The following is a 72,089-nucleotide window of genomic DNA, read 5'->3' as shown; positions in this document are numbered from 1 at the left end:
ACTCCATGTTTCTTTCATATCTTTTATATACTACTGTCATGCCTTACATACTCGGTACTTTATTTGTACTGACGTCCCTTTTGCCTGGGGATGTTGTGTTTCATGCCCGCAGGTCCCAATAGACAGGTTGAGATTTCTCCAAGTAGGCTATCAGCTCAGCGGAAGATGTTGGTGCGCTCTATTTTCTCCGGAGTTGCTTAGTTGGTCAGTATGAATCGGACGTGGATTGTTTAGTATGGCGGGGCCCTGTCCCGACCTTTATGGTATTTATCTACTCTTAGAGGCTTGTAGACATATTCCATGTACATAAAAGATTGTATGGCCTTGTCGGCCTACGTTTAGTGTACGAGTGATCATTTTGGTCTTATAGGCCCAAGTTGGTATTACATGTTTTATTCTAGCTATCCTACGACAGCCTTTCCGTCTCATTTACCCATGATAGCATGATACAAAAAGATACGTTATGTTGGTATTCGGTTGAGTAAGGTACCGGGTGCCCGTCGCGGCCCATCGATTTGGGTCGTGACAGAAGTGGTATCAGAGCAGGTTCGTCCTAGGGAGTCTACAAGCCGTGTCTAGTAGAGTCTTGTTTATGGGTGTGTTGTGCACCACACTTATAAGCAGGAGGCTACAGGGTATTTAGGACTGTCACTCTTTCTTCTTACTCTAGATCGTGTGGTGTAGCTCAGTTGTAAGAAATTCAAACTCCTAAATTCTATTTTATTTGTTATACAACGATATCTACATCCAAAAAGACAGTTGGTAAGAAATTGAATGTGGTTGTGGAAGAGTTGAGTGAGAGGAACTCGATTTTGCGTCATGCTTATGATGAGTAAATATAAGGCCTTCAGGAGATATGTGTGTACTACCACATGTGATCCTCTTGATAAGGAGCCCTAAGGCATGAATATTTATCTACCCCTATGGTAAAAAGCAACGAGAGAATTAGAAAATAGATACAAGTTTCAACAAGTAAAAGAATCTAGGTGAAGAAGGATACGAGGTACCCAGTTAGTGAAGATTATCTGTATTTACAATTCAGGCAGAGAAATATAACCATTCCAAGTTACTTTCAACAATAACAAAGATATATTCATTTGACAACACCCATTTTAGTTATGCCCTGTGGGAGCTAACAGATATAATTTAAGAGAAGGATGGGATATCAGCATCCAACTGGGGCTAGAGTAACCCAAAATTATGGATGGATTGTTATCATTAGCTCACATTTCCAAGGGATATTGCAAATATGGTAATGGTTCTCCTTGTGAGACACCCAGATGGTGCACTATAGAATAGTACAATCAGATATGAATACTAGAATGTTCAGAAATTTTAGAAGATGGGCATTGGAATCCTAGAAGGGATAAATATTTACCTTTGTATGGCTCTCGTCGCTAGTAAAGAGAGAGTGTTAGGCGACCCTAAGAGCTAGTGAGTTGAATCAAGGGGGGCTAAAAGTGAAAGAATGTTTTGAAGAAGTTTTCATAATAAGGTGATAGACAGAAATATTAGCAGGAGAATAAGAAGGAAGTAAATAAAGTATTATGAGTAAGATGTGATAAATGGATGATAATTATAAATCAAAATATGACAGGACTACAGATTCTATAGTCAAGTGAAGGAAAAGACAAGAAGTTACATGCCTTGAGACAATAAAAGAGTATAAGCCATAAAGTCATGTCCCCATTTCGAGAAATGAGTTGGTGACTTATACGTGATTACCAGAAGGAAAAGTTAGACCCCCAGAGTAATAGAAATTAGTATGGACTAGTGAATAAGGTAAACTGAACATGAATTCGGGACCGAAGGATTTGGTAATAGTCGATATCGTGAGAATTTCAGAGATCGCATTCCGGCAATAATAGAATGGACAATAGAAGAATAACCTTTAAAGGTCATTTAAGAAGAAGTTTCCTTAAAACAAGCGATGTGAGCGGAGTTAAGCTTAAGGTACTAAGTGTGCTAGTTACACTAGGTGTCACCTTTGTGTGTAAGAAATTAAATTATCCCTGGTATAGAAGGGTTACCACAAGGCAAGTAAGAGTCCGTGAAGATGTGAAAAGACGCCAAATATGAAGAGGTGAAACATTTATAGGTAAATCTTCATAGCAATAAATGTTAGTACTCCCCTAAAGGGGGGAAGATGGTGTGATATGGTATTAAGTCGGAGTTATGCGGTTAAGGTAACTATGGAATAGTAAAGGAAGAATGTGGTAGAAAGTCGAAAGGAATGAGATTGCATTTATTCAGATCCTATGGATATGATACGATTCCAAAACATTATGTAAGCATGGCGACGGGGAGAGGCAGTAAGGGTTCTATCACTAGATGTTATTGATAAATAAGTGCAAATGAACACTGGACACATAAGGAGCCAGTGTGCGGGATAAGTTAAGACAAAGGATATAACCCAAGAGATATTACGCAGAATATATATATGAGAATGGACTAACGCGTAGTTAGTAGTTGATTCAGGAAGAGCCTAGCCATGTCTAAACAAGAGAATATAGACAAATCAGCAGGTTGTGCAAGATAAACATAGTGGAACCCAACATATGGAATTCAGTCTTGCAAATATGATAACATTGTAATCCTTGAGAAATATTCAGATAGGAGTTGGGGGTTATACAGTTAAAAAATTCATTTCAGAATCAACCTTACGAGCACAAGAGTGCGAAGGTAAGTAATTAAGGATAATTATAGGTGAGTAAGAATGTCAAAAAAAAATTCTTTCGGGTATACGATGTAATAAGCTCGCAGCTTTACAAGAGTCAAAGGGTCTCTCTTAAGTACTACAAAGAAAGACTAATTGAGAGAATAAGGAAGAAGGCTTCAACTTAAGCATAGTGACATAAGGAAGAAATGGTCTTGTTACAACAGTCTCACAATAACATTGTATGCACTCCATAAGAATGTGGCACCTATCGTGGCTAATGAACGGGAAGAAAAAAAAAATCAAAAGATGATATTTGAGATCGTATGAGTTACAGGAAATTCCAGTATTTGTGGGCAATGAGATAAGACATGTATTCATGCAATAAGTGGCAGAACAACCATGAAAAGTAATCGCTTACGTTTAAAGACAACTAAGAAAGCACAAGAAGAATTATCTGACCCTCGATTTAGAGTTAGCCGCGGTGATTCATGCACTAAAGATGTGGAGGCACTATTTGTGTGGCATTTATGTTGATATATATGCGGATCATAAGAGCCTTCAATATATCTTCAATCAAAAGGAATTGAATTTACGCCAAAGGCGATGGTTGGAGCTACTAAAAGACTATGATGTTGATATTTTATACCATCCAGGAAAGGCGAATGTAGTAGCTGACGCCCTCAACTGTAGATCTATGGGTAGCCTGTCATATTTACAGCCAGAGATGTGTGGGATAGCCCATGAGATTCATCAGCTAGCTAGTCTTGGAGTTCGATTACTGGACTCAGGTGATACCGGAGTTACTATTCAGGATACGGCAACATTCTCTTTAGTTACTGAAGTGAAGGAACGCCAGTATGAGGATCATGTGCTAGATCATTATAGAGATACATCCCCTCAAAAGGAGAATACACCATTTGAGATTACAGGAGATGGAGTCCTCATATATCGAGGTCGATTATGTGTTCTAATGTGGCAGGGTTGCGCCAGCAGGTTATGGGAGAAGCTCACTATTCTCGTTATTCTATTTATCCAGGAGTGACGAATATGTATCATGATATCAAGGGAATATATCGGTGGGATGGAATAAAGAAGGATATAGCAAAGTTTGTTGCTCAGTGCCCTAATTGTCAGCAGGTTAAGATTGAGCATCAGAAACCTGGTGGATTATTATAAGCTATAGAGATTCCAACTTGGAAATGGGAAGTGATTAATATGGATTTCATCATAGGCTTACCTCATACCCAACGTAAGTTCGATTCTATATGGGTTATTGTTGATAGACTTACAAAAGCAACCCATTTTTTATCTGTCAGGACTACTTATTCAGCAGAGGATTATGCAAGGCTTTACATTAGGGAGATAGTACGACTTCATGGTGTCCCTATATCTATTATCTCAGATAAATGTGCTCAGTTTACAGCTAATTTCTGGAGGTCCTTCCAAAAAGATTGGGGACTCAGTTAAGTCTTAGTACATCATTTCATCCCCAGACAGATGGTCAGGCTGAACGTAGTGTTCAGACACTGGAGGATATGCTATGGGCTTGTGTGATGGACTTCAGGGTTAACTGGGATGATCATCTTCCACTTATTGAGTTCGCATATAATAATAGTTATCATTCCAGCATTCAGATGGCTCCATACGCAGCTCTTTACGGACGGAAGTGTAGGTCACCTATCGGATGGTTCGAGGTTGGGGAAACTAAGTTAGTAGGACCAAAGTTGGTACAATAGGCAGTTGAGAAGATTAAACTTATACGGAAAGGCTATTAGCAGCTCATAGTCGTCAGAAGTCCTATGCAGATAATCGACGACGAGACTTGGAGTTTCAGGTAGATGACTGGGTATTCCTAAAGGTATCACCTATGAAAGGCGTTATGAGATTCGGTAAGAAAGAAAAGCTTAGCCCTCGGTACATTGGACCTTATAAGATTATACGCAGAGTAGGCCGAGTAGCATATGAGTTAGACATGCCTTCCAAATTGGAGTTTGTACATCCAGTATTTCATGTGTCTATGCTCCGTAGGTGTATTGGAGATCCCTTTAAATTCATTCCAGTTGACGATGTTCAGGTTACAGAGAAGCTATCATATGAGGAAGCTCTCATTGCTATACTAGATAGACACGTTCGGAGATTAAGAACTAAGGATGTAGCTTCGGTTAAAGTACTTTGGATTAACAATAATGTGGAGGAGATGACTTGGGAAGCTGAAGAAGAAATGAAGACTAGGTATCCTTACTTGTTTCCACTTCCGGAGAAGGATCAGACTGAGACATCATAACCTTTAGGTACGTATATGGTACTTGATTCTTATGTTAGTTACTATTATTGGTCGTGTGAGGCCATTGGTGTTATTGATGATTGTGGCCCTATTTGGCTTTGTATTATTGGGTTTTCTATGTGATAGGTTGGTAGTATTACCATTACAGAGGAGACTCTGCCAAAATTTCTATAGATTTCTGGGAGTTTAACATTCGAGGACGAATGTTTCTGGGGGGAAGATTGTTACACCCTGTGCGTCCCAAGGTGACGTAATGAATATGAGACTTGTTAATCATGATTTAAATTATTTTAAAGTCATAATATGTCTATATATGATGTTTAGATAGAAAATATGAAGTTTGGGAAAAGTCGGATTAAAGTTACGGAAAAACCGACTAAGTATTTGCCTTGTAAAAGAGCTTTTTGAGAAATAAATTTCGTGTGCTATATGATGCCGTTTTGGGACATATTATATACCAAATTGAAGGTATTGGAATTTAGTTTTCAACTCTCTTAACCGTTTGTTCATACAACACCCGGATAAAAAGTTATAAGCGTTGAAAGACGGGCCAATCATAGGGTGCCAAGTAGTACCTTTTTGACTTTTTAAAAAAATGGGATATTTACATCCCATCTCGTCTCTTTCTCCATTTTTCCATAGAACACACCCAAATAACACCCCTAAGTTTACTCTTAAGTTCTCTGCAAGAGCTTCAAACAAGATTATCATCCCGTGCACGGAATCAAGAAGTGTTAACATTAAAACGATCCCTATGACGTAAGTATCGCTATATCGCCTCTCTTTTTCTTTGTAGTTTGAGTTTTGGAAGGTATTTCATAGTTAAGAAAACGTGTAATTTCTGTATTTAAGTGTTTTAATATCAAGCAATGTTGATAAATTTGTTTCCTAATAGTTAGAACTCACGGGACGGTGATCGAAAGTCGTGAGTTCGAGTTATTTGACTTGTAGTGGACTGTTTTGTGGGTTGTTTCGTGCTGCCTTTGGGCTGTATATTTTTCTACAGTTTAATGGAGTTTTGGAGGACAAATGGTGTGGAGAAACACCACATAATGATGGAATGGTGGGCTGGTCGTTCGTCGTTATATTGTTTTAGTTATTTGACACTACTTTGGTTGTCGTTTTATTCATGAAGTGATTAGAGTGTGTGGGCTATTTTGTGGTATATTGTGATGGAGATAAGGTTGGAAAATAATTTTTACATGTTTTTATTGTTGTGTTCTTGTTGTTGTTGGTATATGGTATTGGAGGAGGACCTAGTTATAGGGGAGATGCTGCCCAAATTTACGTAAACGAGCTACTAGTTTAAGTTGCGGACTTAGCCTTTACTCAGCATTGATTTTGAATCTCCTTATGATGTGGTAGATTGGGTTGAGTTGTTTGAAGAATTTCTTGTAATATATTAAGGACTCAACGGATTTAAGGTATGTTAAGTCTATCCCTCATTTCCTTTTGGCATGATCCGTACGATACAAACGAAACGAGCAAATACGCAACTTTCATAAATGACTCTATTCATAGAAATACTAGGGATATCTATATTATTGATTCCCCATGTGTCATATTATTCTATCATCTATTTATGGGTCTCAGAAAAATACGCAAGTTGATAAATTTTATTTCATAATATTAATCAAAGGCACAGTGATCTTATGACATTTTGAGAAATCTTATTAACGTACTTCTTATGCATTTCATTCATGTATACATGTATATTGAACCATGACCAGATGGCGTTATATACGTGTATATTATATGTATATGGGATATGTGAAAAGGTTATGGCGTTATATATGTACCACCACCTGATCTGCTGGTATACGTTGATGATTTTGCCCACAGTGGCTGAGATGATATGATGGGATGCCCTCAGAGGTGTGATGAACCAAAATATCATCTTTAAATTTAATAAGTAATTATGTGTTTTAAGATCTCGAAAAGTACCATTTATCATTCCTCGACTTGCGTGCGCAATCCGTACAATATTTCAGAAAAGTTTTATGTGAAAATAGATTAAAATGGGAAATAGAGCTTTAAAACTCAACTAAGTTGACTTTGGTCAATATTTTGGGGAAACGGACCCGGATCAATATTTTGATAATTCTGGTAGGTCCGCATCGTGATTTGGGACTTGGGCGTATGCCCGAAATCGAACTTCGAGGTCCCTAGCCCGAGTTATGGAATTTTGATAAAAAATTAAAAACTTGAAAGCTTAATGATTTCTAAGAAATTACTGATGTTGGATTTATTGACCTCAGGTCCGTATTTTGGTTCCGGAGCCTGGTATAGGTCCACTATAATATTTATGACGTGTCCGCCGAATTTGGTGAGAATCGGAGTTGATTTGACGTTATTCGGACGTCCGGTTGTAAAAATATAAGTTTTAAAGTTTTCTTGAAAACTTTCTTTGATTTGGTATCCGATTCGTAGTTCTAGGTGTTATTTTGGCGATTCAATCGCGCGAGCAAGTTCCTATGATATTTTAGGACTTGGGTGCATGTTTGGTTTGGAGCCCCGAGGGCTTGGGTTGATTTCGGGTGGTTAACCGACCATTTTTGGACTTGGGAAAAACTGCAGAAATCTACTTCTGGTATCCTTCTTCGCGTTCACGAGAGGTGGCTCGCGTTAGCGAAGAAGAAACTGGAAGCAGGTGAAATTTACTCTTTGCGTTCGCGAAGAGGGGGACGCGTTCGTGAAGGGAAGAGGGCAATGCTCATCTTGAACGCGTGGAAGCATTTGTGTTCGCATAGAAGGCGAGGCCTGGCTGGGCACCAAGAGTTAAAGCTTCGCGTTCGCGTAGGGTGTATCGCGTTCGCGAAGGCCAAATTTGGCAAGGCTTCACGTTCGCGACATTACCTTCGCGTTCGCGAAGAGCAAAGTTTTGGCAGCACAAAAATGTGCTTCGCGAACGCGAGGCACTGACTGCGTTCGCGAAGGGTAAAAATCCCAAAAACATAACTTAAGTTCTGGAAATGGGGTTTCGACCCATTTTCAATTCTTTCCCATTTTTGAGCTCGGGTAAGGCGATTTTTGGGCAATTTTCACGGAAAAACATTGGGGTAAGTGTTCCTTATCCTATATTGATTATATTTCATGATTTTATACTCATTTATATCATGAATCCGTGAATTCATGGAAGAAAAATCAGATTTTTATAAAATCTTCCAAAAACAAAGATTTAAGATTTGAAGGTCCATTTGATATCGGAATTGGATAAATTTGGTATGGTTGAACTCGTGTCAGAATGAGTGTTCAGATTTTGTGAGTTTTTTCGGGATTTGAGACGTGGGTTCCACTGCCGAATATTTTAATGAATTTCAGATTTTTATTCGAAAAATTTGTAAATTCATATGGAATTAATTCCTATGATTCGTATTGAATATATCGAATTGTTTGTGAATAGTTTTGAAGCTTTTGGAGGCAAATTTAAAAGGAAAACTGTGGTTGAATAATTGATTGGAATTCGCAAAGCGAGGTAAGTGTCGGAGTTAACCTTGACTTGAGGGAATAAAACCCTTAAATTATTTGTTATGTGAATTGCATGTGAACGACGTATAGGCGAGGTGACGAGTGTCTATACGTAGTCAAATTAATTGTTTGCCTGCTTACTTGAAAAATCATAAATTATTTTTAATCATAAATTAATTATTCTAATAATTATTTCTCTCTTATTCTTTGTCAAAATATTAATTCTTGAATTCCTGCATTAATTGTTACATGCTATTTGAATTATGTGTTTTAATTATTATTTGGCATTTAGCATATTAAATATTAAACTGCCTATTTCCTCCCTGATTTCTATAATAAATTGCTAATTGTCATTGTTTGTTTCATAATTAAATTATAATTGTTGTATGCTTCTTGTCTTATGATTTTATATTAATTATTGCGTTTATTGGGGAATTTCTTCTATAAGAATTGATTGAAATGGAAATATTGGAGGATCGGGTTGCACGCCGCAACAGACTTATTAAAAGTTAACATTGGAGGATCGGGTTGCATGCCGCAACAGACTTGTTAAAAAGTTAATATTGGAGGATCGGGTTGCATGCCGCAACAGACTTATTAAAAAGTTAATATTGGAGGATCGGGTTGCACGCCGTAACAGACTTGTTAAAAAGTTAATATTGGAGGATCGGGTTGCACGCCGCAACAAACTTATTAAAAGTCAATATTGGGGGATCGGATTGCACGCCGCAATAGACTTAATGAAAAGTCAATATTGGGGGATCGGATTGCACGCCGCAACAGACTTATTTAAAAGTCTATATATATACTTGATCGAAATAAATATATAACAGAACTGAATGTGAATATATTGTGAGAGCGGGTTGTACGCTGCAACAGAATTGAATGTGAATATATTGTGAGAGCGGGTTGCACGCCGCAACAGAATTGAATGTGAATATATTGTGAGAGCGGGTTGCACGCTGCAACATAATTAATTGAAATGATAATTGGTTATGACTGCTGAGTTGCCTTCAATTATTATAAATGAATTACCTGATTTATTTCTATTATTGTTGTTGTTACTAATATTGCGTATAGGTTAATGTAAGTGAACCGCCTTAGCCTCGTCACTACTTTGTCGAGTTTAGGCTCAGCACTTACTAGTACATAAGGTCGGTTGTACTGATACTACACTCTGTACTTCTTGTGCAGATTTTGGAGTTGGTCCCAGCGGCGTACCATAGACTTGCTCGGATTTCAGTTACCAGAGAAGACTTGAGGTATAACTGCATAGCGTCCGCAGTTCTGAAGTCCCCGTCTATTTTACTTTAGTTGTGTGTTTATTCCCAGATAGCTTTATTTTATTCAAACCTTATTTGTATTTATTCTAGAAGCTCATGCACTTATGACACCAATTCTGGGCTGGTATTTAGACACCGTTGTTTTTATGGATTATTCACTATATTTCAAACTTTGCTTCCGTTTTTGTTTCCTTGATTATTAATAATTTAAAAATTGGTTAATATTATTCTAACGTTGGATTGCCTAGCAAGTGAAATGTTAGGAGCCATCACGGTCCGAAGGAGGGAATTTCGGGTCGTGACAAGAGGATTGATGATGTTATGTACGCATATACCTATGTATGGTATGGCATTTATACGCACATGCATGATATTATAAATTTTCATGATTCATAAAGCTACTCACAATTATAGGTTGAGTTCTTTACTCCATGTTTCTTTTATGTTTCTTTTATATACTACTGTCATGCCTTACATACTCGGTACTTTATTTGTACTGACGTCCCTTTTTCCTGGGGATGCTGTGTTTCATGCTCGCAGGTCCCGATAGACAGGTTGAGAGTTCTCTAAGTAGGCTATCAGTTCACCGGATGATGTTGGTGCGCTCCATTTGCTCCGGAGTTGCTTATTTGGTCAGTATGATTCGGACGTGGATTGTTTAGTATGGCGGGGCTCTGTCAGTTGGTAATTGGCTTACCTAATGGGTTGGGTTAGGTGTCATCACGACTAGTTGGAGTTTGGGTCGTGACAAGAGTGTAGTATGAGTACAACCAACTCAGCAAGTAACAATAATAAATAAAGAACTGAAGATAGTGACGAGCTACACAGTTATAATTCACTTTCAATAATTCCATCAAAGAATGGACATGCTTTCAAATCCAGCAGTTTAAGTCAAATCAATTTTATATAGTTCCAGTTCGTGTAATCCGGATATAAAATCTTTCAGAGAATTTCACAACAATGACAGATAGCAACTAAGTGCAACAATATATGAAAAGCAAGTACAGCCTCTCAGAGCAACAGTCACTCCACTCGTCACAACAACTCAACCACTCGGCTCTCAGCCCTCGGCACTCACACTAAATGGGTACCCGCGCTCACTGGGGGTGTACTGACTCCAGAGGGGCTCCTACAACCCAAGCACTATAATCTGCACGGACAACTCATGTGCTGCACAGACAACTCACGTGCCATAATATCCTGTACGGACAACTCACATACCATAATATCCTGCACGGACAACTCACGTGCCATAATATCCTCACCTCACATCAGGCCCTCGGCCTCGCTCAGTCCTCAACCTCTCCAGTCTCTCGGGCTCTCAAAAATCACAAAGATCAGCCCAAACAAAGATAACATAGTGTATCAATAAATATCAAGAAACACTGAGGTATGATACGCAAGAAAATCATAACTGAGTACAAGACATCAATTAGCAAATAATTCAACAAGTACGCGCCCTCTGTGGGTCCCAACAGTACTATCACATAGCCTAAGCATGATTTACAGTCAAATTTCTTCAACACATAGAGAGTATATAGCTAACGACAAGTTATTCAACTTTACAGTTTCACGGGACGGACCAAGTTACAATCCCCTCGGTGCACTCCCACATGCCCGTCACCTAGCATGTGCGTCACCTCCAAAATAATCACATGATACAAAACCCGGGGTTTCATACCCTCAGGACCAGATTTAAAACTGTTACTTACCTCAAACCGTGGAATTCTTATTCCGCTAAGCCCTTGCCTCGTGAATTGTCCTCCAAACACCTCAAATCTAGCCACAAATAATTAGTTTCAGTTAATAAAATTTATTGGAATTAATTCCATAAGAAAATACTAATTTTCCATAAAAATCCAAAAATTAGCTCAAAAATTGCTCGTGGGGACCACGTCTCGGAACTCAACAAAAGTTACAAAATCCTGAAGCCCATTTAACTTCTAGTCTAACCATACCAATTTTACCAAAATACGACCCCAAGTCGACCCTCAAATCTTCAATTTAAACCAAGAGGGTTTTCAAATTTTTCCAAATTAATTCACCAATTAAATGATAAAAACAACCATGGATTCGGGTAATTTAACCAATATTGAGTTAAGAACACTTACCCCGTTGTTTTCCTTGAAAAACTCCCAAAATTCGCCCCTTCTCGAGCTCCAATCTGTCAAAAATGGACCATTTTCAGAACTTAAACTCTCTGCCCAGTCATTTGCTCTACGCGATCACGAACATTCCCATGCGATTGCGAAGAACAATTTTCCACTGCCCAGATTTAACTCTACGCGATCGCAGACTTTTCCACGCGATCGCGATGCACAACATCACAGACCTACGTGATCGTGGACCTAACCACGCGATCGCAAAGCACAAAATGCATGATTTCCATTTCTGCCCCATTTCCTCTACGCGAACGCACAACCCACATGGCATGATAGAGTATTGCATAGAATAGTTGACGACATGAATAACATCCAACGCCCCAAGACTCCTCCATAAGAAATGCTATGCTGATTGAACACATCCGATTTGACGTGGAGCATACATTCACATTTGATCTACCAACAGACCTCAAGCCGATTCTGATAATCCCCAAATAGGTCTATAACCTCCCAAGGACCCACAATGACCCTATATATTACACATACGATCGATAGTCAAATCCAGAATAATTTCCATAGTTCACAACCAAAGGAATAGAGCGTCTCTCAGACATAAACTCTCCAATCAGCGGCAGTACCAAAATATTCATACATGATTTCAATCTCTAATACTTAAATGACTAACACGCCACACTTATACGATTAGCTCGTGGGATATACTCCCACAACCTTCCACACCAAGTAGTAAAATTTGCACATACATGTCTACCAACCATACTATTTCTGTAATGCAAATCATGAACCCGCAATTCAATGCACAATGCCTCTTCCACAGAGCACCATTCTCAGGCGACACTAAAACAGCGCGATCATACTCTAAAGTCTGAGTTCTCTACCACTTCTTTGAATTCGTCACATCCTCGACAAAAATAAATCGTAACATTGACCTTTCAATCCCAATTCCATGTCGCTCACTGCACCTATCATGCTGTTACGCGAGAATACAAGAATTGCATCATAAATCATGAACCACTGGTCGAATAAACACTTAATCGGCTAGAAACCTTTTACTTAACTCATTTCAGAAGAACAATTGCATCACACAACCAAATTCCCATAACTGCAGAATACGCCAACCTCAAGCCGTGGTCTAAATTTCCATAACTCTTTCGGGACCCATTCACACATAACAAAACCATCAGAATTAAATACCTCTAAATCAATTAGATTACAGATACTGCCAAGCCCGCAAATGTAGCCACGAATACCTGAATAACCTTACCACACCGAAGGAAATGACCCTTTCGTTAACCATGCTGATTCAAACCACTACTAACTGACTCAACCTCTTCCAACTTACTCTTGACTTGCCTTCTAAACAACACTTCTATTCAAACACACAACGGACCTCAAAAAACACTCATCCCGAGTGACCTAAATCACGAGACCCCGTCGTCTTAATACCCATAAACCATTTTAATTATACTCCCCCCATGCACACAATAGCATCTCCAACTGATACACCCGCTCTAAAAGATCTTCTGCGAATCCGAAGTTGTTTCCTCCATCTCTTTAATATTGCACTGCAAACCCGGTGACATTCATAGAATACTCCAAATCTCTTTCACACTTCATTGCGAAACTAATTCCTTAGCCACATGACGAACTTGAAAATTCTGAGGCACTGCACTTTACTTCTTGAACCCACTAGAACCATTGTACACAAACACTCCAAATAAGCAACAATATGAATCTTTTCCCTTGTACATCACATCGACAAGAAGTAAAAAGCTGAGTCATCCCAAAATCTGCCCATGAATCAATAAGGCGAAAGGTAGCACACATTCATCAAATTCCTTGCCTGAAGTACCCTTGATGTTTTCTTCATTTAGTCATAACTAATCCACTAATGTACCGGTAACCAGAAACTTCATAGGCACATAACCACATGACCTAGACATAGATGGTAGGGTCCCCTACTTAGCTGTATGCCACAATCACAAAAATTCAGAACCCACAATGACTCATCCTTCTCAGTTACCATGATCTTGCATTGTTACTCCGCCAAATTTCTCACAAGTTCTTGTTAAACTTTTCATAACATATCCTGAATTAACATCCCCAAACGCACACTCGACCTTCTGACAGCCGCACTATCTTCTTCAAGCGATCCAAGCCCACATCGTAGTACATACCTCATGTTTGATAGAAAGTAGAACTCCTCATAGAAACTTCATCAGAAACCACACAACCCTTATCCTGCTCATAGGAGATAGCCCACATGTGTAATTCCACATCGACATCCTCCAACGATATTGCCGTAGTTACATCTACTGTGAAATTAGTTAATTCTCCTAGGTCCACACTCACCCGCCAACCGCAAGAATCCGTTTATTCCTTTAACATCAACCGAAGGTCCAGCAATGCGTTCATAACTCAAAATCATATTACACCCCATAACGGTAATCTAGCATCCACGTTCCTCTACATCCTAAGCAAACTCTTTTCGTCATATTCGAACTTCCTAGATATAAAAGCCACAATCTCAAATTAAATAAACAGACATAATCCTTTTTTCACCATGACCCAACTCGCACCAAGCTTCCTCATAGCATGTGGCTATCCTACCACAAAATTCATACGATACGCTAACACTCTCACTCCGGGTTAACCATTTTCCGAAGCGAACTGCTTGATCTCTACTGCTTATACTTGACCTACTAACAATTCAACCACCGTGATTCACATCCCCCCATGTTTTTCCTCATCCTTCGCTACTAAAAATACTACCTCAAATCATAACCCATCTCTGTGGCATACGAACGAATAAAGTACCACAACCTCTGAGCCCCCTCGAGGACCATCTCCCTGGAATCATCGATAGTAGAAATATTGATTCAACCATGTAGCTTCCACTTAGCACCATCTCTGATAACCGTTTCTTAGGTGCTATTTCATAACTCCATGCCCCAAAGAAAAACAAATGGAGACCATCATACCGACGAGCCTTACTACGTTCAAACATGGACGATGACTCCATGACACAAACAAGAATTCCAAAAAGTTGTAAATATCAAATCTCGCTACTCCGTCAATCAAAACCTAAGCATTCATAGACCAGTTGCCTTTCCAGTACTGGAACAAATACCAAACTTCCCAATCATGAGCCGAATAATCCTCCTCCTAAATCATTCATTGGCATGACACATAAATAAGCACCCTACCATTTACACCAGCATTGCCCAATAACAACGCATGAACATCACAATGCACTATACATAGACTCGAAACCATAGGCAAACTCTAGGCTAAAATGATAAGAACCCCCCCCCTCCCCACACACAAGGCGACTTTAATAGTCTGCCCACATAAGAAGGGAAATACATCATGTACCATATATGTAGCATCTCCAGAACTCGTAGGCGCTTAACAGAGACCGAATGCTTGGCGACGCGTAAGAATGAGTAGGGAAAAAATGAAGACATAAGCTTCAACAAAATCAAATTGCACGATGAGGAATCAAGAAAGGAAAGTTCTCCTAGAAGCCCTTTAGCCTCTCGAAGATAAGTACAAATATCTCTGTACTGATCCGCAAGACTCTACCAGTCACGACCCGAAATTCCTAACCTCGGAATCGTGATGGCGCCTAACATCCACTTGCTAGGCAAGCCGATGTTAATAAAGCAATTAATCAATTTTTAACAATTAATTCAAAGTAAAAACATCAAACGAGAAATAAACTCCAAATTTTAACACAGTGAATGAAAGTAACGCGATGCTAACTACTCCCTGAAATCCAGAGTCACAAGTACTGTAATGACCCGATCGATCATCTTGTCTAATTGCACCCCGTTACCCCTTTTTATGCTTCACACATGTGTGTTTATGATTTTATAACTTGCGGGGTTTGTTAGTTTCACTCCAAAAAGTTTTCGGGTTGATTTGGAACCTTGATTCTTGACTTACAAGTTTAAATTTGAAAATATTGACCAAGCTTTGACTTTTGTTAAAATGATCCCAGAATTGTATTTTTATGACTCATATAACTTCATATCATGATTTTGTACTTGGGCGTATGCCCAGAATTAATTTTGGAAGTCCGTAATTTGATTTATGTTTATTTGCCGAAATTTGGCAATGTGAAGTTAAAAGGTTTTACCGTAGGTTGAATTCTTAGCTATCGAGATTGGAATTTGAATTTAGGACTTGGAATAGGCCAGTCATGGTATTTAGAACTTGTATGAAAAATTTCGTATCGTTTGGAGTTGATTTGATAGGATTCAGACGTTTAGTTATAACTTTAGAAATTTTTGAATTTTACTTTGAAATTTATGCGTTTTAGAGTTCAATTCGTAGTTTTAGATGTTATTTTTGTGTTTTGATTATGAGAGCAAGTTAGTATGATGATTTTAGACTTGTGTGAAGGTTTGGTTTGGAGCTCTGAGGGCTCGGATAAGTTTCAGACATGTTCGAGAGTGGTTTGTACTGAAAAATGGCAAAATATGGTGTATGGTGCTATGGTGTCGCAAATGCAAACACCATGCTCGCATTTGTGAAGGTGACAAAAAAGGGGCAGTTGTCGCAAATGCGACCTCCCCTTCGCATTTGCAAAGCCAACAAGATTACAGCCTAGTCCGCATTTGCGAACAATAGTTCGCTTTTGCGATGACCCTCCAATTTGCAATTACGAAGACTCAATCGCAATTGAGATGAATGCTGAGTCTTTCAGGGTTCACAAATGCGAGACCTGGTCCGCAACTGCGTGTGTAAGGCCCTGTAAACATTTCATCTAAAGTCCGGGGCTTTGTGGTGCCGAGCTAAGGGTGGCAAGTGGGACCGGCCCAGGACCGTGGGACAAACGGGCCAGGACCTGTATTCGTGGGCCTGGTCCGGGCTTTGGGCCGGTTCTACATATGGGACCGCTAGGACCGGTCCCTGGCGGGCCAAACGGTCCCAACGATCAAATTTCAAAAAAAAATCTGTCAGTTGGGGAATTTAAAATCTGGTTGTTGGCTGTCACAAAATAGCCATTTAAACCCCCCCCCCCCCAACTTTTATTTTTACCCCAAATATTTTATAATTATACTTTTTTCCTATTTTTAACTATAAATACCCCCTCATTCTTTCATTTTTCTTACAAAATCATCAATCTATCACAATCTCTCTCTAATTTTCTTCTATAATTGCTAATATTGCTTACTTTATTGTTACAATTTGTAAAAAAATTGTGAAGTTGGTGAATTGAAATCTTCAAGTCTTCAACGATAATCGATTTTCAACAAGTTATTCGTCAATTCGGTAAACGCATTCCAACTCTTAAATTTTAATATTATAGTTTTGTTTGTTTAATTAATTTCTATTACTTGATTAATTAAGATGGCTTCCTTAAAAAGATATTTTGGTAAAAATAAGGGAAAATCCAAGAGTGGCGAACCTAGTGGTCAATCTGTTCCTCCTCCACTACTCCCGGTTCCCCGAACCAAACCCTATATTCGTCCTACACCTGCTATTCTTGATAGCGATAATAGTTTATTACAATTTACTGAGAGTCAATTTTGTCATAATATTGGAGCTGGTGAACAATTAGACCATGAATTCATGAATGCTCTTTATTCTAATCCAACTATTGATAAAAATGATAATGAGGAAAAAGATTTTGATGAAACTCAACCGGATGATGATACATCCACTAGTCCTGCTCCTAATGTTAACTCAACTAGTGATAACCCTGATAATCCAGAGGAAGACGAAGCTTACGAAGAAATGCTAGCTAAACTTGCGGAGGATGCTGCTTCGCCCGGAAGCGGCGATGACCAAGCTACTTTTCCGCCACCACCAACGGAAATTCCTCCGGACCTTGATGGATTTATGAGGTTTGTAAGAGATACCATGTAACTTGTATGAACAAAAATTAGAACTCCCTCCATTCCAGTTTATGTGAACCTATTTCCTTTTTGGTCCGTTCCAAAAAGAATGACCCCTTTCTAAATTTAGAAATAATTTTGCTTAAACTTACAATTATACCCTTAATGAGAAGATTTTATAAACACATAAATATTCTGGGGCCCTTTTTGACTTGTTTAGGAGCACAAATTCCAAAAGTCTTCATTTTTTCTTAAATTTCGTGCCCAGTCAAATATGTTCACATAAATTGGAACGGAGGGAATATGTATTATGTAACTTGTATTTTGGCACATCTTGATTAGTTTCTTTTTCTTCTCAATGGTGGTATTAGCACCTTGTTGTGCTCATTCCATAGGGGGAGGAAGACTAAGAAAGATATTGTCATGTTTTTTAATGCTATAATAAAATTACAAGGTATTGCTTTGAATATCACTTTACAATATTTTTATCTTTAGACTTTAAATTTGAATTAAAAAATTTAGGTCACAATTCTATAATAAAATTTACAAGGCATTGCCTTAGATATTTTTTTAACATATTTTTGTCTCTAATTTCTATTTAATTTTTTTTTTAAAAATATCTGTTGGGCGGCCCACTTAGCCCGCGGGACGAGATCATTTAGCCCGGGACAATAAGTTCATGGGCCCGGTTCCTACAAAAATACCATTTGGTCCGTTTAATTTGGGACCGGCCTACTTAGCCCGTTTAGGGCTCAGACCGGCCCACATGCCAGCCTTATGCCAAGCGTTGGGGAGTTGAAGAAAAATTATTGCAGAACAAGGCGTTTCTGCAATCCATTATGCGACCACAAAACTGATCTGCCGACCGCAGATCCGCCGCAGAGTGAAGCAGAGAAATGGGCCATTGTTGGAGGTTGTTTTGCATCTAACTATACGTACGCATAATTGTTTCGCGGGCCGCACATCCGTCGCAGAACCAACATGAAGATTTTCGAAGGGAGATTCTACGGTCCATTCTGCGCTGCAGATTAGACCAGATCAGGACAGTTTTTGGGACCATTTTTACGGGCCGGAGACCTGATCTACGGTGCACTCTGCGACCGCAAAGTTGTGTTCAGAGGGTCTATTTTTTTATTTTTAAAACCTGATTCCATTTTTTATAAAAACAACCTTAGGGGTCATTTTAGAAGGTTCAAACTGATATTTTAGAGAGAGGAAAGTGGTCTAGAGCGAGAAGAGGAATTCATAAGCTATTTATTCGTCAATCTTTGCTCAAGTCTGGAAGAATTCACAAGGATAACTCACAAGGTCTTCATCCAAGAGGTAAGATTCTAGCCCTAGCCTTCAATTTTGAAATTTGGGTTGGGAATACGTAACGGGGAAGAAGGTTTTGAGAATAAGAGTTGTTATTTATGCATGCATGTACTAATAAAGGTGGTAGGGAGGTTGTGGAGTATTTGTGGGTGGCCTATTGCAGTGGGGATTGATTGTGGGTTAAAGGAATGCATCATAAAAGGACCTTGAAACGTTAATGTACACCTAGTTCTTGATAAAATGCTCAAATGAGCTGAGACCCCGAGTATCTTCCTAATTATGGTTCAAATTTGTCATGTTTCTAATAGATTGAAGTCGCTAGGATTTTCGAGACATTGTAATAATTTAAGGAAGCTCAAGCGAAGTATGTTGGCTAAACTCCTCTTGTAGAATCGATTTTCATGATGTCCTCGTATGTTGCGATTATGATTGGCTCAATTTCTTATGTCTCATGTTTCGAGTCCTCCGTAATAGATTTGATTATTCTAAAATAAGTTTGTGTTGAAAGATGTATGTACCAAAAATGTGATCCAAATGTTCCTATCATATCATGATTCCCTCCGAGAATGTAATCTAGTATGATTAATGTACCAAAGGTGTTGTGATTTAAAAATCATGTTTCAATTGCAAGCTAGTATGCCTAATTGTGGAAGAGAAACTCAATGTGCTTAAGACTCTTGTTTGTTCATATGTGTACTTAAAGTCTTGATTTGAAGTTCTCATATTGATGATAATCCATGGTAATGCTTGAAAGTTATAGGGGTGAGTATGAAATATGAAATACGTCTGACATGCCGAGAATGATATTACAATTGTGGCCACTAGTACCAATACAATGGAAAGATTTGTGAAAGATTATGAAATGAGTTGTAAATCCTTTGAATAATAAATGCTTTGGGAGTATCGTTTATCCACCGAGGAAGGGTAGGTTGAAATAACCTAACCTCAAAACTACACGTGCCGGTGTAGGAGTGATTGAGGGGTAAATTCCCTTGTTGATATGATGAGATTGTTTCCCTTATATGGGATGAGATTGATATGTTGAGATATATTCCCTTATATAGGATGAGGTTACTGCTAACGAGATGTGATGTCCTCTATGTATATTGTTTTGAGGTATAGCCGGAGCCTTGTTGCTGGCACCATCATGCTACTCTTTTGTATCTATTAGAGGCTTCGTAGACATAGCGTGGGTGGTACCTTTATTTTGGGATGTCAAATTAGAAATGTTGTATTTGTATCATATGTTTCCACTTCTAAACTATGAGTGTGTAATGTTATATTTTGGGAAATCTTGAATGGAGTTCTAACGGTAATGAAATTTGAATTGTTCAAGTAACCTTCTCATTGTCTAATTAATGAAATATATCTTCTCTTTATTCATGGGTGAGTTCGGGTAGAAGGCACTATACATGATTGCTTGGCCGGGTTATCTCGGTTGAGTGCCGGTCGCGCTTCCCGAGGTTGGGGCGTGACATAGAGGGTTCGCATTTGCGAACTCTGTATCACAAATGCGATATCTGCAGCTGGTTAAAGGGCTAGGAGACGGGAGTTTTGAATTCATTCTCTTATTTTTGAACCCTAGACTCAGTAGGAGGCGATTTGGAGAGGGGAGTTTCACCTACAAACCTTGGGTAAGTGATTCTAATCTATTTCTAATCATGTTCCATCAACATATCTTAGATTTTAACATCAAAATCATGTGAATCAAAATAAAAAATTGTGAAACTTTGTCAAGTTTTTGAAAAATAAGAAATTGAGTGTTGAGAGACGATTTGGACTCGGATTTTGAAACCAATCACATATATGAACTCGTGGGATTATGGGTAGACGGAATCTACCATTGGACCCGTGTTTTGACCGGACAAGCCTCGAGTTGACCTTTTGGGAAAAGTATAAAGATCTTATCTTTATCTATTGCAATTGAATTCACTAGCATTGTTTGATGATATTGAGTTGATTTTGGTTAGATTTGAGCCATGTGGAGGCGGATTTTAAGGGAAAAACTATTTTCGAGTGTTGAATTGGTCTAATTGAGATAATTGTCTTGCCTAACTTCGTGTGGGAGAAACTACCCCTTAGGATTGGTATTGTTTGATTCAATTGTGCTAAGTGGAATCCGTGTACGCAAGGTGACACGTGGGTACATAGGTTGTACGTAGTATGTGATCGGTTTAGGCTACTTAGACTATTTTCATGCTTTAATTGAATGCCATATCATGCTCCAATTCTCTTAGTCAATCTATTCTTACTTGTGTTAGTCTATCCTTACATGCCATAAATGATTTCATTATTACTTGTTCTACCTCCTAATTGATAAATTGCTCCCATGCTTTAGTTGAACTTGTTGCCTCTTTTGTTGTTACATGCTATCTCTTCATTATTGATTATCATTATTTGAAATCACTATAGATGATATCTCTTTCGTTGTTGACTATCATTAATTGAATTTATTTTTCATGGTACTTTTTAATTGTTGAATACCATTACTTGAAGTTATTGTTCATGTTATCTCCGTCATTGTTGATTTCCATTATTTGAAGTCATTGCTACACGTCATCTCTTCCATTGTGAGTTATTCTTATTTGACATCGTGGTTATACATTGTCTCTCATTGTTGAGTTATTGGTATTGAAGTTGTGAAAGTCGTTATCACATTGAGGCAAAATTGTTATTGTTGAAACATCTTCCTTTGAGCATTTTTACTTTCACTATTGTTGATATTTTTGTACTCGTTGTGGTGGAGTCGTGGGCTATTATTGTGAAAACATTGATATTGTGATTGAATTTGAGTAATGTGAATACGAGAAGGTACCTCGGTTATGATACTTGATTATACGCGGCGGTACCTCGGTTGTGATTTCATTATATACGAGGCGGTACCTCGTTGAGATTCTTGCTATTTATTTCATGTTGCAAAGAGTTTTGGTGGAAGCATTTCTTGTTGTTTCATTCTTATTTGTTCTAGTAGTTGTTGTCCGTATATGATCACTTGGGTTTCTTCAATTGCTTCTTTTATGTATTCCCAAGTTTAGTTTCCGGTATTTATTCAGGTTATTATCTTGTTTCGTATCAGTTATTTCTTGCTTTCCATTATTTATCCTTATTACATTTCCATACTGCTTATTTATATCCTAGTAGGTATATTGACCTGTCTTCGTCATTACTCTACTGAGGTTAGGCTTGATACTTAATGGGTACCATTGTGGTGTACTCATTCTACTCTTCTGCACATTATTTTTGTACAGATCCAGGTACGTCTGCTTGTGCCGTTCGTTAGAGATTACCTGCTAGCTGCTTTTTTCGGAGACGTTAAGGTATGCATGCTTGGCATCTGCAGGCCACAGAGTCACCTTCCCTTTTATTCTGTTTACTGTTGTAGTTCTTTTGGATAGTAATGTAGTAGTTATCCTAGTTTTACTCTATAGAGCTTATGACTCAGTTCCACCGATTTTGGGGAGCGTATTGTTGAGATTATATTTTGTATCGAAAGGTTATATCAGTTATTCAGTTTTGCTTTAGAATTTTGATAAATATTTATGTCAAGTTTTTACTATTTGTTAGGCTTACCTAGTCGTAGAGAATAGGTGCCATCACGACATCCTACAGAGGGAAATAGGGGCCGTGACAAGTACACGAGCAACTACAAAGTCTACAAGCATAGTTTGAAATAAATACAACTATTCGAATGAGATAAACATTAAAGATAGGAAATCGAAGGGGACTTCAAGGTCTGCGAATGCCAGCAGCTCTACCTCAAGTCTCCGAAGTGAATGTGATTAGGGCAGACGCACTTCTAAACACCGCCAGGACCAATAGCAGTATATGCACAAGAAGTATAAAAGTGTAGTATGAGTACAACCGACCGAATGTAATCCGTAAGTGTCGAGCCTAACAAGACACCTACTTAAAAACCCATATACATATATATATATATATATATATATATATATATATATATATATATATATATATATATATATATATATATATATATATATATAAAGCAGCAAAATAACAAGTAGAACGATAAAATATTAATTGGGAGGGGACATACGAAAAGGGAAATATCATAAAAATGGCAAGTACGAAATCACTAAATAACAACTTCCGAAATAAGCAACAATATAACCAAGTAAATCACCAAAACCGAAAATCAAATAAGGTAATGAAATGAAGATAGCATGGCATCACCCTTCATGCCTTTACTCTCGTTCTCACCATGTAATATCATAAATAAAATGGCTCGACATCACCCTTCGTGCTTTTACTCACCAGCACGGCATCACCCTTCGTGCTTTTATTCTCAAAATCTTTCAATATATGATAATGAATGCAAATAAGGCATGGCAACATCCTTCGTACTTTTCTCTCTTCCTCACCAAGCAACAATACAAATCCGAAACAATTCAAAGAAACTCAAGAACTTCCAAATTCATAACCGAGCGTCCGAATTCTATCAAACCAACTCCATTTTGCACCAAATTTTGCAGACAAGTTTTAAATAGTAAAATGGACCTATACCAAGTCCCGGAACAAAAATCCAAACCCGGTAGACATGAAGTCAACCTACGGTCAAACCTAGAAAACCTTTAAACCTTCAAGTTACTAGCTTTCGACAAATCAAGTCAAATCAAGTTAGGGACTTCCAAATTCAATTACGGGCATACGCCCAAGTCCAAAATCACGATATGAACCCACCAGGATCGTCAAAATACCGATCGGGGGTCGTTTACACAAAATATTGACCACAGTCAACTCAATTTTTTTAAAGTCAAAAATCATATTTTCTTCAAATTTTCACATAAAATATTTTTGAAAAAAGACACGGACTGCGTACGTAAAACGAGAAACACTAAATGGGGCTAATAGAGGTCTCAAAACACGGGAATAACAGCTAGTACTCAAAATGACCTATCGAGTCATCATATTATCCACCTCTAAAAGAAACGTTCGTCCTCGAACGGACATAGAAAGTACCTGGACTGGTGAAATGGTGAGGGTATCTACTCCGCAATCGGATTCGGAATACCACATAGATGCCTCGATCGCCTGACCTCTCCACTGCACTCTAATAGAAGGGTAAATCTTAGACCTCAACTTCCGGACTTATCGGGCTAGAATAGCCACAAGCTCCTCCTCATAAGCTAAATACTTGTCTAATTGGACTGAGCTGAAATATAATACATGGGACACATCACCGTGATACTTTCGGAGCATGAAAACATGGAACACCAGGTAAACTTCTTATAAGCTGGGTGGCAATGCAAGTTTGTAGGCCACTACACCAACTCTCTCAAGGATCTCAAAAGGACCAATATACTTAGGGCTCAACTTTTCCTTCTTCCCAAACCTCATCACACCCTTCATGGGTGATACCCGAAACAAAACCCGCTCTCCCACCATAAATGCTACATCACGGGCCTTCCGATCAGTGTAGATCTTTAGCCTAGACTTCCCGTCCGTTTGGGGTGAAATGATGTACTCAACTCAACCCTCGTACCTAATTTCCCCTGCACAGATCTCCAGAAATGTGATGTGAACTGAGTGCCTTGATCAGAGATAATAGACACTGGCACACCGTGAAGACAAACAACTCTCCCTGATATAGATCTGATCCAGTCGCTGTGAAGAATATGTAGCCGCCACCGGAATGAAAAGCGACTTGGTCAGCCTATCCACAATGACCCATACAGTATCGAACTTCTTCAAGGTCTGTAGGAGCCCAACAACGAAAAATATGCTCCCACTTCCACTCGGGAATCTCAAGTCTCTGAAGCAAACCACTAGGTCTTTGATGCTCGTACTTCACCTACTGGAAATTCAAACACCGAGCCACATACTCAACTATATCTTTCTTAATTCTTATCCACCAATAATGCTGCCTAAAATCCTGATACATCTTGGCGGCACCCGAATGAATCGTATACCACGAGATGTGGGCCTCCTCAAGAATCAACTCACATAGCCCATCCACATTAGGCATACAAATCCGACCCTACATCTACAACACCCTATCATCCCCAATTGAAACCTCCTTGGCATCACAGTGATGCACCGTGTCCTTAAGGACAGGCAAACAGGGGTCTTCATACTGACGCTCTCTGATGCGCTCATGCAAAGAAGACCAAGAAACCATGCAAGCAAGAACCCGACTGGTCTTCGAAACATCTAACCTCATAAACTGATTAGCCAAAGCCTGAGCATCTACTGCTAGCGGCCTCTTACCAACTGGAATATATGCAAGGCTACCCATACTCACATCCTTTCTACTCAAGGCATCAACCACCATATTGGCCTTCCCGGAATAATACAAAAAGGTAATATCAGTCTTTTAACTGCTCTAACCACCTCTGTTGCCTCAAATTTAGATCATTTTGCTTGAATAAGTGTTGTAAACTCCTATGATATGTGAATACCTCACACGACATGCCATATAGGTAATGCCTCCAAATCTTCAATGCATGAACAATAACTATCAACTCTAAGTCATGAACATGGTAATTCTTCTCATGAACCTTCAACTAGCGAAACACATATGTAATCACCCTGCCATCCTGCATCAATACTGCACCAAGACCAATACGTGATGCATCACAATACACGGTGTAGGATCCCGAACCTGTAGGCAACACCAACACCAGAGTTATAGTCAAAGCAGTCTTCTGAAAGCTCAGCTCACACTCATCAGACCACCTGAATAGGGCACCCTTCTGGGTCAACTTAGTCAATGGGGTTGCGATAGATGAAAACCCCTCCACGAACCTATGATAATAACCCGCCAAACCCAGAAAGCTTCGAATCGCTATAGCTGAGGTAGGTCTAGGTTAGTTCTGAACTACCTCAATCTTCCTAGGATCCACCTTTATGACCTTGGAAGATACAACATGCCCCTAAAAGGCAATCGAATCCAACCAAACTCACACTTTGAAAACTTATCATATAACTGACTATCTCTCAAGGTATAAAGTACAATCTGAAGATATTGCTCATGCTCTTCTCGACTACAGGATTATACCAAAATATCATCAATGAAGATGATCACAAAAGAATTTAGATAGGGCTTGAATACCCGATTCATCAAATCCATAAATGTTTCTAGGGCATTTATCAAGCCAAATGACATCACTATGAACTCATAATGCTTATACCGAGTCCGAAAAGCTGTCTTAGGCTTATCCGATACCCTAATCATTAACTGATGGTAGCTAGATCTCAAATCAATCTCCGAAAACACTTTGGCACCCTGAAGCTGATCAAATAAGTCATCAATCCCCGGCAAAGGATACTTGTTCTTGATAGTGACTTTGTTCAACTACAGATAATCAATACACATCCTCATCATATCATCCTTCTTCTTCACGAACAACATTGGTGCACCCCAAGGCGAGATACTATGTCTAATGAATACCTTATCAAGACAATCATGCAACTGCTCCTTCAGTTCCTTCAACTCAGTTGGGGTCATACAGTATGGTAGAATAGAAATGGGCTGAGTGCCCGGAGCCAAGTCAATATAGAAATAGATATCTCTACCGGGTGGCATCCCTTGAAAATTTACAGGAAATATCTCTGGAAACTCACGCACAACTGGTACTGAATCCATGAAAGGAACCTCCGCACTAGGATCACGAATATAGGCCAAATATGCTAGACATCCCTTCTCGACCATATGTTGAGCCTTCATATAAGAAATAACCCTGCTAGTAGAATGGCCAGGAGTCCCCCTCCACTCTAATCTGGGTAACCCTGACATGGCTAAGGTCACCGTCTTGGCGTGATAATCAAATATAGCATGATAAGATGACAACCAATCCATGCCAAAATAACATCAAAGTCCACCATATCAAGAAGTAGAAGATCTACACTAGACTCAAGGCTCCTGATAGAAACCACACACGAGCAATATACACGATCTACAATAATAGAATCTCTCACAGGCGTAGACACATATACAAGAGCACTCAAAGAATCACGAGGTAAAACCATATATGAAGTAAAATAGGATGACACATGGGAATAAGTAGAGCCCGAATCAAATAGAACTGAAGCATCTCTATGGTAAACTGGAACAATACCTGTGATGACGGAGTCAAATGACCCTATCTTAGGTCTAGATGGAAATGCATAAAAATGGGGTTGGGCCCCACCACTCTGACCTCAGCCTCTCGGACGGCCTCTAGCTGGCTGGCCTCCACCTCTAATGGCCCGACCTCCACCTCTAGGAGCCTGACCCCCACCTCTAGCTGGCTGAGTGGGCGGCAAAATAACCAGTGCCGGAACCATGGCATGAGAACTCTGTTGTGGCATATCGCCTTGTGACCTAGGGCAAAATCTAGCAACGTGTCTCGGATCTCCACAAGTATAACAAGTCATCGGCTTTTGTGACTACTGACTCTATAACTGACCATGTCGACTTGAACAACCACCCTAATAACTCTAGATTGGAGGTGCACTAATAGGAGCTGAAGGTGCAATATAGGCTAGTTGCTCAGGATAAGACCCATAAGAACCACGACTACCCGAAGCATCGTGGGATGCCTAAAGCACTGACTGAATCGACAGGGGATAGCCTCTACCAAACAAACCTCTACCTCCAGATGAGACACCACTGAAACCACCAAAATGATGAGGCAACTTTTAAGATACCGCCCCTATCCTGACCACGAACCATCTCAAACCGTCTAGCAATCTCGATGGCCCTCTGGAAAGAAATATCTTCTCTGGTCTCATTAGCCATCTGTAGCTTGATACTAAAAGTAAGTCCATAAATGAATCTCCTCTCTCTCTCTCTCTCTCTCTCTCTCTCTCTCTCTCTCTCTCTCTCTCTCTCTCAGTAGGGAGTAAGATAACTGCATGGCGAGCTATGTCCATAAATCGGGTCTCATACTGGGTAACAATCATGCTATCCCACTTAAGGCACTCAAACTACCCGAGGTACTCCTCTCTTAAAGTGAAATGAATGAACTTCTCTAGAAAAAGCTGCAAAAACTTATCCCAAGTGTGTGGTGGTGAACTAGCTGATCTGCTCAACATATGATCTTGCCACCATCTCTTGTTGCTCAGCACCTCATAGCAACAGTCCAAATAATCTTGTGAGTCTACAGAAGGTGCACCACTGAAGTAAATAAGGAAGTGCTTTGTGAACTTATCCAACCTCATCAATCCCTCAGAAGACATCGCGGGCCTCTCCCCGGTCTATGTAGCAACAATAGGCTGAACTACCCCAACTAGAGAAACTGCCGGAGTCTGATATATGGAAGACATCTGATACGGAGTATGAGTAGAAGGTCCTCCTCCAGCCTGAGAGACAGTTGGATACACCGAAAATGTATCGGTATGGGCCACGCTCTCCATACGGCCCACTAAAAGGACTAGATCATCCTGAAGCACGGGAGTGGCTATAAATCCATTCGGGACCTGAGGGAGTCCGACTGGTGCAGTCTGTGCAGGGATCTCCTTCTCATGATCAGTCTGAGGATCCACAGTGGGTGCTGTTGCACGAGCTCTAGGATAAGCTCTGCCTCGGCCTCTAGCTCGACCTCGGCCCCCTATACCCCTGGTAGTGACTGCAACAGGGGGCTCTGGCTCCTGCCCGATTGTAGATGTTGTGTGTGTTCTTTCCATCTACGAAAGCATAAGAATGGAATGATTCAAACATAATTGATAGAATAACATTGCACGATAGGGAAAGAAAGAAGTGGAATTTTTCTAAAACTCCATATCCTCTAGAAGATAATTACAAACGTCTCCGTACCGATCCTTCAGACTCTACTAAGATTGCTCTTGACTCGTGAGACCTAAGCAACCTAGTACTCTGATACCAACTTGTCACGACCTGAAATTCCCAATCTCGGGACCGTGATGGAGTCTAACATCTACTTGCTAGGCAAGCCGACATTAATAAAGTAGTTAACCAATTTTTAACAATTAATTTAGAGTAATGACAATAAATGAGAAACAAACTCTAAATTCTAACATAGTGAATGAAAGTAACGCGATGCTAACTACTCCCAGAAATCCGGAGTCACAAGTACATAAGCAACTAGAAGTCTACAAGCATAGTTTGAAATAAATACCAATGTTCGAATGAAATAAACAATAAAGACAGGAAATGGAAGGGGACTTCAAGGTCTGTGAACGCCAGCAACTCTACCTCAAGTCTCCGAAATTAATGTGATTCAGGTAGATGCACCTCTAATCACTGCTAGGACCAATACCAGTATCTATACAAGAAGTGCAGAAGTATAATATGAGTACAACTGACTCAATGTACTCCGTACGTGTAGAGCCTTTTATCATGCCCCAAACCTGAAGAGGCGTGGCCGGCACCCGGTGCCATACTCAGCCCGAGCGTACCACTTTGTAACTGTGAACTATGGAGGGTAACCCTTAACTTAGGCCGATGAGGCCATATTCTGAATCATCTGAAAATAACGTCTACAACCAGCAATACAAAACTAAACATCTACATAGGACTGGTAAAGCCACAATACTGATATAAAAATGTACAGGACTCGTCTACAAGCCTCTAGGAATAACTAAATTATATCATGGTCGGGACAGGGCCTCGACCTACCCAACAAACCTGTATATATAAAATGGACTCCAAGGTATCGACCTGGTAACTCCGAGGAAGTAAAGCTTACCAACCAAGATGATGTTTGACTTTGTCTACTGGGAAGGTCAATCCAGCTGTCTATTAGTACCTGCGGGCATGAAATGTAGCGTCCCCAGCAAAAGAGATGTCAATACGAAATAATGTACCGAGTATATAAGGCAACAGGATAACTGAAATCTGAAACTGAACTGATAATATAATAATTGAAAGTACATAAGAGTCAAATATAATTTGAAGATATGCTTACCTATTGATACTGACTCATCTCTCTCAATATAATAAGTAAAATAGTTGTCCGGCCATATAAGGCTCGGCATGTGTAACTGCTCTGCGGTAGTAGGCTCGCTCATAGGCGCTCTGCCATACTAGGCTCTATATCTCGGCCATTCTGGGTTCGCTCATAGGCGCTCGACCATATTATGCTCGGTATATAACTTACCATCTGATCAGTGGTTGCCCAATAGGAGCCTGCCCACCGATTATAGCTCGTTAATGGTGAAAATATTGTAATACTGTGTGTGTGTATATATATATATAGACCCTTTGCTCTCTTGACTAGAAGAAGACAATACTCAATTGAATATAAAGTTTTGATAAGGGAGAATACTGTAACTTATGAGACTAGGATAATGTATATAAATTCGGGAGTATGAACGTCTCTTTATGTCTCGTTATCAAACACATGTAGTTACGGGATCATGCCAAAATGAAGAAAGATTTAGCCTTAACATACCTTTGCAATCTTCTCTTAAATTGTTAACCAAGCTCAATATGATCTTCTTATGTCTACAATGAGTAACCCGACTTCGTCGTCATCATATAAGCATTGTAACTCTCATATTTCAAAATCAATATTCTACAACAACAAAAATGGACAGCACCTCCCCTGTTTTTACTACATCCCATAAGTTACTAAAAATCACCAAACAATCCAAACAACAACAATATAATTCACAATAAACTCCCTGATTACTTCAACAACCATTTTGAGCGGCAAGCTAGATTTACAATTAACAAAATATAATTTAATCCAATTCCTTTTTCCATGAATCTGCCTACAACTTGAATAACATCATACTTATGCTTACCATATCATTTCATCCCAAAACATCATAAGAATAATCTTCAAAAATAGTCCACACGCCTAGCACCTTAACCTTTATCGTCAACCTCTTATTTTTCATGTTATCTTCTTTAATCCACTGAATTAGCACATAGATAAGCTTAACAACAGGAGCCACAACATAATAAAACAATTTATAACAATTTCCAGCCACAACCAACCATATATATATCCTCAACACAGCCCATAAAAAAGATAATGATTCCTTATGCCATGTCAATTACTATCTTGAAGATTTTAACTCAAACAACACATGCTTAACCTTAAGCACAACAACTCGAACCAAAGCTTCCCTTATCTTACAACCACCCTTAATCAGATCATGACACCTTAATCGCATCACCTTTTGTGCCTTTACTCTCATTCTCACCATGTAATATCATAAATAAAATGGCATGGCATCACCCTTCGTGCTTTTACTCACCGGCACGATATCAACCCTTCGTACTTTTACTCTCAAAATCTCTCAATATATGATTATGAATGCAAATAAGGCACGACAACACCCTTCGTGTTTTTCTCTCTTCCTCACCAAGAAACAATACAAATCTGAATAATAAAAACAAGGCGAGAAACAATATCACGTCAATTATAGTGCCACGATATCAAACTCAACTTAAAAAATATCCAACATCTTTGAAATAAACAATAAATACAAAACGGATAACTAAAAGAAGTAATAATATAACCTAAGCATGGAAACATAATCAACGAAATAATATAATACAAAGAAATAATTTCCACATGCATGCTTTAACCCATTGAAAAAGCATAGATACTTGTCACCTCACATATACATTGTCCCACATATAAAACACGTAGCAAATAGACCAACAAGTCCTAATCCCTCAAGTCAAGATTAACCACGACACTTATCTCGCTTAGTAACCAAATCAAGGCACAACCGCGACTTTTCCTCTAGAATTAGCCTCCAAACCAACCAAATCTAGCCAAATATAGTTCAAATAATTCAAAATGGGCTTTAGAAACTACCCACAAGTGAAAAGATACAATCTTTAATGATTTTGAAAAAAGTCAACAAAAGTCAAACCCGGGTTCGCTTGGTCAAAACCCGAGATTCAAATCAAAACCCAATTACCCATTCACCCCCGAGCCCGATTATATAATTAGTTTTGAAATCCGACCTCAATTTGAGGTCTAAATCTCAATTTCTCAAAATCTCCAATTTCTACCTAAATCCCTAATTTCTACCATGAAAAATCTTAGATTAAAGGTTAAAATCAATTTGTGTTTATAAAAATGTAAGGAAATAAGTTAAAATCTACTAACCAATGAAGCGGGGATAAAACATCTCTTCAAAGTTGCCTCTAGACGGAGCTCAAGCTTGAAAATGGTGAAAAATGAGGAAAATTGCGATTTGTAGAAGTTAAAATCATTGGGCGTCAGGTGTTCTTCGCGTTCGCGAAGCACCTGACGCGATCGCGATGCACAACAGACAAAATGGCCTTCGCGTTCGTGAGACACACTTCGCGTTCGTGATGGCCTCACCCGCTGACCTTCGCGTTCACGAGCCTAGGCTCGCGTTCACATATAGTATTGCCTGACTCCCCCTCATACCCATTAACTCATTGCGTTAACGAGAGGCCGACCGTGTTCGAGAAGTGTAAGCCTCTCCTCTACTTCGCATTCGCAACCCAGTCCCCTCGTTCGCGAAGATCAAGTTACGCCCCAACCAAGTTTCCCCTCCGCAATCGTGAGAGTGGCTTCGCGATCGCAAGGCACATAGAACAAGACACCACCAAATAGCTGAAACTAGCAACTCTAAGTCCAAAATTGATCTGTAGCCTATCTGAAACTCACCCAAGCCCCTCGGTCTCCAAACCAAACATGCACACAAGGGTAATAATATCATACGAACTCGCTTGTGCAATCAAAACATTAAAATAACACCTAAAATTACGGATCGGACATCAAAATGCATGAAAATTTCAAAGAAACTCAAGAACTTCCAAATTCACAACCGAGCGTCCGAATCCTATCAAACCAACTCCTTTTTGCATTAAATTTTGCATACAAGTTTTAAATAGTAAAATGGACCTATACCGAGCCCTAGAACCAAAATCCGAACCTTGTAGCCATGAAGTCAACCTACGGTCAAACCTAGAAAATCTTTAAATCTTCAAGTTACTAGCTTTTGACAAATCAAGTCAAATCAAGTTAGGGACTTTTGAATTTAGTTTCGGGAATACGGCCAAGTCCAAATTCATGATACGGATCCATCGGGATCATCAAAATACCGATCCGGGATCGTTTACACAAAATATTGACCGTAGTCAACTCAAGTTATTTTTAAAGTCAAAAGTCTTGTTTTCTTCAAATATTCACATAAAAATTTTCTGAAAAAGACACGGACTATGCACGTAAATCTAGAAATACTAAATAGGGCTAGTAAAGGTCTCGAAACACGTAAATAACGAATAGTACTCAAAATAATCTATCGGGTCGTCTATGAACTATCAACTTAATCATTTATTTTATAAATTTTGAAATCGTGATTTTTTATTAAAGAAGATATTTATGCATTAAAAATCATGGTACATACAATTTGGTAAAATATAAAATAAAAGTGTAACAGTATTAAGCAAAACCACAAATAATTACTAAAACATCCCAAAATCTGGTGTCACAAGTGCATGAACATCTACTAGGAAGTACGATAATAATACAACCTCTGTCTGGAATATGAGATAGACATGATAAAGTAAATAAATATGATGGAGATTCTATGTGTTGCAGATCGTAATATGGAATACATCTCACCATAAAGTTCCCTCGGCAACTGCGCCAACGCGCCTAAATGACCATCAGAAACATACCTGCACAATAAGTGTCAAAGTGTAACATGAGTACATAAATCAATGCGAACCCAGTAATTATCTAGCCTAACCCCGGAGAAGTAGTGACAAGGGGTAGACATCGACACTTATTAGTGGTCCAATATATTAATATAATAAATTTTAAATATATATGAAACACAACAATAATAATGGGGTAAGAACTGTAACTAACATAACCCTCCAACCTGATGATAACATAAATTCCTCAAATTTTATGTACTATCTCAACAAATAGAAGAAATCAAAGGCTACATCAAATGGGTAAAGAATATCAAGTGCTATCTCAAACAAATAAAGAATAACATGTAACTGCCAGATCTCAATCAAAGGGGGAATCTCATGAATATTCGGACTCCTAGCGGTATTATGCACGAGTTATACCGAGGTCGTACGACCCGATCCAGAATAGTGTGTACACTGTCGAGGGTTGACCGGCGCGAACCATAAATGCATCTCAAATATACTGTCGAGGCGTTCGTCCCAATCCACAAGAAGAGGAGAAACTTATCGAATTACGAGTCACGTATTTGCAATACAACAACAGGGACATAAAGTAAGCATAATTGTTATCAGTAATCAAATATCCGATCAAACAACTCAAGATATCGAGATTCGACCTAACATGATCTCTAATCAAATTACGTTTACAAGTTTAGGTAATTAAACTAACAAGTTGAGTTCAGGTAATACAAATTTCATATGATATAGTCCTAAATCTACCCGGACATAAGTATGATTTTAGCTACGTACGGACTCTCGTCACATCGTGCGTACGTAGCCCCCACAATATGTAGCACATAACAAATATATCACCTATGGGGTAATTCCCCCTCACAAAGATAGACAGGAGACTTACCTCGCTCCGAAATATGATAACCAGCTCTAACGCCTCTCTAACACCTCAAACCGATGCCCATCGATTCGAAACCAGCCAAACAACGTGCAAAGCAATCAAAATATACTCCAACACTCATAACTTAACAATTTATAACAAATCCCAACTCCACTAGAAAATTCAACAAAGCCAACCTCGAGACCCACGTGCCCGAATTTCGAATTGTTTTAAGATATTCATTCCCCAATATGCCACGAACTCAAATATATAATTTATTCCCAATTTCATGTGCAATTTCGTGATCAAAATCCAAAAATACCATTTCTAGGTTTTCTTCCAAAAAGTCCACAATTTCTATCAAATTTCATGTTAAAATACATATATAACCCATGTATTTACCTCGAAACAAGTTGGAAAAACTTACCTTATGATATATGGCGAAAAGAATCTTCAAGAATCGCCGCCCATGTGCTCCAAGAACTTAAAAGAGAAGAAATGAGCTCAAAATCCTGAAATTAGATGTTTGATACACCCATCAGGCCTCCTTCTTCGCGACCGCGGTCATTTGCCATGTGATGATAGTTAACAAAAGTTCGAGTCATCACGATCACGACAAATAATCCCGCAATCGCGATGTACAAATTGCATTTTTCTCCGTACAAACACCCTTTGGTATAATAGCCATATTATTTTGTACAAAATTCCAAATAAGAAACAATTTGATTTTCTAAAAACTCGATTCAAACGGCTACAACTTTTATTTTTGGATTATCTTGAAATTCCTTATAGATTACAAGATATAAGCTCGCGAAATCAGACCACTGATAGTAGAAATTCCTTCTTCGCGACCGCAACCCTACCTTCCGCGATCGCGATTCACAAGGCCAGAAATACACTTTGATCTTCGCGACCACGTCCCAGACCTCCGCGATCGTGATTCACACCCCTGGCATCAGATATCAACAGTTCAAAGGGGCTTAAATGTGGTCTGAAACCACCCCAAAACTCACCCGAGGTCCGAGGAACCCCATCTAATCATTCTAACAAGTTTATATACCCTATGTAAACTTGTCCAAAGGCACGGAATACAAATTACAACATCGAAACCAAGAATTAAAGATCAAACTCAATTTCTTAAACTCTCTTAGATTTCAAACCTTCATCCTTCGCCTAGCGCGTCCACTTCCCGATAAGCACCGAAATGCTCCCAAACGAATATCAATAACACTAAAGTTCACTTCAACTCGAGCTTAGAAAATTCTAAAACCTTCAAAATGCCAGTTTTCCACAATAAGCACCGAAATACTCCCGGGCCATCCGATACTTAACCCGAACATACGCCCAAATCCAAAATCATCATACGAACCTATTGGAACCTTCAAATCCCGATTCTGAGGTCGTTTACTCAAAAGTCAAACCTTGGCCAACTCTTTCAACTTAAAGCTTGTGAATTGATAATTTTCCTTTCAAATCAGCTCCGAAATCTGAAATTCGAATTCGATTACACGTATAAGTCATAATACATGAAGTAAAACTACTCAAGGCCTCAAACCGGTCGGGTCGTTACAGCAATTATGGTAAATTAATAATTTTTATCCCGATCACGGATTACTATTATTCTAAATTTTCTTTAATAATAAGTAATCAAGTAATAAAAGTGGATAGAGGCAAAACACAACTAGAATAAAACACAGAAATATTTAACATTGATTTAAAACTAAATATAGTTAATCAATTGATCGTGCTAAAATCACGAGACTTGTGGGATGCCTCAAACCTTCCTCCCGATCAACAGAATTACTTATTAAGTCCTCTATTTTTTGCGGACCATAAATAAGGAGTTAAACTTTTTATTTGACTAGGGATTAAATAAAAGAAGACTCGGAACATCATAACTTAATTCTGTGTGGAGATTCCTAAAATAATAGAATAATTCCTTTTTAAAATTATCATTTTAATTGAAAAAACACCTATATACAATAAAAAATGGGAGGTGTGACAACTCTTAAAATATATTATACACTGTAGCGATATACTGTTAGGTAATTGTGTTTCTTCTTTAAATTTTAAGTTGAGAATTCGATCCCAATCAACTCAAATTAGCTTGAAATGTGAGCAGATTTCAATATTAACTTCCCAAAATTTAGTATAAATAATATTCTATAACACCCACTTCAAATCAAATAACAAATCGTCAAAATATAATTTTAAATTCAAGAGCTTCAAGGTTAACAATGGTGGATCTTCAGACTTATACAAAAATTCAGATCCTGTATTTTGAAAATAATTATAAAAAAATATTTAAAACTTTTCACCAAATCACAAGAAGTGTCAATTCTGAGGAAACATGGGATTTGTTGGGTTTTTAAACTCTCAAAAATTCAAATCTGAAATTTAAGAAAAGACTTTAAAAAGAAAATCTGTAAAAATTTTGTTTAACAGACCACAAGTAGTGTCAAATCCGAGTAAATATAAGGTTTTAGTAAACACACCATGGGGTTACATGGAAAATGAATGGGTCAAGTGGATAACATACTCCTTCATAAAGAGAAAGTTATGGAACTTAGTTAAAAGAGAAAGAGAAATGTTTGGCATGCTGGGTAAAATAAAGGGGGAAAAGAGAATAGGTACGAGTAATAGATTTGGACCTCATTGGTAAAAATTATAACTAATTTTTAAATAGGCAAAATGGAGTAATTTTTTGGACCTGGAGGCATTTAGCGTTATTTCCTGGGAAACTACCAATTATGTCCATTTATAAGTAACTTATTATAAAAATTGGTCAATTCATTAAATATTACTAATATTAGTCAAATATTACTAATATTAGCCAATTAGCTCATTGTAGTCAAAACAAAGTCAATTATTTGCTTTCTTTTGAGTGAGTGCTATTAAAATAGATTGGGTACATCTTAAAGGGTTTGAACTTTGAATCTCAGTTTTGGGATGATTTGGCGGAGTTTTGAGGTGGTTTGTATTGAAAATTCGAAGTAAAAGATGAAACATGAAAAATAATTATATGTGTATCACATCGTGTATCATTTGTGTATCATATATGTATCATATTTGTATCAAATGTGTATCATATGTATATCCATATTTACATGTGTGTGTGTGTGTGTGTGTGTGAGATACATACGTGATACATGTTTGATACATGTGTTGCAGAAGAATTTTTTGAACTCGATTTGAACTACGAATTTTGATACCAAATCAGTCCAAATCACCTTCAATCTTCCTCAAAATTTGTATATTGACTCATTTATATGTTTTCAATGAATTTCAACCATACCCATTGAAAAAGTCCTTTTTTGCTTAGATTTTTAGAATCTTGTATGTATATGTTTTTGTATTTCATCACCTTGTTTGCTACCTTATCCATGAAATTTTTTTTCGTCTTGCATCTAATGTTTCCGATCATACTTAAAAATATGCAAGGAGATCTTTGAGTGTGATTTTAAGGGAGAAAGAACCTTATTTATTTGGGTTTTTAATTTTTATATGTGCTTAGCTAGTTTTAGTAAGTCTATAGTTAATGCCTAGAGGTTGGTAAGTTGAAATTTATTTGGTACATTTATGTAAGAATCCCTTATTTCCTCAATAAGATTGGGGAAATAAGCTTTTATAGGCCAGCATAATGTGCCATTTTGATCAAATGCTTCCTATCTAGGGTGAATGACACAATCACCCATAAAAATAAAACTATTTATCCATGTCTATCCATTTACTTTTCTACCATCAAACAAATTACCTTTCTTACTCATGGTAACTTTTGTGGGTAAGTTCCTCTTTTTTCTCTTGTTCTTTTTTATTTCTCTGCTTCTTTTCTCCTTTTCTTTTTTCTCGTTTTCTTTTTATTTCTTTCTTTCTTCTTCTTCTTCTTTCTTCTTCTTCTCTGTTCTTCTTCTTCTTCTCTGTTCATTTATTTTTTGCCAAAATCATATTATTATTATTATTATTATTATTATTATTATTATTATTATTATTATTTAATTTGACACTCAATTTTGGCTCCTTCTTTATTTATTTAATTATTTTGTTTATTTTTTTTTAATTTATTGTTCCTTTTCTAATTTCATTTAACTCCTTTTTTTATTTTATTTTCTTTTTCTCTTCATAATCTAATTTTGTTGACGTTTTTTGCTCTTTTTTATTCTTCTTCTTTTTTATACAATTAAAAAAAATAACTAATAAAATACATATTTGTTCACCTTTCTTTAATATAACTGGAATAATATATATTTTGTCCTTTTTTTAATTCAATTATTAGAACAACTTATACAATATAACTGTTTTCTCTTCTCTTTTTTGCTTTCATTTTCTTCTTTTTTATTTTCATTTATTATTATTTCAAATTATTTTTTATTTTCTTTTGTTCATAATCAAATTCTGCATACATTTTTGGCTCCCTTATTTTTGTTATTTATTTATTTATTTATTTGTATTTATATATATATTAATTATTAGAAAATAACTTATATTTAGCATATAGTATATAAAAAATAATATATTTATTACAGTTGAAGTATATTATTACAGTATACTATGACACCCACATGCAATATATCATATACTAATTGGGTATAAGATATCGAGAATTCTGTTAGAAAATTAAAGGACTCGTTGATTTTTTTTTTTTGAAAAAATAAAAAAAATACCAAATTTAACTATATTGTAACATTATACCATATACTGTAATAGTATATTGTTACAATAAATTATATACTATTGAAATAGATATTATATACCAAAATATAATATAGTACAAAATTTTGATATATAGTACAAATTAGTATTCTTCGCTTGTTCAACTCAATTTCAACCTAAATTTTAAAAATTCACTCCAGAATTTTCATTAAATTAACTCATACTTTAGCCACAACCTCCAATCAAATATTTCAGACTAAATATTTTAGTTTAAGAAAAAACAAATATGAGAACTCCGTTAAAAAGTTGAAAAAGAACTCAATAAAAAATTTAAAAAATTCTAAAATGACCAATTTGTAATAATATACTGTTACATTATATAGTATACTGAAACAGTATACCATTAGAATAAACTGTATACCAAAATGGTATATAGTATATCATTTTGGTATAGAGTACAAATTCTTCTACGCCACTTCAATACAATAAATTATACACTATTGAATTAAATATTATATACCAAAATGGTATATAATATATTATTTCGGTATATAGTACAAATTAGTTTTCTTCAATTCAATTTCAACCTAAATTTAAAAAATCTACTCCAGAATTTCCACCAAATTGGCTTAAACTTTAGCCACAACCTCCATCAAATATTTCAAACTTAATATTTTGGTTTAAAATAAATTTTGAAAAAAAAAAACATGAGAACTCCGTTGAAAAAGAACACAATGAAAATTTTAAAAAATTCTAAAATGAACAAATTGTAATAGTATATTGTAACGTTATATAGTATACTGTTGAAGTGAACTGTATACCAAAATGATATATAGTATATTATTTTGGTATACATTACAAATTCTTCTTCACCAGTTCAACACAATAAATTATACACTACTAAATTAAATATTATATACCAAAATAGTATATAGTATATTATTTTGGTATATAGTACAAATTAATTTTCTTCGTTAGTCCAACTCAATTTCAACCTAAAATTTAAAAATCTACTCCAAATTTCCACCAAATTAACTCAAATTGTAGCCACAACCTCCGATCAAATATTTCAAACTAAATATTTTGAAGAATTTTTTTTAAATAACATGATAACTTCGTTGAAAAGTTGAAAAAGAACTCAATAAAAGTTTTTAAAAAAAATCAAAAAGGACCAGATTGTAATAGTATATTGTTACATTATATAGTATACCGTTGGATGAACTGTATACCAAAATGGTATATAGTATATCATTTTGGTATACAATACAAATTCTTCTTCGCCAGTTCAAATCAATTTTAACCCAATTTAAAAGTTTACTGCAAAATCTCCACCAAAATTCACTCAATGTTTATCTACAACCTTCAATTAACATTTCAAACAAACCCGAGCAAAATTAAATCAAAACAACTACAAACTCAATATATGAGTTTCAAGCTTCAAGGCCCATCAAAGATGGATTTGACTTTTTCAAGAAAAGGAAAAAGACAAAAGGCGAAAAGATAAATTATGTCAAAGGACAAAAAAATAAAGAAAAGAAGAGCCGAGGAAAATTAAATTTCTTAAAAAAATGTTTCTTGGCATACGTTGAAATAAAATTTAGTATTAGCTAATTTACTTTCTAAATATGCTATTAATTGTGTGAGCATAAACTTGATGGATATCTTTTTTAAAATAATAATAATAATAATAATAATAATAACAACAACAATAATAATAATAATAATAATAATAATAATAATATCCTTTTGTTTTCTCCAAACTCATATATTTTTATAATATTATATATTATTTAATAAATATTATGTTATTTTTTAATTAGTATTATGATAAGATGATGAAAAATATTGAAAAAATGTGATGCACTTAAAAGATATAAAAAGGTGCATGAATGAATCTATGAGAACATGAGCTTTCATGCTAAACAATGGAAAAGTACGAATGGGTAAAGCGGGTAAAATAACTGTGCCGCATAGGTATAAAATGTAAAAGAAATGAACATGGGTAGATACGGGTAATTGTTGTCTTCTATGGGTATATAGCATAATTTACCCTCCTATCTATACAGTATAAGCTTGAGAAAGTATGTGTTAGAGCCCAAAGAAGACAAGAAGGCCCAACTCGAGAACTCAAGGAAGCTGCTAACTTTATTTGTGGGCTTAGCACCGATCCATGGCAAGTTAAAATATGAGAACTATACACAAGTACCAGACATTATATATATATATATATATATATATATATATATATATATATATATATATATATATATATATATATATATATATACACTCCCTCTGTTTCAATTTATGTGAATCTATTTTCTTTTTAGTCCGTGTCAAAAAGAATGACCCATTTACTTATTTGGAAATAATTTACCTTTATGTAATGTCTCGACCCCAACTTCCCTCCGTAGGATATCGTGATGGTACCTAGTCTCTAAGACTAGGTAAGCCTAACAATTTGTGGAAAAACTGAATATAAAATTGAACTCAAATCTCAACACATGATATATAAATAGAAAATGTGATTTAAATAATTACAACTCTCAAAACCCGATAAAAATAAGTCACAAGCTTCTAAGAGAAAATACTAAGTATTTCTATACATCAGAGTCTAAAGAGAATAAGGAAAACAACATAATAAGGATAGAGGGGGACTCCGAGGTCTGTTGATGTTGGCAGATATACCTTGAAATCTCCACCTATGGTCCATCTCACTGGTATCTGGCCTGATAGGAAGAACCTGGATCTACACAAAAAGATGTGCAGAAGTGTAGTATCGCCTCGTAGTCCCAAATGTAAATACACAACAGGGGATCTCTCGAGGTACTGTCTCGTAGTCCCAAAAGTAAATATGCAACAAGGGGATCTCCCGAGGTACCGCCCCGTAGTCCTAAAAGTAAATACGCAACAGGGGGATCTCCCGAGGTACCGCCACGTAGTCCTAAAAGTAAATATATGATAGGGGGATCTCTCGAGGTACCGCCTCTATCACGATCCAATTTCCCCTCCGTGTGATGTCGTGACGGCACCTAGTATCTACAACTAGGTAAGCCTAATATTTTGCGGAATAATAAAATAAAAATAAAAATTTAAACAATTATTCGAAAATACATAACAAATTCCAAAACCCGGAACATCATGAATCACAAACTACATGAGAAAAATCTAGTGTCTCTATACATCAGAGTCTATCAAAAGAAAATACAAAAGATAATGGACATGGGGAAGAGTAGAAAGGGACTCCGAGGTCTACAGGCGTGGCAGATATAGCTTGAAGTCTCCAAAGCTGTCCCGACTCACTGATAGTGCGGTTGATAAGGAGCACCTGGACCTGCACACGAAAAACATGCGTAGAGAGTAGCATGAGTACACCACAATTGCTACCCAGTAAGTGCCAGGCCTAACCTCGGTCGAGTAGTGACGAGGTCAGGTCAGGGCTCTACTGGTAAATATATAATAAAACAAGATAGAGTGTAATACCGTAATAAAATAAAGGCTGAAATCTAATAACAATGAAATCATAGAAGGTAACAACTCAGTACACGAAAACACAACGGGGGATCTCCCGAGATACCGTCTCGTAGTACCAAACATAAATGTGTAGTACAGGGGGATCTCCCAGAATACCATTTTGTAGTACCAAACGTAAATGTGCAGTACATGGGGATCTCTCGGAATACCGTTCCGTAGTCCCGAAGTAAATATACAGTACATGGGGCTCTCCCGGAATACCGTTTCGTAGTCCCAAAGTAAATATGCAGTACAGGGGGATCTCCCGGAATACCGTTCCGTAGTCCCAAAGTAAATATGCAGTACATGGAGATCTCCCGGAATACAGTTCCGTAGTCCCAAAGTAAATATGCAGCGAAAACAATAGTATTCAATAGTTACATCACAAATTCTACAGTTCAACCTAAGCCAGTTAAGGAAAGACAGATAAATTCACTAAACATGTTGCACGTAGTTCCAGTAAATGGTTAAGGTAAGTAGGCATGCTATTCTAATCTAGCAGGATACTACACATGCTGATAAAACTCAAATAAGAAAAAAATAAGGTTATTACTTAGTAGAAAATCGGGTTTTTACACAATTAGCCCGTGTACGTACTCGTCACCTCACGTACACGATGCTCATATATCAAAAACAGTACAAATTCTTACGAGGAGTTCCCTCACACAAGGTTAGGCAAGCCACTTACCTCGAACCAAGCTAAATCAATCCATAAGAATGCTTTTTTCACGAATATCCCACTCCGAATGGCCCAAATCTAGCCAAAAGCAATTTCATATCATAAATACAACCATAATAGACTCATCTAATTAATGAAATCAATACTTTAACGAAAATTCCGAAATTAACTCAAAAATCGTCCGTTGGGCCCACGTCTCGAAATCGGATAAAAGTCATAAAATACGAAAGCCCGTTCACGCACGAGTCTAACCATATCAAATTTACTAAAATCCGACACCAAATGGTCCTCCAAATCCACCAATCAAATTCCAAATCCCTAGCCTCCAACTCCCAATTTTCACCTTAAATACACACTAACTAGGTAGAAAAATACATGGGGAAGCAAGATTATTGATCAAAATAAGCATAAGGGACTTACCTCAAAATATCTCTCGAATATGCTCTAAAATATCGCCCTAAACCGACTTTGCAAAGTCCAAAATGACCAAAATCGCGAAGCCCTTCGGTTTTTAACCACTGCCCAGGTATTTACGCACCGGCGGAGCCTGGGCTCGCACCTACGTGTGTGCTTTGTGCAGAAAAATATGCGCATCTGCGCAAATCACTTACCGCCTCTGCCTCCGCACCTGCGATGAAAGGGCTGCACCTGCGCGTGCGCGCCTGCAGAAATCTCTTTCTCTTCTGCGGACCTTGCGCACCTGCGAGGACCCTAACGCTTCCGCGAGCATCGTAGATGCAGAATTCACCTCGCACATGTGACCCCTGGCACTCCTCCACTTTTCCGCTTCTGCGCTTGCCTCTCCGTACGTGCGATCCCGCACCTACGGTTTCCCCTCCGCAGGTGCAAAAACACCAGAAACCAGAAAATCTTCAGCAACTAGCCTAAGTCCAAATTCAATCCGTTAAGCATCAGAAACACACCCAAGGCCCCCGGGACCTCAACAAAATATACCAACCAATCTTAAAATACCATACGAGCTTAGTCGATCCCTCAAATCACATCAAACAACGCTAAAATCACGAATCACCCTCCAATTCAAACTTAAAGAACTTGATGCTTCAAAATTCTACAACCGTTGTCGAAACCTATCAAACCACGTCCGATTGACCCCAAATTTTTCACATAAGTCATATTCAACATTACGGACCTATTTCAATTTCTGGAATCGGAATCCGACCCCGATATCAAAATTTTCACTACCGGTCCAAAAGACCAAAAATTTGACTTTCGCCAATTCAAGCCTAAATAAGCTACGGACCTCCAAAACATAATCCGGACACGCCCCTAAGTCTAAAATCACCTAACAGAGCTAACGGAACCGACACAACTCCATTCTGGAGTCATTTTCACACAGTTCTGACTATGGTCAAAATCCTAAGACTTAAGCTCCCGTTTTAGGGACTAAGTATCCCAAAACACTCCAAAAACCCAAACGAAATCTCCCGGCAAGTCACAATAGCAGAAATAATTATGGAAGAAGCAGTTAAATAAGGGATCGGGGCTATAACTCTCAAAACGACCGGCTGTGTCGTCACATCCTTCCCCTCTAAAAATAATTGTTCGTCCTCGAACGAACATAAAGACATACCTGAAGTGGTGAAAAGGTGCGGGTAACGGTTGCGCATAACATGCTCGGTCTCCCAATTCGCCTTCTCGAACGACTGTCCCCTCTAATGAACCTTCACGGAGGCAATGTTCTTTGATCTTAGCTTTCTGACCTGCCTGTCTAAAGTAGCCACTGGCTCCTCAACATAAGATATATCATTGTCCAACTGCACTGAGCTGAAATCCAACACACGAGACAGATCGCCGTGATACTTCCGGAGCATAGAACCATGGAATACCGGATGAACTCCTGCTAGACTGGGAGGCAAGACAAGCTCATAAGTAACCTCCCCAACTCGCCGCAATACCTCAAATGGACCAATGAACCTTGGGCTTAGCTTGCCCTTCTTTCCAAGCCTCATAACGCCCTTCATAGGCGAAACCCGGAGCAAGACTCGCTCTCCAATCATGAATGCCAAATCGCGAACCTTCCGATCCGCATAACTCTTCTGTCTAGACTGGGCTGTGTGAAGTCTATCCTGAATCACCTTAACCTTCTCTAAGGCATCCTAAACCAAGTCCGTACCCAATAATCTGGCCTCGCCGGGCTCGAACCAACCCACTGGGGACCGACACCGCCTACCATACAGAGCCTCATATGGTGCTATCTAAATGCTAGACTGATAACTATTATTGTAATCAAACTCTGCAAGTGGCAAGAACTAGCCCCAAGCACCCCCAAAATCTATCACACACGTACGAAGCATATCCTCTAATATCTGAATAGTGCGCTCGGACTGCCCGTCCGTCTGAGGGTGAAATGTTGTGATCAACTCAACTCGAGTACCCAACTCATGCTGTACAGCTCTCCAGAACCGTGATGTAAACTGCATACCCCGGTCAGAGATAATAGATACTGGTACGTCATGAAGCCTGACGATCTCACAGATGTAGATTCGAGCTAGCTGCTCGGAAGAATAGGTAGTCATCACAGGAATGAAATGAGCCGACTTGGTCAGCGTATCTATAATCACCCAAACTGCATCAAACCTCCGCTGAGTCCGTGGGAGTCCAACAACTAAATCCATAGTGATTCGCTCCCATTTCCACTCCGGAATCTCTAACTTCTAAAGCAATCCACCTAGTCGATGATGCTCATATTTTACCTACTGGCAATTCAGACATCGAGCCACATACTCTACTATGTTCTTCTTCATTCTCCTCCACCAGTAATGTTGTTTCAAGTCCTGATACATCTTTGTGGCACCCGGATGAATAGAGTACTGCGAACTGTGAGCCTCTTGGAGAATCAACTCATGCAAACCATCTACATTGGGCACACATAGCCTGCCCTGCATCCTCAATACACCATTATCTCCAATAGTGACCTCCTTTGCATCACCGTGCTGGACTGTGTCCTTAAGGACAAGCAGATGGGGGTCATCATACTGACGCTCCCTAATACGATCATAAAGAGAAGACCGAGAGATCACACAAGCCAATACTCGACTCGGCTCAGAAATATCTAATCTCACAAACTAGCTGGCTAAGGCCTGAACATCCAACGCCATGGGCCTCTCTACTACTGGTAGATATGCTAAGCTCCCCAAACTCTATACCCGACGACTCAAAGCATCGGCCACCACATTGTCCTTCCTAGGGTGGTACAAAATGGTAATTTCATAATCCTTAAGTAGCTCCAACCATCTCCTCTGACGCAAATTAAGATCTTTCTACTTGAACAGATGCTGCAGACTTCGGTGATCTGTGTAAATCTCACATGGAACGACGTACAAATAATGCCGCCAAATCTTCAAGGCATGAACAATAGCTGCTAACCCAAGGTCGCGGACATGATAGTTCTTTTCGTGCACCTTCAGATGTCTGGACGCGTAGGCAATCACCCTACCATCCTGCATCAACACCGCGCTGAGACCAATCCGCGATGCATCACAATATATAGTATAAGACACCGAACCTGTAGGCAATACCAATATTGGGGCCGCAGTCAAAGCTGTCTTAAGATTCTGAAAGCTCTCCTCACATTCCTCTGTCCACCTCAACGGAGCACCCTTCTGGGTCATCCTGGTCATAGGTGCTGCAATAGATGAGAAACCCTCTATAAATCGACGGTAATACCCTGTCAAACTAAGAAAACTCCGGATCTTTGTAGCTGAGGATGGTCTGGGCCAACTTTGCACTGCTTCAATCTTTTTTGGATTCACCTGGATTCCCTCACTCGATACTAAATGACCCAAGAATGCCACTGAGTCTAACCAAAACTCACACTTTGAAAATTTTGCAGATAACTTCTTTTCTCTTAAGGTCTGAAGCGCAGTCCTCAGGTGCTGCTCATGATCCTCCCGACTCCGAGAGTATACCAGAATGTCATCAATAAATACAATGATGAATGAGTAAAGATAAGGCTGGAACACACTATGCATCAAGTGCATAAAAGCTGTTGGGGCATTGGTCAGCCCAAAAGACATCACAAAAAACTCATAGTGACCATATCTGGACCTTAAAGCAGTCTTCGGGATATCTGGCTCCCAAATCTTCAACTGATGATAACCTGAACATAATTCAATCTTGAAAAATACTCTGGCACCCTGTAATTGATCAAATAAGTCATCAATACGAGGCAATGGATACCTGTTCTTCACTGTGACTTTGTTTAACTGGCGGTAATCAATACACATCCGCATAGAACCATCCTTCTTCTTCACAAATAAGACAGGAGCACCCAACGTGACACACTGGGCCGAATGAAGCCCTTATCAAGAAACTCCTGTAACTGCTCCTTCAACTCCTTCAATTCAGGACGAGCCATACGATATAGAGGAATAGAGATGGGTTGAGTGCCCGACATCAAATCAATGCCAAAATCAATATCTCTGTCGGGCGGCATGCCCAGAAGATTTGCTGGGAACACATCTGGAAAGTCCCTCACTACTGGAACTGACTCAACTATAGGGGTATCAATACTAACATCTCTCACATAGGCTAGATACGCGTCACACCCCTTCTCAACCATTCATTGAGCTTTAAGAAATGAAATAACTCGGCTGAGAGTATACTATAAGGTACCTCTCCATTCTAATTATGGAAATCCTGGAATAGCCAGCGTCACGGTCTAGGCGTGACAATCAAGAATAGCATAATGGGGCGACAATCACTCCATGCCTAAAATAATATCAAAGTCCACCATACTAAGCAATAATAAATTGGCTATGGTCTCAAAACCACAAAGAGCAATCAAACACGACTGATACACGCAGTCCACAACAAGAGAATCTCCCACATGAGTAGACACATAAATAGGGGAACTCAAAGAATCCCGAGATACGCCCAAATACGGGGCAAAATAAGAGGACACATAATAATATGTAGAGCCTGGGTCAAATAATACTGACGCATCGCTATGACAGATCGGAACAATACCTGTAATGACAGAATCAGAAGCAACTGCCCCTGTACGAGCAGGAAGTGCATAATATCTGGCCTGACCTTCCCCTCTAGGGTGACCTCTACCTCCCCGACCTCTACCTTGAGCTGGCTGAGCAGGTGGGGTGGCAGCTGGTGCTATAATCATAGCCTGAGGACCCGGTGGAGCACGATATGGCTGGGAAGTCTGTGGAGGTGAACCCCTTATAATCATGGGGCAATCCCTCACCATATGGCGAGTGTTACCACACTCAAAACAAGTTCTGGGAGGGCGTGGCTGCTATGACTGGCTCGGGCCAGGTCTGCTGTACTGGCCACTAGGAACACCCCGTGCAGCAGGCACACTAGTTACTAGCGGTGCATAATAAGGCTCCCGAGGCCTAGGAGGAGCTGGACCACCACTGACGGTTGGAAGAGCTGAATGAACGGGGCGGCTCACATAGCCCCTACCATGGCGAGCTGCTGGAACACGAGCTCCAGAATAATAACCAGTCTCTCGAGACCTCTTGGCGTCCCTCTCCACTCTATTTCGGGCAAATATGCCATCAAATCTCCTGGCAATACTCACAACCTACTGATAAGAAATATCCACCTCAAACTCCCTGTCCATACTACTCCGGATGCTGGGATGGAATCCCTCAATAAACTGTCGAACCCTCTCTCGAACTGTGGCAACTAAGGCCGGTGCATGTCGGGCCAAATCACTGAAACAGACTGCATACTCTGACATAATCATAGCACCCTGGCGCAACTGCTCAAACTCCGTACGCCATGAGTCCCTGAGACTCTGAGGGATATACTCCCTCAAAAACTTGTCTGAGAACTGAGTCCATGTAAGTGACGCTGCCTTAGCCGGACTACCCAACTCATAAGCACGCCACCACTGATAGGCTACTCCTCTAAGATGGAATGCAGTAAAAGAAACCTCGCTCGTCTCCGCTACGCCCATAGTACAGAGAATACGATGACACTCCTCTAAAAAACCCTGAGCATCATCTGTAGCCAATCCGCTGAAAGTAGGTGGGTGGTACTTTTTGTACCTCTCAAGTCTGAGCTACTCCGCCTCAAAAGCTGCTGCCCTAACCTCGAGCTGAGTTGGAGCTACCAGCTACATTCGTACAATTTCTGGAACCTAGTCAACCTTAACCCATTGCTCTGGAGTACCGGCGACGGGAGTCTGTGCTCCTTCCCCGGCTTGAGATATGGCAGGAGCAAGTGGAATCAATCTAGCCTGAGCTAAGGTGCTGAACATGCTCAAAAACTGGGCTAGAGTCTCCTGGAGGGCTGGTACAGAAACAGGTACTTCAGGTGTCTGCCCTCCAGATGGAGCTACTGGGGGCTCCTCTGTAGCAGCTCGTGCGGGTGCCCTGGCTGCACCACGTGGACGTCCTCGGCCTCTACCCCAACCCCGGCCTCTCGCAGCTCTAGCAGGGGGCGCGGGTTCCTGGTCATCAGATCTGCTTGTACGTGTCCTCACCATTTGTGAGAGAACAGAATACAAAAGTTTAGAATTTTTTCTTTTTGAATGACCCAAATCTAGCCAAAAGCAATTTCATATCATAAATACAACAACAATAGACTCATCTAATTAATGAAATCAATACTTTAACAAAAATTCTGAAATTAACTCCACAATTGCCCGTGAGGCCCACTCAAAATCGGGTAAAAGTCATAAAATACGAAATTCCGTTCACTCACGAGTCTAACCATATCAAATTTACTAAAATCCGACACAAAATGGTCCTACAAATCCACCAATCAAATTCCAAATCCCTAGCCTCCAACTCTCAATTTTTACCTTAAATACACACTAACTAGGTGGGAAAATACATGGGGAAGCAAGCTTATTGATCAAAATAGGCACAAGGGACTTACCTGAAAACTCTCTCCAAAATGCTCTCAATAATCGCCCTAAACCAACTTTGCAAAGTCCAAAATGACTAAAATTGCGAAGCCCTTCAGTTTTTAACCACTGCCCAGGTATTTCCGCACCTGCGGAGCATGGGCTCTCACCTGCGGGTGCGCTTATGCGGAAAAATATGCACATCTACGCAAATCACTTATCCCCTTCGCCTCCGCACATGCGATGAAAGGGCCGCACCTGCAGAAATCCCTTCCGCTTATGCGGACCTTGCGCACCTGCGAGGACCCTAACGCTTCTGCGGGCATCGCAGATGCGGAATTCACCTCGCACCTGCAACCCCTGGCACTCATCCACTTTTCTGCTTCTGCGCTTGCCTCTCCGAACGTGCGATCCCGCACCTGCGGTCTCCCCTCCGCAGGTGCGAAAACACCAGAAACCAGAAAATCTTCAGCAACTGGCCTAAGTCCAAATTCAATCCGTTAAGCATCCGAAACACACCCGAGGCCTCCAGGACCTCAACCAAATATACCAACCAATCCTAAAATACCATACAAATTTTTTCGATCCCTCAACTCACATCAAACAGCGCTTAAATCACGAATCACCCTCCAATTCAAACTTAAAGAACTTGAAGCTTCAAAATTCTACAACCAATGCCGAAACCTATCAAACCACGTCTGATTGACCCCAAATTTTTCACACAAGTCATATTCAACATTACGGACCTACTCCAACTTCCGAAATCAGAATCTGACCCCGATATCAAAATTTCCACTACCGGTCCAAAACTCCAAAAATTCGACTTTCGCCAATTCAAGCATAAATAAGATACGGACCTCCAAAACACAATCCAGACACGCCCCTAAGTCCAAAATCACCTAACGGAGCTAACGGAACTAACATAACTCCATTCCGGAGTCGTCTTCATACAGTTTCGACTATGGTCAAAATCCTAAGACTTAAGCTCCCATTTTAGGGACTAAGTGTCCCAAAACACTCTAAAAATCAAAACGAAACCTCCCGGCAAGTTACAATAGCAAAAATAATTATGGAAGAAGCAGTTAAATAGGGGATCAGGGCTATAACGCTCAAAATGACCGGCCGGATCGTTACAGTCTCGTGGTCCCAAAAGTAAATACACAACTCATAACCCATGGAATAACGAATTTACAACAAGGAATCATACAGTTAAAGACTGAATACAAGATCATAGAGGCAAGTAATTCAACTAAGCATGTTGCACAAATTTTAAGTAAAAGTTAGGACACGTAGACATGTGATACTAGGCTAAACATGAGAGCTACACATGCTAAGGCAACTTAGTTAAGGAATTTAAAAGAAGATAACGCAGCAAGTACCGAAATTTCCACAATTAGCCCGTCTAGGATTGTGTTGACTGCTATTAGCTTACCTAGCGGGTGGGGTTATGTGCCATCATGACTAGATGGATTTTGGATTGTGACACTTTGTGGCCACGATCAAACCCAAAAAGAAAAAGATTTTAATATTATCTCAAGTGAAGAACAGTTCAGTGAGTCGTTTCATTAATATTCTTTAAATTGATGCAGTTACTATTTTTGCCACATAGTTAATAATCTGAAATTCTAGTTAAAAGAAAAGTTATCTAGCATTGTTTACATAAGAAAAGTTACCAATTGACACTTGAAAATTGATATATGAATAATGTCAAATCAAATTGCAACATACGAAGTATAAATTTTTCATGTTTAACATCACCTCCTATAGTTCAATTAAGAATAAAATTGATTTACAGATTTTGGGAAAATGATAATTTCATAAACTAGTTGAAATAAGCTGTAAAGATTCTCATTATCATTATGTTCTATACGAATCTGTTTAATTCCAATACATAAAGAAATTATCTAATAAGAGTGATATTTAATTTAAGAATTCCAATATAACCCAATAACCAATCAAAACAAGTAGTAATAGAAACATGTAGATATTAACGTTAAAAATGCAAATACTAGATGGACGTAGTTCCGAAAGAGATGTTTACTCCGCAGCAAAACTCAAACTTCCTATTTTTCATTTTCAATTTCCTGTTTGATAGGACCCCGATTAATTTGATTCACGCCGCATTAGGTCCATTATAGGAGAAACACTTTCTATCAAGAGTTTTATCTATTCCCATGATCCGAACCTCGAACCTCTAATTAAGGGTGAAGAGATATTATCTAAATAACCACAACCTTTAGTGATCAAAACTTCACAATAGTACTATAGATTTCGGATAGTGGAGATTGAGTTCCAAGGTTTATGGGCTAAGGTTGAAAAAAGAATCTTCAGTTAGGTTGTGTTGTCGGGATTTTGTTGATTAGGGATGATGTGAGATCATCCATGGGTATGCGTATGGTGAGGATATACTGTGATTTGATGGCTTTGGAATGACTCATGGCACGTTTAATGACGAACGTATATTTATGTGGCGGAGAATGTAACGATCCAACCAGTCACTTAGAGCATTTGCATTTCCGTTTGGTAGTGGAGGTCGCGAATAGCTTCATATGATGTATTATGACTTATGTGTATAATCAATATTGGTTTTCGAATTGTTCGAGATTGATTTGAAAGAATAACTTTCAATTTGGAAGCTTTAAGTTGGAAGAGTTGACCAATTTTAGCTTTTGTGTATTCGATCTCGGATCAGAGTTTTGATGGTTCTGTTAGGTCCGTATGGTGATTTTGGACTTGGCGTATGCCCAGATTTGCATTTAGATGTTTCTAGAAGATTTTGGTCTTAATTGGTAAAAGTCAGCAATTTGAAGGTTTGGAAAATTCATAGGTTTGTACGGGAGTTGGCTTTGATGTTATCGGGTTCGGATTGTTGTTCCAGGAGTTAGAATAGGTTCGTTTTAAAATGCGTTTTCGGGGTGAGGCGCATCAAAAACGTTCCGAGGCGATGGTGTGGGGCGAAAGTCTCAAGAGGCATACACCCAGTAATTTGGGGTGTATGCCTGGGCGTTTGAGCCGCGTTTTTATAGTGAGGCATAAGCCCTAGATACTTTTTCAAATTAAAATAAAATTTATTGAATAAGTCCTTCATATACTACCCAAATTCTCAAAAGTCGACATGTAATTACTCAAAAGTTTTAAAAAGGAATTGAAGTATATTAAATTTAAAAGTCAAGACCTTTTTTATTGATTGAAGCCCTTATTCATGATCTTTCCCAATTCTTTCTTTTGTCCGCTAGTATACTAATATCTCCCAAAAACAACGAATATTCAATTTTTTTTACAAATACAAAGAGAACTCCATTCTTTTTCATAGCAGCAAGTTCAAATTGCATGTTAGTCATCCTTTTTGTTCCTCTATGTAAAAAACTTCATTCTTTTCGACTCAAATCACTTGTGCTTGTAAGTAGCGCATGATAAATTATTTTGACTAACTTTTTTGTGGGAATGGAGGACATCTATATATATATTTCACATATTTATAGTTTTCTTCAATTTTTATGCAATTTTATATGTTTATAAATATTTACTGTAATTATATTATTTTAAAAAATATTAAAAATTAAATACCTATAAGGCTTACGCATCGTGCCTTGAGACTTACGCCTCGTGCCTTTTAAAACACTGCATAATACATTTAATGAAATCTCAATTATTCATGGTTTCTTCATTTAAGTTGATAAACGTGATACACATTGACATATGGGTATCCCCTGCACCATATTTGGCTCCGTATACAAAAATAAGCAAAATTGAAACTATGAAAATTTGTTATGAATTTTCCTCAGGAGCAAAGAGATACCAAAAGCAAAACAATATTTTGATTCAGCGAAAAAATTCAAACTTTTTAATGATGTGATCACAACAAAAACAAACAAAAAAATCTTAAGATGGAGAGATCTAAATACATGACAATTTCATCAAAAGCCAAAAATCATGAAGAGCATACTGCAAGTTAAACTGGAATTGATACACCGAATTCGAAAAGCATCAAAACACTGCTTTACACCACAAAAATGTGATCATATTTTAATTATTTCATTGTAAATTACATCATATCCAATATTTACCTTACCAAATGAATACCATACACCGAGCAGAACAGAACATTTCCAAGTTTATCTTCAAAATTCTGTCCGTTGTAACGCTCTAAGATACTATTTACATTTTTCTGCCCTGAATAAAGAAAAAAAGGAAAAAGAGAAAGCAGAACAAGAAACGAAAATTATTATAGTGCACCTTGTACAGAAATAAATCATTACAAAGCATGTCAATTCTCAGCCATAAAATAATATAATAATGGCTAACTATGCCAAAAAAGTCTTTCCAGATAAATATCAAAAACAAAAGAACTGCCTGCATCTACTTTCAGAATAATAGAATTTTGAATTATATAATGAGAAAAGGCCCACCGCTAGGAAAAAAGGTTTAAACTACTGCACCACATATTAAAAGATTCCCTAATTGCTCTAGGAAGAAGACATGTACAGAACTTAGTTAAAAAAACATATAGAAACTAGCCTGAAATGATTGCTCCTTAGAAAGCAGCCAAAAAAAAAAAGAAGACTTGCATCTAAACGAACAAATTAAAGGCCGGCCATGCATAAAGCAGCCTCCTCTCCATTTAACCAAGAAGAAAGATAAAAAGAACAATGTAACATTATATGTGAAGGAAAATGATCGTAAATTGTATACCCTAATGACAAGAAAAGGCTCTCAATACATAAAACATCTCGCGTTCATTTAGGTTCTAGGTAAAGACCGCACTATGATATAGAAAACTTATCATGATGCATCAATGACTAATTTCACCGCTCGAACTCGTGATTTACAGGTTATACGGAGATAATTTTATTGTTGCTCCAAATCTTCCTTTTATAACTTGTATACACTAATGGAAAAAAAAAAAACAAGAAAGACAGGCCATGCATAAAGCACCCTCCATGCAACCAAGAAAGATAACAAAAACAGTACATCATAACATTATATCTAAAGGAGAAAAAAAAACCAAGAAGAACAATTTAACTATGTGAAGAGTTTTTATATAAGTAATATGTCTTATTTTTCCAGATTCCTAATCTAACTTGCTATGGATAGTTACCTATAAATGACCTGATAGTGTAAATTTATTAATATATTATCGATGTATAAAAGTTAAACAAGCATAATTTCTTCTCCTTAATCACTCTCTACTGAAAACAAAGAAAAGATTAAATGTAAGTGTCTTCTTCTTTTCCATTTTTTTTATAATATAATTTCATTTTCTTCCCCTGATTTCAAGAAAAACCATGAACAAGTCTTGAATGTCAATGCATGAGCAGGTTAACTTATCCTGAAACAGATGAAAAGACTGAAGTATAAACAAATATTTAATCACAATTATAAACAATAGGCATCAGAACTTGCTATTCTACTCAATGGGTCTAAGGTTGAAATATACCTCCAAAGGACCAGCCCTAGATGGTCATGCGATTCTGAAGAGTATATCAAACTGAAGCCTTTTTGGTTAATTGATAGATTGAAGACTTATGAAATGAAGAAGTCCAAAATCTTCTTCAACCAGCAAAATCATGCAAAAACTGCCCACCAACAAAATTTCTTCCGAATTGTCCATTTTGTTCTTCAAATCCACCAACAATAAACCTGTCACTATTTGCATCAATACCAAAACGTCGAGCTGCATTAATCGGAAAGGGCTCCGATAAACCAATCCCAGTATTCTGATGAAGGCCCAAGGTTAAGGACACGCCACTCGTTCCAGTTGACAAATTGCCATAAGATAAACTTATTGAATCTGCGTTTCCCATTGGAAAATCATTTCGAGTTCGTTTTGGTGGAGTGTCTTGTAATCTTGGTGCAGAAGTAGATGGAGTTTCACATGCTGCATGTGAATTACTCGTAGGAAAATGTTCAATGGAGTTGTTGTTGTTGTTGCTGTTATGTCCCTCCCTTTGAGAAGCTTTATTATGAGCTTCCTTAGTTTCAAGCATGTGTATCTCCTCCACCATAGGTTTCCAGAGTCTTACTCTTGCATTGATGAACCAATTAGAAACCTGATTCATGACAACTTGTATTAGCTATAGCACAGCAATTAACTACCTGATAAAAACGGTAACTAACATGCTATAATCAATAAGTTAGACTGCACTAATGGTGTAAATATTTTTTACGTGTATACAAGAATTCAAAGTGAATATGTTAGAAGCAACACTAAATATATGAAATATGTCCATATATTTTATAATCCGCTCACACTCCTACCTACCCCTTTTGCAAATTAAAACTTTCCGCATTCCCTTTCCAGGGTTAATTCCTTCACAATCACAGAACGAAGTAAGATATGCGAACCTGATTCCTTGAGAGCCCAGTCTGTTTGGCTAACATTACTTTGTCAGTGTCCGTAGGGTAACTGCAACAACAACAATCTTAAGGAGTCAAAACTTAATAAGAAATGGATCTCAATGTGATTGCTTCTGCTAAGATGTATGAATCTCCACTGAATTTCTAAAGCAAGAGTTTAACCTCTCTACATTAACAAGGGCTAAAAACTTATACTATCAAATCACCTAACCGTCTGTAATAAGTGAAATTTAAGAAATCATTGGACTGTGAGTGTATATCAAGTTAAATACTCTGAATTCATATTAACATTACTTACGGGTGAAGAAAATGGTCAAACAACCAAGCTCTAAGAACGGTCACTGCACGCTCAGGAAGTCCTCGTTGTGGTCGCCAAATAGGTTGAGTCCTATCAGCAAATCCAGCATTATTGTGGATTTGATCTGGTCTTTGGCAATAGAGTCCTTTGCCAACTCTAGGGATAGGGTCTCTTTCACAATTTCTTTGACCATGACGAGATTCGTTTGTAAATTGCAGTTGGTCAGTGATGGCATTTTTAAGGCAGTTGAAGTGTTTGGACATGGTTTTTAAAGCTAAGTTTGCAAACGGTGCTGCATTCCCAAGTCCAGCAACAGATTCAAAAGATGTCACAACCATTTGTAGCTGCTGATGGTACTGCTTATACCTTTGGTATACCTGTCAATAGCATCAAAAGAGAGTTATTGAGAAACATTACAAATATTTTGTTTCATTTATTTAGTAGTAAGCTTCCCATAAAAGCTTATCCAAAAGAGTTTAACTTTTATACACCTACACGGTTATATGTAGAGATAACTACAGCCAATAAAATATGAAATTAGTAATAACTTGAAAAATAAGACAGGTTCTCTACAAGGTCTTGAAGACCCTTGACCACTAAACTATGCTTTTAAACGGTGTCAAGGGAATTCAAAACATAATATATAGAGGTAAAAATCATATTTTGATTTATATATACAGTATAATTTTTCGGCGAAGGGGTACCCTCTTCCGCCCCGCTAAATCCGCTCCTTGTTACCTGCTACAATAAGTCAAAATATACTACAATAATAACTATACCTCAGTGGCAAACAAGTAGGAGAGGTTAAAGTAGATTAAGCGGTCATCTGATTAATGGTTTGGAATAATTAATCCTAGTATAAAATAATACCAAATGTTTAGTTAGCCGCACAAGAAAAAAATAGCCGCTTAAGTTATACATGAATCTACGTATTATTTTATGCGTGATAGAATGTGGAATAATAATGTATATAGTAGCGATGATGGGATTAAACTATTTAAAGAAAAAAATATCATTTTAAAGTAAGTAATTCATGTATAACAATTTCCTCATTATTTATGACTGCATAACAATACTTCAATATTAATCATACATGAACAATTTCTGCATTATAATTTCCGTATAACTAGTATGAACTATACAACCCTCTATGGTATAATAATTCCTTACACTTTCAGTGTATTTAAGTTAAATCCTTACTAAAAAGAGCAACGCCTATCAGTGATTGTATATCTGATAAGTTCAAGAAATACAAAAAAAATTCTCATGCAACATATGATGCTTTTCATATCCTGAAGATATCATAATATCTAGTTATATTGGCATGAGTGACAATATAATCCATTTTGAAAAGATTAACAGCAGCTTTTACAAATTGGTTCAAATCTTTTTTTTTTTACTTTGGAGAAGTTTTTTTACAAATTGATTCAAATCTTTTTTTTACTTTGGAGAAGTTCTTTTTTTAAACTCAGTATTGCTGGCCCACGGGACACTGTATAATGTATATCACTCGTTTATCGTTTACACTATGACAAGGTCTGACCTACCCAAGTGTTTCGTCTTAGTGAAAATTAATTTTATGCTTTATTGAATTTTCTCTATTGTTACATGCATTAATTCTCAAACTAAAAATAAATTTATTGCACCTAAACGCAAGCAAAAGCACAAGCCGATCTGCGATTTTGGCCGAACCCAGAAACTTTTGCTCCAATAAAGTATTTAGTGTTTTGAATTCACGAAATATATATAAAAATTAATTGTAGAACTCAGTCATTAACACTTGACGCAGTGATCCAAAAATCACGGCTCCGCCTAGGGCGAAACGTGACATGAGCCACTAAACAAATAATTTGTACTCTTGCTTTACTAGTATTTTCTTTTCCTAATACAGAAGATATATGTAATTTGCATCCAACCAGGTCCAATTTGATGTAAAGTTGAATATTCTCACAGCCGGACTTCTTCAAAAGACTCTCATTACAATTAACATTAATTTAAGATTATGTAGATATATACCTCTATCACTTAACAATTAAGATCATTATTAGGTGCACAAAACTAGTAGTAACATATATTCTGTATGCTCATTATATTTTGAACTCATTGAATACAATATAATCTAATTGCACCTTCACAAAACATTTTTCTGAAACGAAAACTGTATAGCTGCTAGGATCAAAGCAACCAAATGGTGTTCAGAACAAAAGAACGGTACGGTAGGAAAAAAAAAAGGCTGAATATATCTTACATAGGGAAGAAAATAAGATTAATTAATAAACAATTAAAAGAAAGAGAATATGAGAAAAATAAGGAAATAGGGGCACTTGAGAAACCATCGCGAATCCATCTTTACTAAGTTTAAGGTAGCATTAATTTTCTCTAAAAAAACTTTTCCTCCTAGAATAAACCCTTTTAGATGGAATCCTTTGAATTGATTTCTACACAATAACAATAAGCCAAAGTTTAGTTAACATTGTCACCTATTATAATTCTTTAAAGGATTTGGTTGGGAAACAAGTTATCTTATGATTAATTAATCCGAAATTGTTATCTTACCCTTCCATAGGGATAAAAATAACACTATTACCGCAATTTTATCCCAAATAAATGTAGTATAAATTCATCTCAAATTTAATCTCGCGATTAATTATCTCTTATTCTTAATTATCTAATATAGTGGGGCACTTTACTTAAGGCACCAATTATAGTGCATATATTCCCTCAAGCACCTATTCAGAAAAGATAACTTAGTGATCTATAAGAACCTGTACGCCTATATGACAGGCATCTAGCTAGGTTGCACAAATAGACAAAGCCATATACTATAAATTACATTAAAATATTACTTAGTAAATAATATCATTGCTAAAAGCATCTAAATAAATACCCTAAATCTAATAGTGCATGCTTGTACGGACATAGAACGATAATTCATCACTTTAAAAAGCCTCTCTGCATTTAATTGCAAATATATTCTAGTGAAAGACAAGTATGAAATTCTCACGGACAACAGCTATATAGAATCATAAGATAAAAAAGGGCAAAGCGGTCCTTGGGATGAATTTAAGTAGGCGGACAATGTTGGTTATATTTGAAAACAAACAAAAAATTATTTAAAGTGGAATTTGAGAAAGAGAATTTAGTAGTTGAAAGTTGTTGATTGAAAATGAATATCACTCAGTAAATGAAAAAAAAAAAAAATATTTCACTAGAAATGCTCCTCGTTTATCAATATTTCACCAACAAGAGTTTATAAATACTTAATCAATGTTCATTATCTGTATAGCTAAATGTTAACTTTCCAAAAAAGACTTGAGTATTTGCAAGTGGTAAAGTCATGGCCAAACATAGAAAACGTTCTACATTACAGAAACAAGCTAGTAATTCTCCACCCTACTACATCAATATAATTTGACTACGTACTTTTTAAGAAGAAGAAAAATCAAATAAGCAAGAAAAAGTGAACATTAAACTCCTAATTCAAATTAACAAAATCATTTACTCCAATAATTATGAGTACCAAAAAAAGCCTTACGACTAAATATAATAAAGGTACCTCATGAAGCATCAAAATTAACCTGGATTTCTTCTTCCCATGCTCATCTCCATTACTACAATCTTGTCGATCAACAACAATATTCTCATGTGAAGGATCCATTAAACTAAAATCATCAGCTGCTAATTTTTCAGCATAAATCTCTCTACCCACATCACATGATAATTCTTCTAACAACAATTGTGCAGGTTTCAAAAATCTTGATCTCTTTAGAATTAAAGAGTAGCCCGTAAAAGGTCCAAGTGGAACACAACTACTCTTTGACAGAAAGTCATGATTAGTAGTATTGTGATGAAGAGATGACAAAGACAAAGATAAACCTTGACCATTTGTATTATTATTATTATTATTATGCACCATATCTTCACCACTAGTACGGATAGATTGATCAAGAAATCTTAGGTTTTGAGGGGTGTAAAAAAATGGGGTGCCATTAATTTCTTGAAAACTTGGCAAATCTGAAGATATAATTGATGGATCGTAAAGAGGAACTAAACAAGAAGGATAATTTTGGAGTTGAAGATTATCATCAACTAAAACTCGAAGTTTATCTCTTCTACTTTGTTGTGGGACATGGTATGGTTCAAATCCTTCAGCCATCACTACAACAAGACTCTATATTTATTTTTATTTTACTGTTTTTCTGTAAAGACTGAGGAAAGAAGGAGATGAAAGGATGGAGAAGAATAGATGAAAAGAAGAGAAAAGAAAGGAGTGAAAATCAGGAACAGTACTGAATGAAGAGATGTTGTGGGTGTGATTGGATGAAGTGAAAGGCTATTGTTATTATTAATAGTAGTACTAGTAGTAGTATTGTGGATTATGACAGTATACTGATATCTTTCAGTCTGAGTTGAGGCTGCAAAATATTGGCAGAGAGAGAAATAGAAAAGACAATCACCTTAAACGAGGGAAATCACTGTTACACTCACTCATATATAGAATGGGGATGTTTTGGTAGTATAGAGGTTGTGAAATGCATTGTATAGGCACAAATCAGAATTTAAAATTTATGTTCTAATCTTTAAAATTTTATCATTGGATATATTATAATTTTTGAAATAAAAGCTGGAGTAATATTTATTGTAATTTTAATAAGACATATTTTGTGTGAAAAATTCGGAATGGAGATAAATAAGAAACAAGAATGTCTATCCACCTTTGTTCAGACCACGGAGAGAGGAGCAGTGCTTAACAGGGGTGAATGCACATGGGTGAAAGTAGGGTATTAATGTATATTTAAAAATCGACTAAATCGATCGAACTATACCGTATCGAATCGAATTTTAGGTTTCTTTTAATAAAATTGTAGGTTTTTATATAAATCTATAACTGTGGCGATAATTAGTGTATGATTTTTATTTTATGAAAATAAACCGAAAAAAATATCGAACCGTACCGAATAAATTTACATGTGAAAAATATACTAATATATTAAGTTTAAAAATAATAAAGTATTAAATTTTTCCTTGAATTTTGGAATTATGAAAATAGTTACAAGCCAACAAGTAATTAAATATATATTTAGATTTAGCCAACAAGTATGATTTAGATTTATCCTTTTGAATATAGATTTTATTCTTGAGTCTCAGTCCCAACTTGATTAATATCTTTCCACTCGTGTAATTTATATATTTTTATATTAATTTGCTTAGTTTCTTTTACGTTGTTATAGAATAGTTGATGGATCTATACTCTAACCATCTTTCATATTTTCTTAATTCATCACTCTTTAAAATGTAAAAATGCCTAAAGAGTTTTGCTAAATCCTATAAAAATATGCATATTATTGCATTCTACTTTTACTAGCGACTTTTACATGATATTTATAAAAATACAGAAAATTAACCGAACCGTACCAATACCGAACAGAAACTGATATGATTGAGACGGCTTCAAAAAATCTAATTTTGGTTATATATAATAGAATAACCGAAAAATTAGTATGATACAAATTTTATAAAATAACCAACCGAACCTAACCATTGACACCCCTAGGTGAAAGAGGTGTCATCCGATACCATTTTGCCGGAAAAATATTTAATGTTTATACTAATATTCTACAAATATGAAGCAATATATAATAATGACACCGCTTCTTGGCAAATATTATTTTTTGATCCACTGGTCAAGCTCATATTTCGGCTTATAAAGGTTGTAGGTTCGAGGCTTGACCTATACGTTCTAGTTTTTGAACATCTTTGAGCGAGTATTTTTTTGTTAAAACTTCGAGGCAAAGAAATATTGGACATATACTTCTCTTTGTAATAATATTCAACTAAACCATTGGGCCAAGGCTTACAACATGGATGAATATGATATTAAATAATACTTATTTATCTATTATTATTTACTTAAATATGACACCGCTTACAAAAAAAAAAAAGAAGTGTGTGCCAAATGAATAAGCAAGGCTCTTTCTTAAATCTCTATATTTTTCTTTGGTTATAAACATTGTACTTACTTAGTGGGCATTTGGACATAAGAATTGTAAACTTCCGAAAAAAATGAAATTGTTTTCAAGTGAAAATTGTATTTGAAAATTAGAGTTGTGTTTGGACATGAATATAAAATTTTGGGTTGTTTTTGAATTTTTGTGAGTGATTTGAGTAAAAATTTAGAAAAACAGCTTTTTGAAATTTTTTAAATTTTTAAAAAATTCCAAAATTCATCTTCAAGTAAAAATTTAAAATTTTATGGCCAAATACTGATTTCGAAAAAAGGTAAGATCAATTTCATGGCCAAACGGGCTCTTACTTTCGTAAGACTGACCAATGGGGGGGGGGGGGGGGGCTTTCTTTCCTTAGCATAGGCATATGCGAGATCCTTATGTATACGGTCGAAATAGATTTCAGTCTTCGTATGATTGATCGAGGTCAAAACGTAATGGATCGGAGTAAGACTTCGAGATGGGTTCCGAAGATGGTACAAACAAGCTTTGAGCCCGAGAGACCGATCAATGTCGAGCTCGATATCATTATCAAGCTCGAATCCAAATCGAACTATGATGCAAAGTAAAGTTATCGAGCTTATGATTCATAGATCGACCAACACTGACGCCGAATCGATGCAAGGATCCGAGTCAGAATCGAGCTCTAGTCAAGATTGAGAGACTCGAGTAAAGACCGAAAACTCGAGTCAATATCGAGTTCATAGACAAGAGCCGTTGCAATCCCACTAAAGGAGAGAATCCTAGCAGGAATTATGGAAAAGCTGATTTATCATGGGTTTCCCACTATGTATTTTAAATTATATCTAAAATAAGATTCCTCTACTATAAAGGGGATAGTTATTATTTCTGTAAGGAGAGGTCTTTTTCTTACATTGTAATTCAGGCCCCATATTCTCCTATATTCAAGAACTATTCTCTGAGGCTTTATTAATTGACCCATTTTGCTTAGTCTAAACCATCATCTTCTTTCCAATCTTGCTTATTTTGCGTTCTTTGTAATCCATATTTGATATTTCTATTTATTCTTACAATTTGTATCAAGCTATATCACTTATCCTTAGAATTACATATAAATTCAACTATATCTATTTTTCGGGTAAACAGTTTGGCGCCTACCGTGGGGATAAGGATAACAATGGTTATTTGATACGAATCTACAAAAACACACCGTTTTGCACTTGTTTCTGAAAGTATCTTGGATTTTGGATTAGCAACGACTAACTACCAATCAAATGGCCTCACCTATCGACAACGAAGTCGGTCTTCAAGATGAGATCAATAACTTGACGCCCAGTACCGAAAGACCACTTGTCAATGCCGTCGGAGCTCGGATCGAATTGCCGGTAGATATCAATTCGGATGTGGCCATTAAGGCGAACCTACATTCTGAACCCGAGAATAGCATTCATGGTGGCACTCGGTCTGCAGCTTGATATACCCATAACGTCGAGGTAAACGGCGTCAGCTTGCGTATGATTTTCGAAATGTTGCAAGCTTAACAGGCAGCAATAGCTTAGTTGTAGAGCCAAAACCAGGTACCGAGCAGGCCAAAGCCCAATCTGCCTCGAAAAATCGCCCACAGAATAGAGCCAGCCATAGTAAGGTCAACCGAGCAAGAATCGGGGACTACTCCAAAAATTGCTAAATTACTCGAGGAGCTCACAAAGCGAGTCGAAGCGAACGATAAAAAAGTAGAAACATATAACTCCAAGATCGATCAGATCCCAGGAGCTCCACCAATGATAAAATGGTTGGATTCCAAAAAATTCGTGCAAAAACCTTTCCCCTCGAGCGCAGCCCCAAAACCAATCCCCAAAAAATTTTGTATGCCCGAAATTCCCAAATATAATGGAACGACCGACCCCAACTAGCATGTCACTTCTTACACCTGTGCCATTAAGGGAAATGATTTAGAAGACGATAAAATCGAATCTGTGCTGTTAAAAGAATTCGGAGAGACCCTCTCGAAGGGAGCAATAATTTGGTAACACAACCTACCACCAAATTTCATTGACTCGTTTGCCATGTTAGCAGATTCTTTTGTAAAAGCACACACCGGTGCCATAAAAGATGCAACAAGGAAATTACATCTTTTCAAGGTATGACAAAAGGATAATGAGATGCTGAGGGAGCTCATATCTCGTTTCCAAATGGAACAAATGCATCTGCCACCAGTCACAGACGATTGGGCTGTTCAGGCTTTCACTTAAGGCTTGAACGAGCGAAGTTCGACGGCCTCATGATAGTTGAAGCATAACCTGATCGAATACCCAGCCATAACGTGGGCATACATGCACAATCGGTACCAATCAAAAAAATTAGGGTCGAAAATGATCAGTTGGGGTCGAACCCGCTGCTCGAAGGGATATTAATCGAGGACAAGGTCCGATCGTGGACCGATACCGACCGCATAATGAAAATCACATAATCGGTGAATCGAGATGTAACCCCGGGCAAAATAACAAAAGAAGTTATCGAGGTCAAAGATCCCGGGGGCTGATGAACAAAGATGGGTTCGACAGGTGATAGTAGGCTATATTTATGCAATTTAGACACTACTTACACTCTAATTTAGCCGTACTTTATTGATATTTGAATGCTAAAAGATAACAAAATGCTCTAATTAAGAATTTGATGCTTTGCTGGAGCTACTCAGAGCTAGGAGGGAGCTAACGAGTATTTTGGAGTCAACATGGAGTGTGAAAGCCTAATCGAAGGTTAGCCCGGTCGAAAAGAAGTGAGAAAAGCAATCGAGACGGCCCCTCCAGGTGCGCGGCCGCGAATTGGTCCGCAAACTCAAGGCAGTGAGGCAGTGGAAATCTGCAGCCGCAGACGGGTAGACGAAAGCCAAACACGCAGGGTTAATTATGTAATTTTCTAGGCGACTAACCTAAAGCTATATGAAATCTAAACTCGCCCAGAAGTGGGAGATAACTGGTTTTAGAAGATTTTATAGGCAAGAACGAGGGAGAGAAGACGGATAATTTCCTAAGAGTTTTCATCTTCTTCATACTTCTATTTGTTGATTATGAATTATTTTAGTGATTTGTTTTCCATTAGTATGAGTAGCTAAATCTATTAACTAGGGTTGATGGAACCAATTGTTGGATGAAATCTTGACTTTATTTTGTTATAATTGAGCCGTGTTTGTTCTATGATTGTTCAACTACGTATTGTATTGTGGTTAATTGGAAGGGCCCTCAATTAATCGTGTCTAGTTACCTTATGTTGCTTGAGAAAGAACACTTGGTTAGATTGTTGTTGAACAACATCACTTTTGGGTAAGTTAAGAGATTAATTACTTGAATTTAAAAGTGGGGTTAGAAATAACGAAGCTTTGGTGGGATAATTCTGAGTTGCATAAATTGTTAACTAGAGTAGTTCGAGAGAATGCTTCTAGTAAATTATTGTAATTGATCGAGAGGTAATTACGGTACCCTAAAACTCATAATCCTCATAGAGTATTACGGCGAGATTATAGCTAAAGAGTTAAGAATTAATCCGGCAATTGGAGAAATCAATAGCCCTAGATCCGTTTACCCTTTAATTCAATTTTATTCTTGATTATTGCTAATTGTATTGTCATTTTTCCTTAGCTAAATAAATTTCACTGATTATTCATAAAACTATTGCATCCGGAAGTTGTCTGATCTTATCATCAACATTATTTAAAGTTGTAGTAAATAGGTTAGTTCCCTGTGGGATTCGACTCTGGACTTGAACCGGGTTATATTTACAGCGACCGCTTGTCCTTTTTACAAGGCATAGTTGGGCGTGATCAAATTTTGGCGCCGTTGCCGGGGAACTAATGGTGTTATTTATTGCAACTTAGAAGAATTGCTGGGATTCTTAGTTTAGATCAATTTCTTACGGTGTTTAAATTTTTCCATTGAAATTCTCATGTTTGAATTCTCCTGTGACTCAGGTGTATGCCTAGAATCTCTTCGAGGACTGGTGAAATTTTTAAAGGACTCTCAGACCCCGAGAAATCATTCAGGGCATTAAATCGATCCAACAAGAAGAACAAACAGTTAAAACAAAAACACACACTCAAAATTGAAATGGACAACATGGACGATGTCAACGAAAACAATCGGAATAATCGGGTTGACCCAAACTATGGAGTGGTGGCACCTCTTGTGCCAGAAGCTGCTCTTTATGATTGGGCACAACCAACTGCTGATAACTTAGCCACCGCCATTGATGTACCTCAGATACAAGCGGAGACATTCCAGATCACCAACAACATGCTGCATCTGTTGTAAAATAAGGGACTGTTCTCCGGGTCATACATTGAAGACCCACAATAACATCTGAAGAATTTTCTATCAATATGTGTGACCCAAAGATAGCCGAATGTGACTCCCGAAGTCATCAAGCTATTACTGTTTTCATTCTCTATGACTGGAGAGGCTCAAACTTGGCTGAATTCGCTCCCAATAAACTCCATTGCCACTTGGGAAGAATTAGTCAAACAGTTCTTAAACAAGTTTTATCCTCCCAACAAGACTGCAAGGCAGATTGATGAGACATTGCAGTTCAGGCAGAAACCAACTGAGACCTTGCAAGAAACCTGGGAGAGGTTCAAGGGTATGCTAGTGAAGTGTGCACACCATGGCATTCCAGATCAGATACTGGGACAGAGGTTCTACATGGGTTTAGCAGATAGTTTGAAGGCCAATGTAGATTCTTCAGCTGGGGGTGCATTTCTTAGCAAGACATTCACACAGTGCAAGATTCTTCTTAACAAGATGGCTCAAAATTCAGGCTGGATGGCCACTTACACCAATAGTGCATTTTATTGCTCTTGACCCAAACAATTCCCATGCAGAGAACATAGCCACTCTCATGACTCAGATGAGCATACTGACAAAGAAAATTGATGAGATGGGTACAAAGGAAGTGCACATTGTTGATACAACGAATGGAGGATTGTGCACTCCTTGCATAAACCAGTCATATGTGTGCTCGTGGAGTGGAGAGAATGACAATCAGGGTTTCAGAGAAGACTTGAATTATGTCAATAATTTTGAAGGTCAAAGGCAAGGTGGGAAACAATGGGGACCAGCACCAAACCAGCAGTACAAAACCAACCTTCCACAACACAACCCCAATTCTGGAGGCGCACGACCACAAGATCAAGTTGTGCCTTATCAAAGGCAGCATGGCTATAATCAGCAGCACCGGTAATAGTTGTCCTACCAACAACCTCACTCCCACAGAAACAGGCTGCAGTGGCAGAAGGACCATCCTAGGGCAGACGGAGCATGCGAATGACAGCCCTACAATAAGACATGGCAGGACTGCACACTTCCGTCACGGAATTGGGGACCAGAGTTGATGCTTTGGCCACCCAAAATGCAAAGTCAGAAAAGAAAATCATGGGTTGGCTGCATGCGCTGGGGAGAGCATGTCATCTCGACCCTAGCACTGTCTCCGATCAAGACTGATCCACCAGGGAAGTTTCTTTACCTTACATTACTTTACTTTGTATGACATGGGGACATGCCATCTTTTTAAGTGTGGGGTGGGGGATACTTTGTTGTATATTGTATGTAGATAGTTTAGTAGTTTATTTGTATAAATCAAATATCATTCGATAGGTTTCTTGAGGGACTAAAGTCAATTTTCTTTTGTAGTAGTATATCAATTCCCCCTTGGTTTTTCTTCAAACCACGGTTCTTTTCCAAGGGTTTTGTTTGAACCGGGTGTAGTTAGCTTTTTATTTTTAGTTAGGAACTTATGGGCTATGGGCAGAATTAGAATAGGATCCCGTAATTTCGTAATGCCTTGAATATAGCGGTTACTTTAGTGTGACGCTTAGGCTCATTTGCTGACTCTTGTAAGAAGGCCTTAAAATGTATGTTCTTAATTTGGCTTAAGTACCTTTATCTGAGTGTTTGATGATCTAATCTGGAATGAGTCATGTGCCATGTGTGTGGGGGGGCTTGTTATATTTTGTGCACGATATTTAACGCCTAGAACTTGCCCCGTGTGTCTGCAAAACGAAATGGTAGTCTTGTTTAGTCTGGGAAGTGATATAGGCATTTCTTTGTTGAACCATATATATACATACTCCACCCACCTATTTTCTATGTACCATAGTTAACCCCGTTGAGCCTGTAATCCTGTTTCCTTGGCAACCATATTACAAGCCCTATCCCTTGTTTGAATTGACCATCTTTTTGAACCCTTTACCTCTCGTAAGCACTTAAAATACTATGAATTTACAAAGGATAAAGTGTGGGGTAGTTGGTGGAGCTTTTGAGTGGAACTAGGGAAATAAGGAGAAAGGTATATCTTGTTGGAAAATCCACTTGTGAAAAAAAGAAAAGAAAAGAAGAACATTGTTAATAGTGTATCATGTTGATTGGTAATAATTCTTTGGTGGCTTTTAAGGTGATTGTGCTCAAAGAAGAAGTGTGAGGTGGTATATGTGGTGTTAAAGATGAAAATATTGGTTTAACTTAGGTGCAGACTTGATTGTAAAATAAATGTATTAAAGTGCTTAGGGAGGCGTAGTCACTATCATATCCAAATATATCCTACCCAACCTGTAGCCTACATTATATCCAAATAAAGTCCTACTTGATCCTAGACTGAGTGAGCTCAATTAGTAGAGTCGTACACTACGGGCAAGCCTATGGTACGTTTTCTGTGGCACAAGAATGTCATTTCAGAGGGTGAGTGAATTCTGTTCCTTTTAAAGTTCCTCAGTGTGTGTGAATTTTATTGATTGTGAAATGAGTCTCTTTTGTTGTGAGCAGGCACTTGATTCATGAAGGAGAGGCAAGTCTGGACCTATGAATTAGAGTAAGTAAGTCGGTTAGGAACACTACATGGCTAGAGGGAGTCAACTCTTGAGGTGTAGATATTGCACTAATATCCTCAATTTATGTAAAATATTCTTGGTGTGACGAGTAGGGAAGTCGCTCAGTGAAGTTAGGCCTCTTAGACTGTGGTTTGATTGCTCGGGGACGAGCAATAGTTTAAGTGTAGGGTGTTGATAGTAGGCTATATTTATGCAATTTAGACACTACTTACACTCTAATTTAGCTGTACTTTATTGATATTTAAATGCTAAAAGATAACAAAATGTTCTAATTAAAAATTTGATGCTTTGCGGGAGCTACTCCGAGCTAGAAGGGAGCTAACGAGTATTTTGGAGTCAACATGGAGTGTGAAAGGCCAATTGAGGTTATCCCGGTCGAAAAGGAGAGAGAAAAGCAAGTGAGACAACCCCTCCAGGTGAGCGGCCGCGAAGTGGGCCACGAATTGGTCCGCGAACTCAAGGCGGTAAGGCAATGGAAATCCACGGCCGGATCCGTAGTCGAATCCGCGGCCGCGGACGGGCGGACGAAAGCCAAACATGCAGGGTTAATTATGTAATTTCTTAGGAGACTAACCTAAAGCTATATGAAACCTAAACTCGCCTAGAAGTGGGAAATAACTGGTTTTAGAAGATTTTAGAGGCAAGAACGAGGGAGAGAAGACGAATAATTTCCTAAGAGTTTTCATCTTCTTCTTCATACTTCTATTTGTTGATTATGAATTATTTTAGTGATTTATTTTTCAGTACTATGAGTAGCTAAATCTATTATCTAGGGTTGATGGAACCAATTGTTGGATGAAGTCTTGACTCTATTTTGTTATAATTGAGCCGTGTTTGTTCTATGATTGTTCAACTACGTATTGTATTATGGTTAATTGGAAGGGCCCTCGATTAATTGTGTCTAGTTACCTTGTGTTGCTTGAGAAAGAACACTTGGTTAGATTGTTGTTGAACAACACCACTTTTGGGTGTTAAGAGTTTAATTACTTGAATTTAAAAGTGGGGTTAGAAATAACGAAGCTTTGGTGGGATAATTCGGAGTTGCATAAATTGTTAACTAGAGTAGTTCGAGAGAATGCTTCTAGTAAATTATCGTAATTGATCGAGAGGTAATTACGGTAGCCCGAAACTCATAATCCTCATAGAGTATTACGGCGAGATTATAGCTAAAGAGTTAAGAATTAATCCGGCAATTGGAGCAATCTATAGCCCTAGATCCTTTTACCCTTGAATTCAATTTTAGTCTTGATTATTGCTAATTGTATTGTCATTTTTCCTTAGCTAAATAAATTCCATTGATTATTCATAAAACTCTTCCATCCGGAAGTTGTCTGAGCTTATCATTAGCATTATTTAAAGTTGTAGTAAATAGGTTAGTTCCCTGTGGGATTTGACTCCGGACTTGAACCGGGTTATATTTGTAGCAACCGCTTAGTCCTTTTTACAAGGCATAGTTGGGCATGATCAATAGGCCTACCGGATCTAAGAAAGCGCCTCGGTTATCGGAGTATAACTTCAGCATCGATGCATTCGACATCGTGTCGGCTATCAGACGCATCAAAGATACTAAATGGCCTCGATCCATGCAGACCGATCCTGCTAAGAGAAATCCCAATCAAATGTGCAAATATCATGGCACCCATGGCCACAGAACGGAAGATTGCAGGCAACTAAGAGAGAGGTATCTCGGTTATTCAACAAAGTTCACCTTCGAGAATTTTTAAGCAATAAGGCGATGAACCATTTTAAAAGCAGGGATTTCGGAAAGCAAAACAAACAAGAAGAACCACATCACGTCATTCACATGATCATCGGCGGCACCGATACCCTTCAGGGACCGGTGCTTAAATGTACTAAGACATCGACTGTGAGAGAAAAACGGTCTTGAACTCAGGATTATACGCCCATAGGAACTTTGTTTTTCAATGATAAAGATGCAGAAGAAGTCATACAACCTCATAACGATGTACTGGTAATATCTGTACTTATGAATAAAACTAGAGTTAAGCGTGTGTTAATTGATCCAGGTAGCTCGGCCAACATCATTAGATTGAAGGTCGTAGAGCAGCTCGGTCTACAGGACCAGGTCGTACCTGCAACCCTAGTTCTAAACGAATTCAATATGGCATGTGAAACCACCAAAGGCGAGATAGTTCTACCAATAAACGTGGCCGGGACCATCCAGGAAATGAAGTTCCATGTAATCGAAGGCGATATGAGGTACAACGCCCTTTTTGGAAGGCCATGGATCTACAACATGAGAGCTGTGCCCTCGACCCTACACCAGGTCCTTAAAATCCCAATATCGAGAGGAGTCAAAACAGTGTACGGAGAACAACCGGCCGCAAGAGAAATGTTTGCCGTCGAGGAAGCAAATCCAATATCCTCGCCTTTGCCAGTAAAGGGATTGGGCTCTAAAGGAGAATGAGATACCAAATAGCAATCACACACATCGGCTTTAACCCGAATAGATAATCAAATGATTGATGAAGATGATGATTAAAGGGTC

The 72,089-nt window shown here is 37.9% G+C and overlaps 2 protein-coding genes across 2 annotated transcripts in view; one reads left to right on the top strand and one right to left on the bottom strand.

Moving 5' to 3' along the window:
- LOC138896168 (uncharacterized) overlaps nt 1–3,835 on the top strand; it is a 12,732-nt gene extending 8,897 nt beyond the window's left edge. The window contains exons 5-7 of the mRNA XM_070180954.1: nt 2,613–2,682; nt 3,313–3,612; nt 3,696–3,835. Of these exons, the coding sequence (XP_070037055.1) occupies nt 2,613–2,682; nt 3,313–3,612; nt 3,696–3,835 (510 nt within the window). The remainder of the gene's footprint in view (nt 1–2,612; nt 2,683–3,312; nt 3,613–3,695) is intronic.
- Nucleotides 3,836–53,997: 50,162 nt separating this feature from the next.
- LOC104100483 (BEL1-like homeodomain protein 9) lies at nt 53,998–61,204 on the bottom strand. The gene is made up of 5 exons (XM_070181817.1): nt 60,297–61,204; nt 56,741–57,117; nt 56,431–56,491; nt 55,523–56,135; nt 53,998–54,258 (listed from the first exon to the last, which is right to left on the bottom strand). The coding sequence occupies exons 1-4, from the start codon at nt 60,894–60,896 to the stop codon at nt 55,638–55,640; spliced, it is 1,536 nt and encodes a 511-aa protein (XP_070037918.1). The 5' UTR covers nt 60,897–61,204; the 3' UTR covers nt 53,998–54,258; nt 55,523–55,637.
- Between the last annotated feature and the right edge of the window lie 10,885 nt (nt 61,205–72,089).

This window comes from Nicotiana tomentosiformis, chromosome 7, assembly GCF_000390325.3.
Source record: "Nicotiana tomentosiformis chromosome 7, ASM39032v3, whole genome shotgun sequence".
In the NCBI taxonomy this organism is placed as follows: domain Eukaryota; kingdom Viridiplantae; phylum Streptophyta; class Magnoliopsida; order Solanales; family Solanaceae; genus Nicotiana; species Nicotiana tomentosiformis.
The sequence above is the reverse complement of the archived record's forward strand: the minus strand, read 5'-3'. Positions and strand labels throughout refer to the sequence as shown.

Coding starts and splice junctions, on each gene's coding strand:
- LOC104100483 (XM_070181817.1), bottom strand. CDS start 60,896: ATGGCTGAAGGATTTGAACCATACCATGTCCCACAACAAAGTAGAAGA. Junction 57,118..60,296: donor TAATTTTGATGCTTCATGAG/GTACCTTTATTA, acceptor TGCTATTGACAG/GTATACCAAAGGTATAAGCA. Junction 56,492..56,740: donor TTTGACCATTTTCTTCACCC/GTAAGTAATGTT, acceptor TTGTTGTTGCAG/TTACCCTACGGACACTGACA.